This window comes from Rhinopithecus roxellana, chromosome 5 (genome assembly GCF_007565055.1).
Source record: "Rhinopithecus roxellana isolate Shanxi Qingling chromosome 5, ASM756505v1, whole genome shotgun sequence".
Lineage (NCBI taxonomy): Eukaryota > Metazoa > Chordata > Mammalia > Primates > Cercopithecidae > Rhinopithecus > Rhinopithecus roxellana.
Genome location: NC_044553.1, coordinates 112,006,608 through 112,077,895, shown reverse-complemented (window position 1 = coordinate 112,077,895; position 71,288 = coordinate 112,006,608). Strand labels below are relative to the sequence as shown.

The window sequence follows — 71,288 nt, the reverse complement described above, 5'->3', positions numbered from 1 at the left end:
TGCCTGGAGACCCAGCTACTGGAGAGGCTGATGTGGGAGGACGGAAAAGGTGAAGATGTGAGAAATTGCCTCCTGGATCCACTACTGCCTGAAGTTTACTCTTACAAACTACTGGGATGCGATGCATGGGTGTGTTGGCCCCAACTAAAAAGGCCAGGGGAGAGGTGAGGGGACAAAGATAATGTCCTAGTCCTTTTGAACTGTCATAGCAAAATACCATAAATGAGTAGTTTAAACAACAGATTAACAAACGTATTTCTTTTCCTTCCTTCCTTCCTTCCTTCCCGTCTTTTCTTTCTTTCTTCTTTCTTCTTTCTTTCTTTCTTTCTTTCTTTCTTTCTTTCTTTCTTTCCTTTCTTTCTTTCTTTTCCTTTCTTCCTTTCTTCCTTTCTTCCTTTCTTCCTTTCTTCCTTTCTTTCTTTCTTTCTTTCTTTCTTTCTTTCCTTTCTTTCCTTTCTTTCCTTTCTTTCCTTTCTTTCCTTTCTTTCCTTTCTTTCCTTTCTTTCTTTCTTCTTTCTTTCTTTCTTTCTTTCTTTCTTTCTTTCTTTCTTTCTTTCTTTCTTTCTTTCTTTCTTTCTTTCTTTCTTTCTTTCTTTCTTTCTTTCTTTCTTTCTTTCTTTCTTTCTTTCTGAGATAGGATCTTGCTCTGTTGCCCAGGCTGGAGTACAGTGAGGTGATCTCTGTGAGCTCACAGCAACCTCTGCCTCCCTGGCTCAAGCAATCCTCCCACCTCAGCCTCCTGAGTAGCTAGGACCACAGGCCCAAGACACCAAATCTGGCTCATTTGTGTGTGTGTGTGTGTGTGTGTGTGTGTGTGTGTGTGTGTGTGTAATAGAGATGGAGTCTCGCTATGATGCCCAGGCAGGTCTTGAACTCCTGAGCTCAAGCATTCTGCCTACCTCAGCCTCCCAAAGTGATGGGATTACAGGCATGAGCCACCGTGCCTGGCCAGAAATGTATTTCTCTCAGCTCTGGAGGTTGGGAAGCCCAAGATGAAGGCATTGGCATATTCAGTGTCTAGTGAGAGCTCACCCTCTGGTTCATAGATGGCGACTTCTTACTGTGTCCTCACATGAATGACAGGGACAAGGCAACTCTCTGGGGCCTCTTTATAAGGGCACAAATCCCACTTATACTCATAATCCTTCATGATTTGATCACCTCCCAAAGACCCCACCTACTATATCACCACACTAGTGATTAGGTTTTGACATCAGAATTTTGGGGCAGCAAAAACGTTAGCATAGCAGATGGGAAGAGCAATAATCAGATGAATGGATAAATGACTGCTCACTGGTCATGTGCGAGACACTGAGCCAGGGGCCACGTATGGATTTCATTTAATCCTCACATCAACCCTTCCTGGCAGGGGGTATCATCTTCCTCTACAGATGGAGAAAAGAAGCAAAGTGTCTTGTTTTGGCTAGTAGGTAGCAGAAGTATGATGAATGTGCAGGTCTGTTGGCTACAAGCCAGTACGGCGGCCATCAGGCACTGCTCCACCCCAACCTGCACCTCCAGCCCCCTCCTCAACTCTAGGGGCACAGACTATTTCCCCTCAAGGTACTAAAATGGCTTCACATTACCTCATCTACACCCTATCCTGCTTCATTTTGTTTTTTTTTTTATCTGTAGCTGTTTGATTTACAAAACAAAAGCAGTAAGTCACTCAAATATCCATAAACAGATGAATGAATATACAATGACATTTTATAGCAGAGTATATTTCTCAGCAACGTAAAAAGAATGAACAATTCATATGTCTACATTGATAGTATCAAAATAAGCATGATGACAGAGCACCCAGGGATTATAAGAGGAAACACTTTATTACATCAGTCCAAAAATTCCAGAAAGTAGAAAGTACTCTATTGTACAGCAAAGTATATCAATGGTTATCTGGAGGGCAGAAAGACTTTATAAAAAGGCTCCAGGTAAATGTAAAGGTGTTAGATAAATTCATTTTTGTGACTCTGATGATAGTTTCATGGGATTATATGAAATACAAGACTTATACTACAGCTTAAATATGCATAGTTTATTGGATGTCATTTATACCTTTTATTTTTTTTTTTGAGATGGAGTCTCACTCTGTTGCCCAGGCTGGAGTGCAGTGGCACAATCTCGGCTCACTGCAACCTCTGCCTCCCAGGCTCAAGTGATCCTTCCAGTCTCAGCCTCCCGAGTAGCTGGGACTACAGGCACATGCCACCAAACCTGGCTAATCCCATCCTGTTTTAAGTGAAGTTGCCCCTGCCCCGTGCTCCTGGCCACAGCTGATTGAATCTGGCGTGGTCACCGCACCTCAGGGCCAGCAGTCCACAGCAGGCTACCACTGGTGCAATTGCTGGACCCACTGGCATATATGTTACTAGTCTTGATGAATCTTGCCAAATTGCTTTCCACAGAGGTTGCACCACTGGATACTTCCACTTCCCTATGCCCTTTGATAACCATCTGTCATCAGGATTATTTTTCTTTTCTTTTTTTTTTTTTGAGACAATGTCTTACTGTGTCACCCAGGCTGGAGTGGGATCATAGCTCACTGTAGCCTCGACCACCTGGGCTCAGGTAATCCTCCTGCCTTAGTCTCCCAAGTAGCTGAGAAAACAGGCACACACAACCATGGTTGGCTAATTTTCTTTTATTATTACTTTTTGTAGAGAAGGGGTCTTACTATGTTACCCAGACTAGTCTTGAACTCCTGGCCTCAAGGGATCCTCCTGCCTTGGCCTCCCAAAGTTCTGGGATTATAGGTGTGAGCCACTGGCCAGGATTTTACTTTTTAAAGAGGATCTTGCTATGCTGCCCAGGTTTGCCTCAAACTCCTGGGCTCCGGCAATCCTCCCACTTCAGCCTCTCAAGTAGCTGGAACTACAGGCATGAGCCACGATGCCCGGCTTGTAATCAGGACTTGTTGATCTTTACAATTCTCAGGGTAATGTTTTAAAAATCAGCTTTATCAAGGTATAATTTCATATGATACCCAGGGTAGTTTTGATTTGCATTTTCCCCTTTAAGAAGTGAGGCTCCACCTTGTTTCATAAGCTTAAATGATGAGAAGATTTCACGGTCCCTCAAGGAGAAATACTGTCCTATTTGGTATTTTACCTTAGCACAAATTCCCAGTTTGTGCCAGGCAGTAACACACCCTGTTTATCTTAAATCCCCAGGTATAGTCGTTTGGGTCTTCACTGGTTTTAATCCCAAGGCTGTATGAGCTTCATGTACATTATCCTGTCTGTTGCTCACAACACTTCTATGAGATGATGATGACGATTTCCATTCTAAGAATAAGGAAGCATAGGAGACACAAATAAGCCAGAGGCAATGCTGAGTTTAAATCCTGGTTGGCTTGAGGCCACAGCCCATAATCTTCTCACTCTCTCACTCCAACTTGAATTGGAATCAGACCACCAAGATGCCCACCACAGCTTGGCCATTAGTTGCTGTGAGACATTGAGAAAATCCTTTCCCCTTTCTGGTCTCTGTGCAATGAGTGGTTGGAGTTGCTGACTTCCATGAGCTGGGTGGGAGAACAGGGCAGGAAATAATCCAGGACTGTGAAGCTGTCAGTCTTCTCCTTGTTCATCAGAGTGAGTGAGTAGCAAAGCAAAGGAAAAGCAAAACTCCCACTCCCCAAAATGCAGGCAGCATCCATTCAGTCTTGAATTCCAGGGAAGGGCAGGAGATGAGGACAGGTCCATATTTCAAGCATTTATCCAACATATGCAGGGCAGGCCAGCCTCCTCAAGAGGCTTTCTTTGTCCCTGGAACAAATTACAAAGGCAGGTGGAAGTAGTTATCCTTGTTGAGAGAAACAGGGCACAGGAACTTACTCAGGCCCTGAAAGATGATGAGAATGAAAACCAGATTTCACAGGGTTAAGGGAGCGAGTAAAGGAGAGCTCCCATTTAGTTTTAGAAACACAAGGCACACATTTTAAAGGAAGGGGAAATGAGGCATAGACAATCACGTGACTTATGCAAGGTCACACAAGTTTTAACACGTGAACACAGGTCTGTGGATTCCCAATGTGATGTTCACCATTTCCCCATCCCCCTGCCAATCAGCCAAGCTTTACCCACTTACCCATGTGCAGGGAGACTTGAGAAGGCCTACACTGTTGGAGAGGAGCAGTAGGATTTAAGTCTTGATGACACTAACAGGATACAGCTGCTGGGCTTCCTAATTTAATTGGACTGTTACTATCTGCACACTGATGATGCTGTTGAATACTTTGCCTTTGGATGTTTGGTTAAAATGACTCTGTGTTTTGCTCTATCATTTACTGGAATCTGCAGGGACAGAACTATACTCTCTAAAGGAATACATGAAAAATTCCAAAGGTGTGGTTCATCCTGGGAACACATAGGAATTTTTGCCCACAGTTTATAAAACATCTCCATCCTTTTAAGCCCCTCTTGGCTGTCATAGTACATGAACTATATTTCCTTAGGGAAGCTCAGAGAAGCTCACCTCTCTCAAAGGTGCCACTCCATGTTGACCACAGTCCTGGCTACATTCTCTCTTTGGGGTGGGTGGATGAGCTGTGCTGGGGCAAGCCTGGTGGTGCTGAGAAATGAGGGAAGCAGTGCTGAGGAAAGGCCAGTCCATACATTGTTGACTATTGTCCCAGCTGTCTTTTGTCATTACTATCCATGCCCTAGATTGCCAGGGCCTGGAAAAAAGGATACAGGTTTGACTCTAGTTCTGAACCAGGATGAAAAGGCTGAGCACCAAGCCTTTGAGGTTCAAATAAACTGGGTTTGAGTCCCAGTTCTGTTTACTAGCTGTAGACTTTGGGCAAGTTATTCCACTTCTCTGAGTCCCAGTTTGTTCATTATCAAAGTGTGAATGAACAATAACAGCACATACACTATAGGGCTGTTGAGAGGATTAAATGAAATAATGTGTGCCAGCTGATTAGGACTCCGTAAAGGATAGTAAGGCACCATTATTTTACATACCATTAAAAAAAGAAACATTGCCAATTAAACTATTGCACAAGCCTTTCTTATCTAAAAAAGATAGATACTATCTTTCTTTAAATAAGAAAGATATCTATGAAAAAGCTCTGACTTTACAAGTTGATATTTAATAATGTCACTTTTATACGTATATAAAAGGGAAAATGTAAGCAGAATAAATTCACTTCAGAAGGGTGCAACTCTTTTGAATCAATTTAAACATTTTTTTCTTTCTCTGTACCTGAATGGATGCAAACTGAATCACTTGTTGATTTAGCATCACTAGTGACTATATTTTCCACATAGTATTGTTATGGGCACATTTCTGGCCAGAAAGCTGTGGCCAGTGGTGCCTTTGCCCAAGTTGTGCTTGGGCTGTTGGGTTCATTCCACCCACTCAGCCTGGCAGGTTGCAGTCAGCTCACACTACTGGCCTGGATCCCACACCTCCAAGAGACTGTAGTCAGGTGTGGAGTGGTGAGGGGTGCATGAGTGAGCTGAGCGAGTGTGGGGTCTGGTCACTGTGCAGTCAGACACACGAGTTGCCATGGGACGGACAGCTCCAGGTGCTGGCATGGGTGCAGGCTCTCTGCAAAGCTGCAGCTGGACCAGGTACACTGCAAGCAGCATCCCCAGCTGGCACTGGGGAATGTGGCAGCACCTGGAAGCTTGGAGATGCCAGGAACCACAGGGCCCCAAGGAGGGAGTCACAGCCCTGGCTCTGGGAGCTCCCAGGTCTGGACTCCCCGAAGGGCCACAGATGTTTGCCCACAACGTGGCAAGCAAAGGGCACGTTTCAGGCCTATTTGTGTTACAGCAGCTCTTTTAGCCTCACCATTGTGTGGGGCCCGAGTTTTTATCCTGCAGTCCTAAGTTATTGTCCTGCAACCAAGAAGAATGATGTAGTCAGCTAAGTGGAGGGTGAGCAAGATGAAGGGGAGTTTTATTGAGCAAGAGAACAGCTCAGAGAAGACCTTGCACTGTAGCCAGGGTGTCTGGAGGAGTGTTCTGCCCCTAGCAGAGAGGGTAGCTCCTCTCTCCAGCTGGTAGTCCAGTCATCCCTGTGTCCTCTACCCTGCTCTGGCTGAGCCTGGGGCTTTTATGGGCCTCAGAGGGGAGGAAGTGAGTACCAATTGGTCCATGGGCAACCATGGGCGGGCCAGAAAAGACACAAGTCTCCACTCTGGTCCATAGGATTGGCAGCCCAGTCCCCAACCTTCAGACCCTCCTTGGCCTGAAAGTGGAGCCTCACCAGGGACCTGCCCCCCTCCACCCAGGAGCCCATCTACCTTGCTGTGCTGACCATGGCACCCAGGCTGCTTGTACCAATGGGCACCTGCAGGCCAGCACCAAGCTGCCCTCAGCCCCTCACTCCCCAACCCCTCATTGTCCAAAGTTCAGAGGGGAAAAAGGCAGCAGGGCCCAAGCATGTGCACACCCTGCCTGGGCTCAGCCCCCAACCCCACTCTGAGATTGGAGCAGGTGCCAGCAGCAGGGAGAGGCCAGGCAGTGGAAAGAGGCACTTCTGAGCCTGCAAGGGCAGTGCACGGCCTTCCCAGGCCCCCAAGAGCATACAGAGGCCTGGCTCCACAAACTCAACTTGGGTGGCTGCTGCTGCACCCAGGAAGGCTGGGCTGCTGCCTGCTCCCCGCTCCTCCTGGCTCTGTGGAGCATGCAGCCCTGGCCCATATCCCCTCACAGCCTGAAGGAGGGCTCCACATCCTCGCTGGCCCCTGGCTGAGCATCCAGGGCAGAGGTTACATTCACCACAAGCTCCCCAGTGTTGCCCCAGTGCTCAGGGGTGACCAGGCTATCAGGAGTGTCAGGCTCAGCGGTGATGCAGGGCAGACCCCAGGGACATAGCGCTGCTCCCAATTCCAGCCCTGGCGGGGTGGTGGTGGCAAAACGGGGCCCCAGCTCCCTGCCTAGTTCCTGCATTCCTTGTGCATGCACAGCTCTGCCCTGGGCCCAGCTCCACCTCCAGGCCTTCTCTGCCAGACTGCGCAGCTCCCGCACCAGCTGGTGATTTGACCTGGCCCCATCACCCACCAGGGCAGCGGGCTCAGTGGTGATGGGGGTTGGTGGGGGTGCTGTCTGCCTCCTCCCCGTACCCTCCCTGCAGTGGCTGACGTGATGGCAGTGGCTGCTCCGGACAACCTGCCACCGCCATCAGTATCATCTTCCAAGCCATCAACAGTGTGAGCGATGCACGATTTCTTACGAGGGATCTTTCCTACTGTCCCCAGGCTTTCCTCACAAATCACCCAGCCTCCCCAAGGTTTATATATGTGTGACAGCTGTATCTGATGGCCACATGGTAACCATGATTGTAAGATGCATCCTGCGTTCAGAGATGTCTAAATGTGAAAGTGTCAAAGTGCTTTCTTTCTTTCTTTCTTTCTTTCTTTCTTTCTTTCTTTCTTTCTTTCTTTCTTTCTTTCTTTCTTTCTTTCTTTCTGCTTCTTTCTTCTTTCTCTTCTTCCTTCCTTCCTCTCTTTCCTTTCTTTCTTTCCTTTCTTTCTTTTCTATTTCTTTCTTTTCTTTCTTTCTTCTCGTCTCTCTCTCTCTCTCTCTCTCTCTCTCTCTTCTCTCTCTCTCTCTCTCTCTCTCTCTCTCTCTCTCTCTCTCTTTCTTTCTTTCTGAGATCGAGTCTTGCTCTGTTGCCCAGACTGGAATGCAGTTGCCCGATCTCTGCCCACTGCAACCTCCGCCTCCCAGGTTCAAGCAATTCTCCTGCCTCAGTCAGAATTACAGGCACGCACCGACACACCCAACTAATTTTTGTATTTTTAGCAGAGGTGGGGTTTCGCCATGTTGGCCAGGCTTGTCTTGAACTCCTGACCTCAAGTGATCCTTCCGCTTCAGCCTCCCAAAGTGCTGGGATTACAGGTGTGAGCCACCATGCCCAGCCCAAAGTGTGTGTTTTAGAATAATAAAACATAGTACTACCGATGTGTTACAATCAGTGATGAAATGTAGTGAGACATTGGTAACTAACAATAATTAAAGCTTTTTTTTTTTTTTTTTGAGATAGAGTCTTGTTCTGTCACTCAGTCACTGCAACCTCCGCCTCCTGGGTTCAAGTGATTCTCGTGCCTTGGCCTCCCAAGCAGCTGGGATTACAGGCATACACTACCACACCCAGCTAATTTTTATATTTTTGATAGAGATGGGATTTCACCGTGTTGGCCAGGCTGGCCTTAAACTTCTAGCCTCAAGTGATCTGCCCACATTGGCCTCCCAAAGTGTTGGGTTTATAGGCATTAGCCATCATGCCCAGCCTAATTAAAGCCTTAAAGTTTGTAAGTTGCTTACTTCAAAAATTAGAGTATTCATTTCTACTGTTCTTCACAGCCAAGTTGCTACTACTATTATTACTATTACATTTACATAACATTCTCTAAATGCCATTCACGGACATAAATGCTTTACATAAATTATTAACACATTTAATTCTCACAACAATTGTATTAGGCAGACATAATTATTATACTCACTTTACAGATGAGGAAGCTGAAGCAGAGAGGTGAAGTAACTTGCCTGAGATCACACAGCTAGTTTGTTTCCAGAGTCTTGTTCTTAACCACTACGGCAGGGTTTCTCAATCTCAGCACTACTGACATTTTGGGCCAGATGAATGGATCTTTGTTGAAGGGGCTGTTCTGTGCATGGTAGAGTGTTTAGCAGCATCCCTGACCTGTATCCACTAGATGCCAGTAGCACCTGTTACCCAGGTGTAGCAACCAAAAAAATCTCTAGACGTTGTCAAATGTCCCCTGCGGGGAGAAATAACTCCAGTTGAGAACCACTGCATTATAAGTGGCCCCTTTGGGCAGCCACTGGTGAAGCCAGATCCCAGGCCTTGATGCAGTGTTTCATTCAAGTCTAGAAATTATGGGAAGAACCCAAGACTCTGGTCATGTGGCTGGTCAGCCTCTGGTGGAGTCATGTAGACCTGCAGAGAGCTAGCTGCTGTGGTAGTGGCCGAGGCAGAGCCAGTGGCCAAGGGTTCAGGAGATAATTGAGGCCAAGAGAGTCTGGGAGATGCATCAGCCGTGTCTGACACGACAACCACCTCACAGAGAAAGTATTACATAATTCTCCTTTGTCCTTCAGACCCATCCCACTCTTTTTTTTTTTTTTTTTTTTTTTGGTGCTTTGAGACAGGGTCTCACTCTCTCACCCAGGCTGGAGAGCAATGGCGTGGTCTCAGCTCACAGCAACCTCCACCTCCTGGGCTCAAGCGATCCTCCTACCTCAGCCCCACTCCTCTTTGTTCCCTTCTCAGGCACAATCACTATCATGAATATAGTACATATCCTTTTGGTGTGTTTCATGCTTTCACCTTTATAAATTTATATTCATCAACGATAAATACATAGAACTGATTTTTGTTTGAAAACGTAAACAATTTTTTTTTTTTTTGAGACAGAGTCTCATTCTGTTGCCCAGGTTAGAGTGCAGTGGCACAATCTCGGCTCACTGCAACCTCCACTTCCCGGGTTTAAGCAATTCTCCTGCCTCAGCCTCTCGAGTAGCTGGAATTATAGGCACCCACCACCACATCTGGCTAATTTTTGTATTTTTAGTAGAAACAAGGTTTCACCATGTTGGTCAGGCTGGTCAGGCAGAAGAACTTCTCCTGACCTCAGGTGGTCCACCCATCTCGGCCTCCCAAAATGCTGGGATTACAGGCGTGAGCGACTGCACTCAGCCATAAATAAAGTTTTAATTTTGCATGATACAATTCTGTTTTCACTCAACAGTATATTTTGAGATGTATCCATAATAACACATACAGCTTTAATTCATTCCTTTTAATTGCTGTGAAATAGTCCATTGTATAATTATGCCATATTTTACCTTGTCATTCTCTTATTGGCGGACATCTGAGTTGTTTCCAGTTTTGCATAATTACCAACATCTGCAGTGAACATCCTTGGATGTGTCTGCTTGTGTGCACACTGAACTTCTCTTGGGTATATGGAATTGCAGGCTTATAGAGAATGTAATTGAAATTAAATGTTCCATTTTGTCAGATGCTGCCAAGTTGTTCTCTATTGGGTCTATATCAGTTTACACTCCCACCAACAATGCATAAAAGTTAGCCTTTTCTACACTGTTACCAACACTTGATATTGCCATTTTAAGAAATGTGTGTGAATCCAAGTGAGTCTATTCTTACTAGGGGTGGGTCAAGCATGTGAACAAACATTGTCCATCATGTGTGTCTCAGAGGGGAAAAGGCTGAGCGTTGCTCAGTCTGTGAGAACAGTCATGTTTGGCCACAAACATATCGAGATTTAAAAGTTGATGAATTGCTCAACAACCCCTGATAGTAAGTCACTTTAGCCAGTGAAACAAAAACTGCTCTTAAAACAAAGCAGTCATCAAATTAACTGCTGTGATGAAAGGACTTCCCAGTGGATTTCATCAATGTGGTCTGAAGTTTGTGCAGCAAGTCCCTGTAGATGTTCCTCAGTGGTGCAATAACATTGAATCTGGAGGTCTGCCCTCCCGTCCACAAGGCTCTGCATGTGGGCAGGTGTGAAATGAGAGACTTGCCCCTATCCTGATGCATGATCAAGTATTGGTAGGGTAGACCGTGGTGGTCTGCATCTTTGCCCATCATGGAAGAAGCTGGGGTTGACCTCGCAAGACTGCTTCAGGAAGTGAGCTCTGCCGGTTTTAGTCCTCTTCTGTACTGGGACCACCTCTTGATCCAGGCCTTTTGGGCCCTTCTGGCTCACCTGCTCCCTCCCAGTCATGCACCTCCTCCCCTCCGAGTCATAGTCTTCAGGGTATTACAAAAACACAGCAGGAAGCCCAGGAATCAGACCTAGGTTCCACTTCTACCCCATTGTTCAGTGGGCTGGCAACTTCATCTGCATAGTGGGGACAATCCCTTCCCCTGGGATCTGCAGGGGTTAGTGTGAGGAACAGCACACAGCAGGAAGGTCTTTGGAAACTACCAAGTGTCAGGCTGGGCATGGTGGCTCACGACTGTAATCCCACCTGGGAGGTGGAGGTTGCAGTGAGCCAAGATCCCGCCACTGCACTTCAGCCTGGGCGACAGAGCAAGAGCGAGACTCCATCTCAAAAAAATCAATTTGAAAGACTCTAAGATACAGCCATTGTGAGACATAGGCCTGATTTCAGAGACGTTAAAATGGTATAATTCACCCAACAGCAAAAGGGTTCCAAAGCCAAAGATGTTAGGGAGACACCTTTTCCACAAGATGTTTCAGAGCTTTTAAATGCTGCCTTTCAATTGAGCTCAAGTGAGTTACCGCATTTGGAAAGAACTCAGACTGAGTATACAATGGAACCCCTTTTCCATGAAATAAATTGAGAATTCTATGACATACGGCTTGGGGAGGGCTAATCTAGTTCAACACTCTAATTTCATAGATGGGGAAACTGAGGCCAGAGAGAGGAGACTTCCTGAAGTTACTTAGGTGGTTAAGTGGTGAAGGCTAGGCTACTGAATAGCCAAACTGGAGCTCCCTCCACTAAACCGCCTTTCCTCCCAACTAACCTGTTACCTACCACACTTGATAGTTTCCCTTTTTTTTTTTTTTTTTTTTTTTTTTTTGTCGTTGAGACAGAATTTAGCTCTTGTTGCCCGGGCTGGGGTGCAATGGCACAATCTTGGCTCACCACAACCTCCGCCTCCCAGGTTCAAGTGATTGTCCTGCCTTAGCCTCCCGAGTAGCTGGGATTACAGGCATGCGCCACCACGCCCGGCTAATTTTTGTATTTTTAGTAGAGATGGGGTTTCTCCATGTTGGCCAGGCTGGTCTCAAACTCCCAGCCTCAGGTGATCCGCCCGTCTCAGCCTCCCAAGGTGCTGGGATTACAGGCATGAGCCACCACGCCCAGCCTCAAATATGGTTTAGTAATAGCTGTCAATCTTGAGTGTCAACTAAACACAGGCACTAAGTAACTTAATAAATTCGTATTTATTTAGTTTTTCATTATTTCCAGTAATCCTGAAAATTAGGGACTATTATTATTCCCACATTGCAAATGAGAAAACCAAGTTGCAGGCAGGTTAAGAAACTCACCTGGGATCACATGGCTAATAAACAGCAGAGCTGGGACTTATATCCTGATGAGGCTGAACTCTTTTTTAAAAATTATTATTATTATTTGTACAGATGGGGTCTTGCTGTGTTGTGGGTCTTGAACTCCTGGCCTCCAGTGATCCTCCTGCCTTAGTCTCCCCCAGTGCTTGGGATTATAGGCATGAGCCACGGTGCACAGACAAGACTCTGATCTCTCAGGCCCACCTGGAATCCTGTCTGTGATCCAGTGACCATGAATGACACATTGCACAGTTCTCAAAGGCCTTGAAAGTACCATGTTCCTTTAGAAAGAACAGAACCATAAATGAGCAGAACCTTTCTAGCACTGGCATCAGAAAACAAGACAGTGGGCCTCTGAATGCACCCAGGCTAGCATGTGGAGCAGCAGGGGAGTGGCAGTGGGAGGCAGGAAGGCCAGCATGGAAGCAGAGGGACCCGGATCTGGCCTTCCAGCAAGGGGTTTTATGAAGTGGCTTTGCTGGGCAAAGGGGAGATCAAACAACTGACCCACCTAGTAATAAGGACTGCACCCTAGACGTGGATCCTGCCCCAAACTTTGCAAAGCCTTTCCCACTCTGACAGTCCTCAAGGCACACCTGTGAGGTAAGCAGGTAGATTCACTGCCCTCACACACCTAGGTGAGGATGCAGAGGCCCAGGGGAAGTAAAACCTAGAAATGCCTCCTTGTAGCTGTTTCTCACTGGGGTCTACACAGGCTGTCTGTTCTCCCAACTCCAACATGCAGGAAAAAAGCAGACATTGCTTCACCTTAGGATACGGATTTCTAGGCCAACCTGTTTCTGATGATGGCAATTACAAAAGCCATCCCTTCCACTTCCTTGTGTCCCTCAACAGCCTGGTGGCCCTGCTGGGTTCCTAACACCCTGCTTACCAGAGAAGAGCTGAAACTCATTCCTGTTGAAGTATCTCTGTCTGTTATCAGCTGCGTTCCTCACGCAAGAGGGATTTGTGTCTTGCAAGGGAAGGAAGTTCTTATAACCAGGCACGTTTTTCAAATTGTAATGTGCATACCAACTCTGGGGGATTGTGTTTAAAATGCTGAGTCTGATTTTGCAAGTCTGGGCAGGGCCCGAGATTCTTGCATCACAAGCTCCCAAATAATTCTATGACTGCTGGTCTAAGGACCACACTATGAGAAACAAAGACAGTGGTTTGATGGAGAGCCTGGGGCTGAGATGTCTGAGCTCTGCTTCAATGCCTTCTTTCTATCTAGCTGACTTCGGAAAGCTACTGACCAACTTCTACTCTCAATTTTCATCTGTAGAACAAGAAATGTTTTTAGTAATTAAGAAATACCCAAATATTAGTAAATACTGAAAATAGTAGTAACTTCCTAGTAGAATTGTTGAGAGGATTAAACGAAAAACGTACATACGAGGTACTTAGCTCAGAGCCCGGCACTTGGTAAACCCTCACTAAATATTAATTAGCAGCTATTATTAGGGGGAGTGGAAAAAGCTAGTTTGGGAGAATCACAAGCACCAGGAAGTCATCAGGGAGGTGGGAAAAAAGGGGATTCTTTCTGGCGTCAGGAAGGTAAAGCCGTTCTTATTCGGCCTTGGAGCCTTGGAGGCAAGGTCCCCTCCTGTCATTCACCAATGCTGCCCGCTGGTTTCCCTGGAAAGAATGAGAATCCTGGGTCATTCTGGGCAGCAGTGACAGGTCCAGCCTCCTATCTTTGCAGCTTTGTCTTCTCAGCAGTGTCTCTGTGGGTTTTTCACTTGCTTACAGCCACCCTCGGCTGCTTCTTCTTAAATCATCTCCACATCACAGAGGCTTGGGAGCCCGCCTGCATCTCAGGGGCTCCAGCTGTCTCCTGTGGAATATGAATAGCACTGTCAAGCTGTTTGTCTTGTTGCCTTTGCAATCTGCTTTCTGCACAATGTCTAGGTTGAGCACATTTGCAGGCTCAGTGAAGCCATTATTTTTCTTGGTGACATTTTCTGGCAGCAGTCTAAATTCATGAAGAGCTGAGGACAGCCTTTGCCTATGCCTGGAAATGGGTGGCCTACTTCCCCATTGCCATCTGTGTCTATTTGTCCTTGGACTTAGACACAGACTCATTCACACTCAGACCAAAGAATCCCAGGTCAGTGGAGCTCAGGTGTAGCCCTTGTAAATTGAAAGGTACATGGGATGCCCCAGGGATCTTGTTAAACTGCAGACTCAGTAGGTCTGGGGCCAGGCCTGAGAGTCTGCATTTGTAACAAATTCTCAGCACCATCTCATCTGAGGGTGCTGGTCCATGGATCAACCACACTGAGTAGCCTAGTGGTTCTCAAGCTTCATCCTGCATCAGAATGACCCGTAGGTCTTATTAAAATAAGATTTCTGGGCCTTTCCCAGTCTGATTTGGAAGGCTTAGGGTAGAGTCCAATATTTTGCATTTCTAAGAAATTCTCAGGTGATACTAATGCCGCTATTCTAGGGACTACACTTTGAGAACTATTGTTTAGTTTCCTGACCTTTCCATTACCTTTATTATTATTCCTTGAGTTCTGTGACTTTCTTCGAGTTCTCTAGTCCTGACCACTTGCCACAGTTCAGTCCTGCTGAGTACCTCCAGTCCGTCATATCTATAACTGACAATGCCCCAACTTGGCCAATGACACCTTTGTGTTCCTTTTGGCCTCTGTCTTGAACCCGTTGCCCTGGCTTGCTTCACACTCTGCAAACTTGCCAGGCTCATTTTCTCACCCACAGCTTCTCCTGGTCCTTTCAGCCTGAGCCCTAACATGGTATCTCCAGCATTGGTCTTTGTATCACTGCTCTGCCAACCCCAGACTTCCTGCACTGGCTGGCCTGGGTGAGGGGTCCATTCCTGCCCTAGGCACCCCCCTCTTTTTCTGGCTCCTCTAGGGGCACCAGGCAGCTGTCAGGGTCCTGGCATGCAAGGCTGTGCCCAAGGGAAGCAGAAATCGTGGAGCTAATTAAACCAGTGTGGACCCAAGTCCCTGGAATTCAGGAAGCTGTCCTCTCCCAGCCACCCCAACAGAGCCCTGTAGAGGCTGGAGTGAGTTTGACCTTCTGGATTGATGCAGTTAATGAGATGGTTGTGTTATGCTTTGTTTAACAGGACTGGTTTCTGGGCCTGGCCCAAGGCTAGGCTGGCTTCCACGTCCCAGCCCTGCTTGCTCCCTTGAGCCGCCCCCTGGCCAGTGCCCTCTAGGGGCCAGGGCTGGTATGTTATTGCTAACTACTCCGAACTCCTCTGCCTCCTCTGAGGAACCCGGGGACAATTCCTCTGACCTTTCTCCGCAAGCTCCATCTCTGTGAAACTTGGTCTCACAAACTAGCCTTTCTTGCTTGGAAAATCTGTGTTTGAAGTCAGAGCAGAAAAAGAAAAACAGGCTTTTCAGGGCCTTGCTTGTGGTAAGTAAGTGACAGCCTGAGGGCCTGGTAGCCATACCTCTGTGACTAATAATCTTTGGCCTCAAAGATGTAATTTTCTTTCTCTTCCTTGCTATAGCTCCCAAAGTTCTTTCTCACCTGTATGACAGCTCTTGCCTCAATTATTCTAGGTCGTCTTCCCGGAGTCTAGCACACAGCAAGGCCAAAGGCTTGGTATCAGACTGGCCTGGGTTTGAATCACAACTCCATCACTTTCTAGCTGTGTGACCCTGGGCAAGTGATTTAACCTCTCTTACCCACAGTTGCCTCATCTGTAAAATAAGGAACATAGTACCCATCACCTCACTCCTAGGGACAGTCCAGGGAGAAAGTGAGAGGATGTAGTGAAGCACCTACCACAGAGGCCAGTACACAGGGGTCTTACTGGTTACCCCAACCCAACCCCAGCACCCTCCAAGGGGCTGGGCTTCACACGGCTCAGCTTTTCAGACAATGAATGAGTGGATCAGGCTGGGCGCAGTGGTTCACACCTGTAATTCCAGCACTTTTGAGGGGCCAAGGCAGGTGGATCACTTGAGTTCAGCAATTCGAGAGCAGCCTGGCCAACATGGCGAAACCCTGTCTCTACTAAAACTACAAAAATTAGCCAGGTGTGGTGGTGCATGCCTGTAGTCCCAGCTACTCAGGAGGTTGAAGAAGGAGAATTGCTTGAACCTGGGAGGCAGAGGTTGCAGTGAGCTGAGATGTGCCACTGCGCTCTAGCCTGGGCGACAAGGCGAGACTCTGTCTCAAAAAAAAAAAAAAAAAAAAAAAAAAAAAAAAAAAAAAAAGAAAGAAAGAAAGAAATGAGTGGATGGGATTCTAGGCTGGTTTGGTTCCTTCCTGGCTCTAACTTGAGTGAGAATAGCAGAGTGGACTAACAGACAGTACCAGGGGAGAGGACCTGAAACCTAGGCCCGGCTGAGCACCCCTCCCAGTCTGTGCGACCCCAGGGAACCCACCTTCCCTCTCTCTGCCTTGGTGGTGTCATCTGTAAATGAGACCACTCAGTTGTAAAACCCAAGTTCTCTCCAGCTCCATGATTTGAAAATAGCTACTAATAAAATCAATAAACATGTCTAATTTTTGACAATTTTTGTCAGTGAAAAAAAATGGAATAAACACTTCCTGGCTGGTGGCTGGGACTTGTGTGAGCACGTGGAGTTGCTAGGGTGGGTTCTGGACCCTCCTCAATCCCTGCTCTTAGTGAATGCTGAAAACCAGGACACAGTTCCTCCAACCCTAGGTCACCCTTCCATGATTCTGTCTCCATCGCGGAATTCCTAAGCCCTTGACTTCCAAACCATGCTGTTACAGTGTCTGTGTTTTCCTCTTTCTCATCCAAGAGCTATTTCCTGGTGAGTCGGACATGTCGAGCCACATGTGGTAGAGCAGTGAAAGGTTCCAGAACCTGTAGGTGGTCCCTCCCCAGTGGGCTTGTAATCACTTCCCGGATTCCAAAGCCTCATTATGTGAAATCCAAGCTGGAAGCCCCATCCAGAGTTTGCCTCTCCCGTCTCAGCTGTCAGCGGGTGCTTGAATTGTTTAGAACTGTTTGGAGGGAGGTGGGAGGACTGAGGCTCAGGAAGGTCTGTTTGCAAACTGCCCCCAACCCCCGCCCCCATCTTCTCCTTGTTAATGTTGGCCCTGGTGGAGTCTCCTTTGAGAGCAGTGGTCTCATCCTCTGGTGTCCCTGCTGTGGGCCTGCCAGCCTCACTGGGCTCAGAGGCAGAGCATTTGACTTGAGCCTGACCCTCTCACTGGGGTGGGGGCTGTGGGGCAAAAGGCGGGGCTCTCAGGGAACAACTATTATCTTACTTGTTCACATTATCAGAATTAAACTTGAAATGAATCTAGACATCTTGTTGTACCATTCCTTTCTTAATACCTTCAGAAAGAGGGACTGAACACCTCCTACAACCCAGAGCAGATGCTATGGGGAGCTTCAAAGAATTATCACATACTAACCCTGCCCTTTAGGAATGAATAATGTAGAGACTAGGAGGTAGTCAGGTCTCCATTTATTCTTTTTTTTTTCTTTTTTTGAGACAGAACCTCACTCTGTCACCCAGGCTGGAGTGCAGTGATACAGTCTTGGCTCACTGCAACCTCTACCTTTCGAGTTCAAGCAATTCTCAACCTCCCGAGCAGCTGGGACTACAGGCTCATACCACTATGCCCAGCTAACTTTTGTATTTTTAGTGGAGATGGGGTTTCATCATGTTGGCCAGGCTGGCTTGAACTTCTGACCTCAAGTGATCACCCTACCTCAGTCTCCCAAAGTACTGGGATTACAGGCGTGAGCCACCATGCCCAGCCTCCATTTATTCTTTTATGTATTGGGTCAATAATCTGTCACTGAGCCTTGCTTTGTCTCTTAGCTCTCAGGTATAAATGGATGTTTTTTGAGGGAAGAGGGAGGACTGAAGCTGAAGAGATTCTGATTCTATATGTCTACTCCCTTCTTGGGGCTAGTGCAAACGGGGGATGTTGAGATGGGAAAATGCAGCCCTTAACCTGGGGTTGCACCAAGCCTAGCACACAAACAACTAGATATGAGGCAGACTCTTTTAGGTGCCTTTATAAGGCAGAAAAAGTGAACTGGGAGTGCATAGGAGGCAAAGATCACTCCCAACTGGGGAACCCAAGGTGGCTTCCTGGAGAAGGCCACTAGCTATGCCTGTAAGAATGAGGATAGGATCCCTTCAACTGGAGATGGAAAGGAGAGAATTGTAGGTACTTATAGATAATGGCAATGTGTAAGAAAACCCATGGAAAGGCTGGAAAAAGCAAGCTGTGCTCAGGGAACAAGTTCATTAGAAATTAAGCAGGAGAGATTATCCTCCTCTACTGAATAGCTGTATGGTCTTGGCTGAGTCACTTAAATTCTCTGGGCTTTACTGCTTTGTGTATACAATGGGGAAAAGGCAAACAACTCCTGTGAAGTCCCCTTCCTTCCTTCCTTCTTTCCTTCCTTCCTGCCTTCCTGCCTTCCTGAATAAGACTAAGTCCCTGCCCTCATGGAATTGGGAGGAAGAAAATAATAAATAGGAAAGGCCGGGCACGGCAGCTCATGCCTGTAATCCTAGCACTTTGGGAGGCCAAGGTGAGAGGATCACTGAGATGAGGAATTTGAGACCAGCATTGACAACATAGTGATGCCTTGTCTCTATAAAAAATACAAAAATTAGCCAGGTGTGGTGGTGCACATCTGTAGTCCTAGCTACTTGGGAAGCTGAGGCAGGAGGATTGCTTGAGCCCAGGAGGTTGAGGATGCAGTGAGCTATCATTATACCACTGCACTCTAGCCTGGGTGACAGAGCAAGACCCTGTATCAAAACAGAAGCAATAACCAAATAATAAATAGGACAGAAAGTGCTAAATGCCTTGGAGAAAAATAAAGGAAGTGGAGAATGGGTAGCAGTAGGATAGCAATTTAAGCAGGATGTCAAGGCCAGGTTTGGTCATTCACACCTGTAATCCTAGGACTTTGGGAGGCTAAGGTGGGAGGATTGCTTGAGCTCAGGAGTTCAAGGCCAGCCTGGGCAACATAGTGAGACCCCCATCTCTATAAAACAATAGAAATTAAAACAAGATGTCAGGAAGTTCTCACTGATAAGATGACAATTGATCAACAACCTGAAGGACATGAAAGAGGCAGCCATGTGGATATATGGGGAAGAACTGTCTTCTGGATAGAAGAGACAGGGCATGCAAAAGCCCTGGGGTGGTTGCAAGCTTGGTATGTTCAAGGCCCAGCAAAGTGGAAAGCATGGCTGGGATAAAGAAGAGCAGATCTGCTGGGCGTGGCAGCGCATGCCTGTAATCCCAGCACTTTGGGAGGCCGAGGCAGGTGGATCACCTGAGGTCAGGAGTTCGAGACCAGCCTAACATGGTGAAACCCACCTCTACTAAACGTATAAATTAGCCAGGCATGGTGGTGGGTGCTTGTAATCCCTGCTGCTTGGGAGGCTGAGGCAGGAGAATCGCTTGAACCTGGGAGGCAGAGGTTGCAGTGAGCCGAGATCGCATCATTGCACTCCAGTCTAGGCAACAAGAGCGAAACTCCATCTCAAAAAAAAAAAAAAAAAAAAAAAAAATGTAGATCGCCATGGAAACTGGCTCCAGAAGGATGTATAAAACTGGTCCTCCTTTTGCCAGGGTAAGTTTCATCGTGTAATCAGAAATAGCTTGATTGGGCTGGTTAGCAGGAAGCACTTTCAATGCTAGCATTAGCAGCTGGCCCGAGTGTCTGGGGTGCCTGGTGCACCTGGGGGCAGTGATTGGCTGGGCCAATTGTCTGAGATGCACCGACTGCAGGGATTCTCCAGGAGCTCCTGCCTGGGACTCAGTTTGCAGCTCTCTTTGGAGCATAGCAGGGTATAGCACAGTGTCGCCCATGCTGCAGCAGCAGGCCTCTGGCACTAATGCTGCTACTCCTCTTACTGGACACTAGCCCTGTGCTGATCCTCAGTAAGGAGACAGGACAGTGTGGGGAGAAAGCATTTGACAATTTAACAGAGCCCTGCTTCCCAATCCCCAATATCTCCTTTTGCCCCTGGCCTGGGAAGTTATTCCTTCCCTCATTCGACTAGCCAAAGGGTCCCTTGCTTGCTACTCAAGGGAAGCAAAGACTCATCAGAGCTCCAGGAACAAAGTAACTTTGGCTTTGGAGTCACCAAGACTCAGGGATATCTATGGGGCTGAAAGATGAGGATGAGTGAGGATGGGGCTCTCAGGTCCCAGGGGAGAAACAAGATCATGATTGGGAGGTAGGAGAGGAGGCAGAGGAAGAGAAAGACTGCAGATGGTGGGGTCCCTTTGGAAGGACACTGTGGATGCTGCGGCCCTTCCAGGTCAAGTGCATAAGCAGAAGGGGTCACTGTGGGGTGTCCAGGCTGACTGGGGTCCCAGAGAGCATTCCCCAAGCTCTGGGTCCTGCTTGATGCTGGCTCCGTCTTATGGTCCTGTGTGCTCAAGAATGGGCTGGATGTGGACCCTGGGAACCCAGAGGCCAGACCACTGGGCTTCGGGGAGGATAACAATGTCAAACCCCCATATTAAGAGGAACAAATATTTATTACATGTAGCATTCATTCTATAGCACTACACTTGTACTACCTCATTTAGTTCTCACAACAACCCATTACAGGAGGCACTATTTTTCTTCCCATTTTACAGATGAGAAAATTGAAGCCATTATGAGGACAAATAACTTACCTAAGGTCCCAGGGCCAGCAAGAAGCGTGGCTGGGATTTGAACCCAGACAACCTGGTTCCAGAATCTATTCTCTTAACAGTTCCTAACATCCACCCCAACCCCCTTAACTCTCCATAAACCTTCCCAGAGTTTACATGCAATCCCAGGTAAAACAGTGAAGCGGAATCCCAAATTGACTACGATTACATTTCTACCACCTTCTAAAATGGGGCTCACCAGTGACATTTAGTTTACTTACAGGTTAATGAAGAGTGTGTGGACTAAGATTTCTCCCCATTGTGATAGACACCCAGAACTTGAGTACTTCTCCTGCTATTGTTGCTGCTCCTCCCACAGTCACCACCATTAGGTCACCTTCCATGGAGCAGGTCAGGAAATTGAGCCACCGCACCTAGGGTAAGAACAAACGTACACCCACTACCGGGAATATGGCTTCCCTTTTCCTGCTCAGGGGTTTCTGGTTCTTGGGCTGAGCCATTCTAAGTGGGTGAGGTTGAGGCACTTCTCACTGACTCCAGCGGAAGGCTTCCTGGGATTGACTGGAGGCATCCATCACCCCATTCATTCAGCCTATTATGCCCGCAGCTCTACCCTCATCTGGAAAGAATGAAGGCAGAAAAGCCCTATGGTCCCCTAATGCAAACCATTTGTGGAGTCAGAAGGTAAATGGATGTAATTCACATGGACATTCCAGCTTCTCTTTCAAGAGCCGGTGGTCAGTGTGGAGAGGGCAGGGTGTTTTTGCAGAAAAGGGACATTTCTCATCAGACTGGACTCATTCTCCCATAACATCCCTGGACCTCTTTGGGGAGCTGGGTCTGATCCCCTCTCGGTTCCCTCCAGACGAACCATGTGTGTGTACAAGAGGTCAGTGTTTTAGAAATTCCAATTGGACAACTTTGGCACTGTCTTAATTTCTTACAGGTCACAGCCCAAGATACAATAACAGATTCGATATACCAAAGAATACTGAAAGGACACTTCAAAGTTATCATCCCATTTCTGCAGATTGTAAACTCCCTGAAGTCAGAGGTATTTATAATTGGTTTGATCTCCACGATCTAGCACAATGCTAGGCCCCTATGAAGAGTTTTATTTCAACTTCCTTTCCAGTCTCTATTTCTCTATATGTCTCCTGACTGCCTGCCATCCTGCCACACCCAGCCTCTTTCTGTCCCTTGTAGACTGCCAAGCACTCTTGTGCCACAGGACCTTTGCACATGCTATATCCAGTTAACCCCCATTACTTCTGAGCTCTCAGCTCAATTATCACATGCACAGGGAAGTCAGCCTCCCAGACTAGGTCAGTTCCCCCATTACAGATTCACATTACATTTTGTAACCCTCTTTGTTGCATCTGTGACAGTTGTTATTTTATACTTTTTCATATGAATCTTTGGTTAGTATCTGTCTCCCTCTCCACATCGTCAACTCCATGAGGATAGGAACTGTGTCACCATCTCCCCCACTGCCTTGCCCAGTGCCCAGCACCTAGTATGAAATGGTTACATCAGCATTTATTGAGCACTTGGTACTGTGTACCAAATGCTGAACAACTCTGAAAAATAGATAGTAGCCTTCTTTTACAGATAAGTAAACTGAGGCCTAGAGAAGAAAGGAGACGTGCTCAAAGTCATACAGTGGCAAGGGCCAGAGGCAGACTGATTCCAGTTCTTCTGACTCACACCCCAGGATCCTTTCCATCTGTGTTGCCACCTACATGTCTACTAATATGTTGAAGGATTAACCTGGTTATTTGGGATGGACAGCATCAGCCTTGCATGTAAATTTATAGACAGAAGAATTATTCCAATGTGAATTAGCAGAGCCCTTGCCCAAGAAAGGAGGCTGTCTGAGTTCAATTCCAGGCCAGCCCCTCACTATTCAGCTGGGGGCAGAAGTTCTCCACCCAGACAGTGAGCTGTGCTGGTTCTCTCATGCCTTCTGGGCCATGAACTCTGAGGGTGGTGAGGCAGGCATTTCCTGGGCCCCCAGTAATGTGCCTCTCAGTTATGCAATGTCTAGAGCAGGCCACATGCACACCAACTGCACTTTGGGAAACTGCCCCAGGTCCTGGTTCACAGAATTGCCAGGAAAATGACAGCTCTGAGTCCACATGAAAGGCATTCTTGGAAAATGTCTCTCCACCCTTCCTCCTTCCCCAGCTGGAGAACTTTTTGCTGTGAATTGTTGCAGCAACTGCTGGGATCAGTTTGAGAGGAGGGAGCTGGGTCTCATTTCTTTATTGCTCCAATGTGTGCAGAATCAACTCACTTCTCCAGTAATTTCCCTTCTTTCCACCTCCCCGTGTAATGAAGATGCCCAGAGAAGTGGAAACAGCAGACAAAGGGCTTTGGGTTCCCTGGACTCTCCTGCAAAGCTCCCCTGCCACATTCCAGACCCTCTAACAAGTACAGAGGTCGAGGGGAAGGGACTGTGGAGTCTGGGTTGTAATCGTCTCCCCTGCACCAAGTTACCAGGAAGTAGACAAAGCAGCAGCAAAGGGGTAGTTCTTCCATGTTGTCTGCACATCCCAGAAGCGACGGCTGCGGTCATTACTAACAAAGATGCACCCATGGCGGTGGGTCTGGACAGGAGGAAGTGGAAAACGGCAAAGTAAGCCTGCAGACTTTCAATGAGACATGAAGCTACATTGTACTTATTAAGCTTTTGCTCTCAAGTGGAGTTTTGTTTTTGTTTTTTTGTTTTTTGAGACAAAGTTTCGTTCTTGTTGGCCAGGCTGGAGTGCAATGGCGTGATCCTGGCTTAACGCAACCTCCACCTCCCCGGTTCTAGCAATTCTCCTGCCTCACCCTCCCAAGTAGATGGGATTACAGGCATCTGCCACCATGCCTGGCTAATTTTGTATTTTTAGCAGAGACCCAGTTTCTCCATGTTGGTCAGGCTGGTCTTGACCTGCCTCATCCTCCCAAAGTGCTGGGATTACAGGTGTGAGCCACTGTGCCTGGCCTGTTTTTTTTTTTTTTTTTAAATAGACAGAGTCTTACTATGTTGCCCATGCTGGTCTCCTCAGCCTCTCAAAGTCCTGGGATTATAGGCATAAGCCCCCATGCCCAGCTTCAAGTGGAGTTTTGTTTGCACTGAGCCCCTTCAGGGGAGCAGGGATGAGTACATTATCACACTTCAGGAATTGTATTTCCAACAGCTCCAGGTCTGTAGAGCAGCGCTGTCATATATACATTTTTTTCTTTTTTGTTTTTAGAGAGAGAGAATCTCACTCTGTCACCCAGGCTGGAGTGCAGTGGCACTACCACAGCTCACTGCAACCTCCGCCTACTGGATTCAAGTGAGCATGTCTGGCTAATTTTTGTATTTTTAGTAGAGACGGGGTTTCACCATGTTGGCCAGCTGGTCTCAAGCTCCTGACCTCAAGTGATCCACCCCCCTCAGCCTCCTAAGCGCTGGGATTACAGACGTGAGCCACTGCGCCCAGCCTCCTGTAGACCTTTCTGCGTGGGATGGGAATGTTCTGTCTTTGAGCCATCAGTAGAATAGCCACCAGCCACATGTGGCCACTGAGTACTTGAAATATGGCTAGTGCAACCCAGGAACTGAATCTTTACATTTCGTTTAATTTGAATCAAGTTAAATAGCCACATGCGGTTAATGGCATCTTATTGGATGCTGCAGTTCTAGAGTTTGGCTACTCAAAGGGTCGTCTGATGACCAGCAGCATCACCTGAGAGTTCATTAGCACTAAGCTCCACCCCGGGACTATTGAATCAGACTCGTTTTAACAAGATCCCCAGGTGCTCTGTGTGCACATTAACATTTGAGAAGAGTGTCTCTGGAGCACTGCCAAGAACAAAGGAGCAGCAGGTAAAAAATAACAAAGAAGAAGAAAAAAAACGCTGCTGGATTGGGAGAACAGCTATCACAAATTCTCTGTACCTTTCTCACAGAATTCCCTCCACACTCATTTAGGGTATACTAATGCTTGCTTTGGACACAATTGCAATATCTTTGGCTATGGTGTGTTATTTTCCAGCCTGCAATAGATTAGAAGTAGCAGTATAGAAGCAGCTAGAGGCACAATTAGAGCATCTTTACCACCACTGCAAAGTGCTACATGAATGTAAAAACGCTGATTGCCCATGCCATTTTAGAAGGAGAGGTCTGGAGGATCTCTCCAATACTGTATTAGAATTTCTTTACTAGCATTCTGCAAGCCAGGGCAGCATTCCAAAATTTCATTTTTAAGTACATGTTAGTGTCTGGTACAGATAATAAAACACATGCTGCATGCCGATGAAATTTAATGTTCAAGCTAAATAATAAAATGTTTTATTTATGGGCAAATTTTATATCTCCCCATAGGGAGATAAGTTAGTGTGCAAGCCCTTCCCACTTCTCCTAGGTCTGATACGAAGCCAGTTTGTATCCCCTTGATATTCCAGGGGAAAGACAGGAGTTGGAGGGGTTGGCGGGGTGGGGGTAAGGCAAGGAATACAGGGAGAGAAGGCTCTGTACTTATTAGCCTGGGTACAATGTGGCTGAATGACAATTTTACTGGGCTTTCGGTGTAAGAACAGTGGAGGAAGCAGTTAAATAGGACTACCTTTCTGACCTCGGCCGAGTCTCAGTTGTTGAGTTAGGATTGATGGAGACGGTTGTATTTGAGAACTTTAAAAAAAAAAAAAAAAAAAAAAAAAACTCTGAAGAGACCACAGATGATTATGATTGTGCTAGGAAGGATTCCTAGCCCTTACTAGACCTTATCCTTATCAGCTTGCTCTTTCATCTCAGGATTCAATCAGCAAATGTTGATTAAGCTCTTACCATGTGCCAGGCATTGATCCTACGTAATGGGGATAAAGAGTATGAAGCAAATCAGAGGCCTTGTTCTCAAGGAGCGTGCATTCCAAGCACGTGTTATGGGACATAAACATGTGCACAAGTAATTTGGGGAAATGAGAAGGGCTGTACAGAAGATAAAACTGATAGATCTGGCAGTGGTCAGAGAGGGCTTCTTAGAAAAAGTCACATTTGGATTGAGTCCTGAGATTTCATGAGAAGGAGGCAGCCCCTGAAGGTCTAGACGAAGGGCATTCCAAAGAGAAGGACCAGCAAGGGGCCGACAGCATGTGTCACCACATTCCAGGAAAGTGGGGGAGTGGAGTGAGACAGGGTGGGGATCTGGAGGAGGGGGTAGACCATGCAGGGCCATGGTAAGGTGGTGGAATAAGCTGTGTCTCAAGCAGAGGAGTGATATTGTCAAAGCTCACCCTGGCTGAACTGTGGCAGTTTGGGGAAGAAGCTGTTGTATTCCAGGTGACAGACAATGGTGGCTTGACTGGGGGCAGTTGCAGAGGTGTAAGAAGTGGCTGGATTTAGGATATATCCTGCAAAGGGAACTGATGAGTCCTTCTGATGAAATGGACGCTCATGCAAGGGTTGAGCTCCGTTGTCTGAGCAAATGGGTGAATGGTAGCATCATTTGGAGGAGAAAACTAGTATTTTTCTTTCTTTGTTTTTTTTTTTTTTCTTTTTGAGACGGAGTCTCGCTCTGTCACCCAGGCTGGAGTGCAGTGGCACAATCTCGGCTCACTGCAATCTCTGCCTCCTGGGTTCAAGTGATTCTCATGCCTCAGCCTCCTGAGTACTGAGATTACAGACGTGCACCATCATGCCAGGCTAATTTTTGTATTTTTAGTAGAGATGGGGTTTCACAATGTTGGCTAGGCTGGTCTCGAACTCCTGACCTCAGGCTATCTACCCACCTCAGCCACCCAAAGTGCTGGAATTACAGGTGTGAGCCACCATGCCTGGCTGAGAAAACTAGTATTTCTTTAAGTTTGAGATGCCATTAACTATCCAGGAGGAATAATATTTAGGAAGTTGGATGTGAGTTTAGAGCTCCTAGAAAAAGGCAGGGGCTGGAGATTTTTTAAATGTGAGGGTCGTCAGCACATAGAAAGTGTTGAAGCTACAGGACTGAGAACAGAGAACACTTAGAAAGGGATAAGAGAGAAGACTGAGTCCTGGGCATACTACCCTTTAGAGAACTGATGGAGGAGGAGGAACCAGCAGATGAGACTAGGAAAAATGGCTGGAGACGAAGGAGGAGAAGCTAGTGGAATTTGTCACCATGTCAAATGCTGCTGGAAATTTGAGTAAGATGAAGACAGAGAAGTGATCTGTAGCTCTGGGCTGGTATAGGTCACTGGTGACTCTGAGAAGGGGCTTTTTAGAGTCAGCGTGGATAGAAGAGCCCCATTAGAGTGTACAGAGGTATTTACGTATATACCAAGGACATCAAGAAATGAGTAACATCAGTTGGCTCCAGGGGGACGGGGAAACCAGGTGGCTGGGAACAGGAGTGGAGATACACTTACTTTTCATCATGTATTTCTTTTGTACTATGTTACAAGCACCTATTCACAATGCCACAATGGGGTGAGGAAAGAATGGGCAGTAAAACAGAAAAGTGGGGACACCAAATATAGACAACTCGGTGGAGATGTGCTGGGAAAAGGAAAAGAGAAATGGGTTGATGTGGGGCCACGCTATGGTTTCCTAAGAGTATGTTTATGCATGGATGAGAGTGGTCCTGCAGAGAAAGAGAGATGGACAGTGTGGGAAGGAGAGGTCATAACTGCAGAAGCAAGATCCTTAAAGAGGCCCAGGTGGGGCTGACCTGAGACGGGAGTGAGGACAGACATTTCATCTCATGTGGCAGGAAGGAAGGTGGGGCTGTAGGTTTAAATACAGTGCGATGGTGGAATAGGCAGGGGAGATGCTGAGGTCATCACTTAAGGGTGTCTGTGTTGGGGCGGGGAGAAGGTATTGAAGTTTCAAGAAAAGAGAATGGAGGCCTGGCCGCTACCCACTCTCCTGTTACAGCCACAGTCTCAGTTGCTGCAGGGTGCCTGGGTGTCTGGGCAATCCGTGGACAGCAGTGAGGGCCACAATGACAGATTACGGCAGAGTAGAGCAGTGACCTGGAGGTTAGGGAGTCCATCTACCCTGACTCCTTCACAGACAGGTGTCTCCCAGCTACCCCTGCATAGCTCCAGTCCTGCTCATGTTCTCTCACCAGCAGTACTTCCATGCTGTAAGGATGTTCAGGGGATGAGTGAAGAGGAGTCTGAAAGTGTCATTAACTGGCTTGATTGCACCTTGATCCAACTTTGCTAACAACTAGTCTTCCAAAATACAAATGTACTCTCATTGTACCACATTCTCCTTCAGTAGTGCTTCACTTGATGAGGTCCTGCTAAGTATTATCAGAAAATCTACCCTGGCCAGGTACAATAGCTCATGCCTGTAATCCCAGCACTTTGGAAGGCCGAGGTAGGAGGATTGCTGAAGCCTAGGAGTTTGAGGACAACCTGGGCAATGGGGTGAGATCCTTGCCTCTACAAAAAAAAAAAAAAAATAATTAGCTGGCCACTGATCTGTTCTGTCTCTATAGATTTGGCTGAGCTTCATTGTACTGATCTTTCCAACCACTTTATTCTAGTTGTCCCTCATGGTGGCAGCCCTTCTTGGGCTCCCTCAGGGTTGCCCCATACTCTGAGCATCCATGACTGTCCTTGGCTCCTCAATACCCCAAAGCCAACAACAGTCCAAAACCAACATCATATTGTCTCCACTCCATCATCACCAACCCAATGCCAATATCCAAGGCCAACACCTCAAATTCACCCATCCCCTTGTCCCATCAATATCTCTCCCCAAAGCTGTCTGGTCTGTTGCTACCAGCCGCTCTTCTGAATTCCTGGTAGTCCCAGTTCTGTGCCATTCTTGTATTCCCATGCTATCCTACCCCTACTCCCTGGTGGCCCCTCACCACCAAGAAGCATCCAAGGAGCCGAAGGACCACAGCCGAAGGTCCTCTCAGCCAAAGAAGAATCAAGGCAAGCCTCCAAATGCAGAGGAACCCAACTAGAAGGGAAGTATTTCCGCCTTTTTCTTCCCAGAGACACCCCACCCCCAACTATCACACTTCAAGTTTATGACCCTAAACTTCAACTAGGCACTCAACACTGACAAATGAACCTCAAACTGCCTTAGGAAATCTGCTTACCATTCCCTAGAGTGATCATTTCATACATTCTTTCTTCTTTAATTTGAAATTTTAAGTCAGTTTATTAAGTTCAACATGAAAACTATCAGAAGAATATCCTCAGCTTAGCATGGTGGCTCATGCCTGTAATAACAGCACTTCGGGAGGCTAAGGTCAGAGGATTGCTTGAGACCAGGAGTTCGAGACCAGCCTGGGCAACATAGACCTTTTCTCTACAAGAAATTTTAAATATTAACCATATGTGGTGGTGCACACTTGTAGTCCCAGCTACTTGGAAGGCTCACATGGGCCTGGGAAGTTGAGGCTGCAATGAACTATGATCATACCACTGCACTCCATCCTGGGTGACAGAGCAAGACCCTGTCTCAAAAAAAAAAAAAAAAAAAAAAAAAAAAAATTCTCCTTATAATTATTTCTTCTTGGAGAAAAGGAAAGGAAAATCAAAACCCTCTGAGCATAGCCAGGATGCTGTGGCAGTCAAGCCTCTCTACGATGGGGACAGTCCTCTGGTCAGTGGAGTCACTCTCTGGGTCAGCAGGATTGGAGTCTGGATCAGCGTCCTCATCCTCCAGCTCCAGGTCATCCATTTCCTGGAACAAAGACTTAATTACTTCCACGTTGTTTCCAGCATCCTCCAAGAACTGGGTATCAGATGTGTCAAGATTTGGATCTGTTTCAAGTAGCTGTTTCCCACTTAATTTATTTTTTCCTGCTTGTTCTTCCATCCATTTCTTTTTAATTTCCAAGCCTTCTGCAGCAAATTTGGACTTCCAATTTAAGACATTCTCGATTATAACAGGAATGCCATGGAATAATTGCTTTTCAGCTTATTTGGATTCTTTCTGTTTCTTTTTTTTCTTCTCTTCTAGTTTTTTTATCTGATCTATTTCTTTTAATTTTTCTTGCACAACTGTCACTAAAGATCATCACCATACCAAGATTTTCTTCAGCCTGTAATGCTAAGAATTTTTAAATGTCTGAGACATTATCTTCTAGATTTTCTGAGAATACTTCATAAAGGCAGGGTTTATCTGGGTATTTCTCCTTGTCTGTAAACTTGAGGGTAGTCTGGACAGTTTCATCATTTTCTCCAGCCTTAGATGTCACAGTAATGGTGAAGCTGGGTGAATTTCCTTTTTTTTTCTTTATTATTATTTTTTGAGACAAAGTCTCACTCTGTTGCCCAGGCTAGAGTGCAGTGGCACAATCACGGCTTACTGCAGCCTCCACCTCCTGGGCTCAAGCCATCCTCCCACCTCAGATTCCTGAGTAGCTGATTCTACAGGTGTCCTGGTTTGGGCGGGTAGCAGTAGTGGCATCCGGGGAGCTCCCACCAGCTCCACGGAGTGTGTAGCCCCAGCCGAGCCTCCCTGCTGCAGCCAGCATTCTGGCAGCTGCTGTCCTCAACAGCCCTGTACCCAGCACATAGGCCTTCAGCTGAGTATAACCTGGGTATGGTGGCTCATGCCTGTAATCCCAGCACTTTGAGAGGCCGGGGTGGGAGGGTCACTTGAGCCCAGGAGTTCGAGACTAGCCTGGGCAACAAAGCAAGGCCTCATCTCTAAAAATAATATAAAAATAAATGAGTGTATTGAATGTATAAGCAATATCTTTGCCAACAAGGGGTGATGCCAAAAAGCTGGACACATTTTTTTGCAATGAGCATATATTACTCTTACAATCAGAACAATCAGAAGAAAACAAATTATTTTTTATGGAGTCTCACTCTGTTGCCCAGGCTTGAGGGCAGTGACTGGATCTTGGCTCAATTCAGCTTCTGCTTCCTGGGTTTAAGCTATCCTCCCACCTCATCCTCTCGAGTAGCTGGAATTACAAATGAGAGCCACCACACCCAGCTAATTTTTGTATTTTTAGTAGAGATGGGGTTTCACCATGTTGGCCAGGCTAGTCTCAAACTCCTGACCTCAAGAGATCCACCCACCTTGGCCTCCCAAAGCGCTGGGATTACAGGCATGAGCCACTGCACCCAGCCAAGAAAACAGATTTTTAAAGTGGTGGTGGCCCTTGGAGTTCTGCCTCAGTCCTCCGTTTTCTCATCAAATGGCCTCCCTGCACTCAGTCCTTTATGCTTGTGTTCCCCTCTCACCTGGCTACTGTCAACTCCCACAAAACTCATCTCCCCTGCTTCTCTTCAGGCCCAGGTAGCCAGGTGCCTGCAGGGCCTCTCCTCCTGAGACCCCCTGTTACAAACATACTCGTCATCTCCAGGCCTTGCCCCGCCCTGCTCCACTTCCTCTTCCCCACCTCAGCGACCAAGACCTACCATCCTCCTTGTGCTCTAGCCAGCATCCTGGAGGCCTCTTGGACTCCCCCGGCCCATATCCACCCCACCACCAAGCCCTGGCCTTCCACCTCACATGATCCCTCCTCCCATCCCTGCTGCCACCACTGCCTGCCGTGGTCCTCTCGTTTCTCCTGTGCGGGCACCAGCTGCCCTGACTCTATTCCTGCCTCAGCCAACCCATCCTCCACACTTTAACCAGAGTGACCATCCTCCAGTGTAAATAGGGTCACCTGACACCCCTTCTTAAATATCTCTATCCTCATAGTCTGCATGATGAAGTCCAAATTCCACTGCATGGGCCATTCACGGTTCTCTGCCTACCTCTCTATTTCCCAGTCTCCAGCTCCTCCCGTGCAGGGAACACCTCCAGGCCCTGTGTCTGCTGTTACCTCTGCCTGGAATGCCCTCTCCCTCTTACACTGGAAAACCACCTATTACAGGGCTCTGTTCTGTGAAGTCTTTCCTGACCTATCCAAATGGAGGTGTGGTTCTCTCCTTCACATTCCCATACAACTGTGTACCCCTCTTCCCACCCCTGACTGTGTGCCCTCAAGGGCAGAGCCCTGTGCAGCCTCAGCACCTGGTGCTGTCCTGGCACCGAGTTGAGTACTTATTCCCTGAGAACCCGCATAAGGTGCCCACACCAGGCCTTCCCAGTGGCTCTCAAAATGAGAGCATAGTGGGACCTGGGAGGTAGCCATGGCCCTTGTGGGTAAATATGGTGACCTCCTTCTTCTTGGCTGTGTCCCATTGCCCAGCACAAGGCCTGGCAATAGTAGGGGCTCAATAAACACTCACTGAAGGGACAGAGGCATACAGACATGAGTAAAATGAATGCTGGGGCTGAAAAGGTCCAGAGATCTTCTGCCTAGCCCACATCACCCACCTATGCCTCAACATTTCACAAAGGAGGAAGTTGAAGTCCCCCCAAGGGCAGGGACTTTCTCGAGGTGAAACACTGGATTCCTTCCTTGCCAAAAGACCAAAACCCGGATGTCCTTCTTCCCAAGATTTCCTCTCCAAAATCTACAAAGGCAAAAAGGCTCCAAAAAGCAGGTGGGGCTTATTGCTGACACCCCCAGCCCCATGCCTGAGCACACACTGTGGGCCAAGCTTAGGGTTGGTGTTCTTAGGCATTACTGCATGTGCTCCCATGTCAACATGAGGAGGGAGGCACTATTATTATCTCCATCTTACATCTGAGAAATTGGAGGTTCAGGCTGCTGAAGTTACATGGCAAGAAAGTGCAGAGGCTGGGCATGGTGGCTCACATCTATAATTCCAACATTTTGGGAGACTGAAGTGGGAAGATCGCTTGAGCCCAGCAGTTTGAGACAAGCTTGGGCAACATAGTGAGATCCCATCTCTAAAAAGAAAAAAAAAATACATACACACACACACACACACACACACACACACACACACACACACAGGTGCGATGGCATCCGCCTATAGTCCCAGCTATAGGAGGCTGAGGCAGGAGGACTGCTTGAGCCCAGGAGTGTGCACCACTGCACTCCAGCCTGGGTGACAGAGCAAGACCCTGTCTCCAAAAAATAAATAAATAAATAAAGTGCTGGAGACAAAATTTGAATTCTGGGCTGGGCGTGGTGGTTCATGCCTGTAATCCCAGCACTTTGGGAGGCCAAGCTGGGAGGATCACTTGAGGTCAGGCCAATATGGTGAAATCCCATCTCTACTAAAAATACAAAGATTAGCTGGGCGTGGTGGTGCCTGCCTGTAATCCCAGCTACTCAGGTGGCTGAGGCAGAATTGCTTGAACCTGGGAGGCAGAGGTTGCAGTGAGCCAAGATCACACCACTGCACTCCAGCCTGGGCAAAAGACCAAGACTCTGTCTCAAGAAAAGAAAAAATTGAACTCTGTTTGACATGACCCCAAGATTGGCATTCTCAGATTCCACCCTCTGCCCCAGAATGGCTTGGCTAGGAGTGCCTGAGGGGCGGGGCTGGCAAAGCAGTGCCTCCTATATGAGGGAGAGGGAGGAGGCCTGATAGGGCGATGGCCTCTCTGGGACCTGGTCCAGAACTAGGAAGCCTGAGAGGAAGGGGCCTCTCTTCCCACTCTATGGCAACATGGCACAGGCCTTTCTCCACCCCTGCCTCTGCTGGTCTCAAAACATGGGGGGCATTTCAAAGGGGATAAACCTGAAGGGCTTCTGTTCAGGTGAGAGAAAGGCAGGATCCAACTAAGAGTCAGGTTACACCCAGAGATGTTCAAAGCTCTTGTCATGGGGCATGGGGACTCTTCTCCTCCATGCCCCATAGGCCCATCCAGTCCCTTCTCCACAAGCTAAACATGCCCATCTGTGTCCCCAAACCAGCAATAGTTGTTGGTTTTCAACTGGATAAAGTCCAGATCCCTTAGCTTGGCATTCAAGCTGCTCTGGGATCCCATTTTTGACTATTTGTCCTACCTCATTCTCTCACTAAGCAAGCTCTTTGCATCATCAAGTTAGGCTGCTCACCATTCCTCTCAACATGTTTGCTGCTTTCCTGCCTCCGAGGCTTTACCCATGCCTTTCCCCCTAGAGTGCTTTTCATTCCCATGTTCTCCTATTGAATCTTACCATCCTGGATGGGCACGGTGGCTCACGCCTATAATCCCAGCACTTTGGGAGGCCAAGGTGGGCGGATCACTTGAGGTCAGGAGATTGAGACCAGCCCGGCCAACATGGCGAAACTCTGTCTCTACTAAAAATACAAAAGTTAGCCATGTTTGGTGGTGTACCCCTGTAATGCCAACTACTCAGGAGGCTGAAGCAGAAGAATTGCTTGAACCCAGGAGGCGGAGGTTGTAGTGAACTAAGATCGCGCCACTGCACTCCAGCCTGGGCAACAGAGTGGGAGGTTTTCTCAAAAAAAAAAAAAAAGTAAAGAAAGAAATCTTACCATCCTTTTAAGCCCAGGTGCACTGGCACCTTCCCCTTCCATAGAATTTTTTTTCCCCCTCTGTTAAATCCCAGGGCGCTTCACTTTGTACAGACCTGCTGACTCATGTGTGGATTATCTGCGTCTGTGCCCTTCTCCTAGATACTACATGTGAGGGTGGCAGCAGCCTCCTATTCATCACCATATCCCCCAAGGGCCATGTGCTCAGTAGGTGCTCTAGGAATGCCTATTGGACTGATAAAGGCATGAATGGATTCCTAAAATCAATGGGAAGCATTTCTGATCCAGAGGCACCTGCATTTTAACGGGGACCACCACTTGCCCTAATGCAGAAGAATTATCCAAAACTAGGAAATAAAGCAAAAGGAGTATTATGTGCCCTTTAAAAATCTCCTTAGAGTATGTCTGACTTACTATTTACCATTGGTTAGTGCCCAGACTTTGTAAAAATTGATGTTAACTGTAAAAATTGATGTTGCAAATAATTTCTATATACTTCAAAAAGAACAACCCTGATGGTTATGATTTGGTTGTCCTGCAGGACATTAAATAGTTTTGTATGTTACATAGCCATCTTAAGTAACCAGCATTCTTACTTAGCCATCTTAAGTAACCAGCATTCTTACTTAGCCATCTTACGTAGTCAGCATTCTTTTTTCATTGACCATACTTCAATTTCTAATATCTTCCTTTAAACCATCTTTGCCATTCTGCTGGGTTCCCTCATTCATGAGTTAAACAAATCTTTCACTTGTGTTCACTATACGTTTATATAAGAGTTATGTCTTTTAAATTTTTGAAAATTATGCTTTGACACAACTTTGGGCACATTAAAATCATCTGTGGGGCATTTAAAAGATACAGAATCCCAGCACTTTGGGAGGCCAAAGCAGGCAAATCACTCGAGCCCAGGAGTTTGAGATCAGCCTGGGCAACATGGCAAAAACCTGTCCCTACAGAAAACAAAAATAAAAAAATTAGCCAGGCATGTTGACGCACACCTGTGGTCCCAGCTACTGAGGAGGCCAAGGCAGGAGGACTGCTTGAGCCTGGGAGGTTAAGTCTGCAGTGAGCCATGATCGTGCCACTGCACTACAGCCTGGGCAACAGAAGAAGACCCTTTCTCAAAAACAAAAAAAAGAAAGATATAGAAACCCAGGTTCTACCTCTGGGATTCTGATACAGAAACTTCTGGGTGGGACTTTGCTGCCTGTTTCTTTAGTACTCTCAGAGAATTCTAATTAATAGTCAGAGCTGAGAACCTCTCTACTAAAGGGCAACAGCCTTTATTAGGCTTGTTTGTTACCACAAACAAGCACTCGTTAAATGTTCGCCATTATTGCCTGGCACAGTGCATGCACCTCTAATCCTAGTTACTTGGGAGGCTGTGGCGGGATGATTACTTGAGCCAGGAGTTCAAGTCTGTGATGCAATATGATTGTGTTTGAGAATAGCCACTGCACTGTAGCCTGGGCAACATGGTGACACTCCATCTCTTAAAAAAAAGAAAAAAAAAGTTACCCATTGTTATCGTTAGTTCTGACAATGGAACTTCAGACACAGGGATGAAGATTTGGTATAGTGGTACTCTGGGTGTTCCTGAAATCATACCAGCTTTACACTGGGTCTTTTGGATCATGAGAGGCCATGGTATACAATACTGGGTGTATCACTGTATTAGTTTCCTTGGCTGCTGTAACAAATGGCCATACACTTAGCAGCTTGCAACACAGATTTACTATCTTACAGTTCTGGAGTTCAGAAGTCTGAAATAAGCCTTACCAGGCTAAAATAAGGTTGTGGCCAAGGCTGTTTTTTTCTGCAGGATCCAAGGGAGAGTCTCTTCCGTGCCTCTTCCAGCTCCCAGTGGCTGCCAGCGTTCTTTGGCTCATGGCTTCATCTCTCCAGTCTCTGCTTTGGTGGTCACATGGCCTCCTCCAACCACCCACTTTGATCTCCTCCCTCTCCTTCTTATAAGGACCCTGTGATCACATTGGGCTCACCCAGATAAACCAAGGTAATCTCTTTGCTGGAATGAGCTCAGTCGGGGAGACCCTAACCCAGCAGTGCTAGAGTAATTAAAGACACACACACAGAAATATAGAGGTGTGAAGTGGGAAATCAGGGGTCTCACAGCCTTCAGAGCTGAGAGCCCTGAACAGAGATTTACCCACGTATTTATTAACAGCAAACCAGTCATTAGCATTGTTTCTATAGGTATTAAATTAACTAAAAGTATCCCTTATGGGAAACAAAGCGATGGGCCCAATTAAAAGAATAGGTTGGGCTAATTAACTGCAGCAGGAGCATGTCCTTAAGGCACAGCTCACTCATGCTATTGTTTGTGGCTTAAGAATGCCTTTAAGCGGTTTTCCGCCCTGGGCGGGCCAGGTGTTCCTTGCCCTCATTCCCGTAAACCCACAACTTTCCGGCTTGGGTGTTAGGGCCATTATGAACATGTTACAGTGCTGCAGAGATTTTGTTTATGGCCAGTCTTGGGGCCAGTTTATGGCCAGATTTTGGGGGGCCTGCTCCCAACGCTCTTCATCTCAAGATCCTTAATCTAATCGCACCTTCAAAGTCCCTTTTGCCACATAAGGTAACAGTCACACTTTCTGGAGATTAGCGGGTGGACATTTGGGGAGGCATTATTCAGCCTACCAGAGTCATCCTTCTCTGCAGCCTCAGGATCCAAGGCATCACCCCCTGCTGAGAGCTCACCACTCCCCACCACCCCACATCCCTTGGAGCCATGGAGGACCCACTGTGTTCTCAGTGTAGGGGATCAGAGCAAGTGGAGGTTTTGCAAACCTCCAAAACTAGGGGTTCTATACTGAAAACAGTAATAAAGTTGGAATTTCAGGAGACAAGAGAGAGAATTTAGAGGCAGCTCTGGATGATGCAGCTGCCTGTGGGTGGTCCATAAAGCCAGCATGGATGTCTCCCTGTCACACAATCAGGTCACCACCACCTCTCTTCAGTAGCAGTCTGCCCTCTGGGCTGCAGCTTTATTTACTGTTGTATTAAGTTATTAAAATTAAAAAAAAACACACACCTGTCTACTATTTATTTTAGTAGATAATAGAAATGAGTTAAGATGGCTGCATTACATCTCCATGAAGTAATTATGATCTAAGAGCTCCGCAAAAACCCGTCAGAGAATAGGCAGAAGCTTCATTTTCTTCCCTGCATCTGAATGTGGCCTGGGTTTGCAAGGGCAAGCAGGGACACTATGTGCAGTGGGGAAAGGCCTGCCTTCCACAGCCCCGGGCCAGGGTGAATGACTGGGCAAGTGGGGTAGGAGCTGGGATATCTGGCAAGCAGAGTAGGAAAGCCAGATTCCCTTGAATAGTGAACAACCTGCACATCTGAACACAGCAGCCCTCGTTTCCCATCTGCATCCACGTCCTTGCCTCTATTGTGAACTCATTTCACCAGATCTTAAGGTTTACAAACTCTCAAAGCATCCCCAATATCGTCTCAATCCTCACAACCCCATGAGGCTGGTCAGCTTGGTATCATTGTCCCATTTTAGAGATGAGAAAACTGAAGTTAAAGACATGAATGATTTGCCATCACCTGGCTTGTGGGTGACGCAGTCGGATGCCGAAGTGTCCCCTTCTTGACATCACTCAGTGCAAGGTGGCCCTGGGGTGGGGAATGGGGCATGCATTTTAGTGGGCAAGGCTTTCATCTTGTCATAGGCTGTCAGCAGGCCAGACTTCAGGAACCTCCTCTTTAAGAAAGCTACCCACTTCCCATACCTCTGCCTGCCCTCCTCAGGGTTCTCACATTCTTCTAATCCTGCCTCTGAGACACTCAGCAAATGCCACGCCCCCTCAGCATGTCTGCTTCTGCTTCCACAGGGCAGGCTCTGGGGCAGATGATCCACAGTTACTTATTCAAAGAAGTGAGGGAGTTAATGTACTTTGAATGGATTTTATCCCTAATTGAGCAGGCGTGTAAGCTTGCTGTGGGTCCTGACTGAGGGATGTCCCACCAGGACGCAAGCCCTCTGGCTTTTCATGACGCATCAAGATCAGAGGCAGAGAAAGCTCAACCCACACTGACACGAGGAAGAGACAGCCTTCTTGGAGGACCTGGAAAACAATTTGGCACCTTGTTTTGGTGTAACTGGAAAGCTGCTCTAACTGGGAAACTAGGGTTGGCCAAGGCAGGCACGTGGGTTCTGCTGTACAGCTCAGCAATGCCCTAGGCTCAGCGTTCCCTGCCTGTTCCCACCAAAGGGCCCCAGACATCTCATCCATCCTTTGTTTGAAACTCTTCTACTCCCTTGCTGGCAAGAGATAAAGCCCACCTGGAGATTTATGATGAAAACACTCACCAGACCAAGGAACCCACTGGAGAGGGCATGCAGTGGAGCAGGGGGTCACAGATGGAATTCAGAAGGTCTGTGGACTGGGATGAGTCATAATAAAAAAGGACATCTCTATTTTCCCTACCCTCTAACTGAAGATCAGCATTTCCTTCCATTATACAAACCCCAGCAGTTTTAGCAGCACTTGGCATTCTGTTCCACAGAATTCACTGATATTTTTATATCACATCACAATGGCTACAGGTATCTTGAGATATGGTTTATGCTCCTCACTACTTCAAAATTATGGTAGTTATTAGACACACTGCCCTGCTGGAATTTTTTCTTTTTCTTTTCTTTTTTTTTTTTTTTTTTTTTTTTTTTTGAGATGGAATCTCACTCTCTCACCCAGACTGGAGTACAGTGGCATGATCTCAACTCACTGCAACCTCTGCCTCGTGGGTTCAAGCGATTCTCCTGCCTCAGCCTCCTGAGTAACTGGAATTACAGGCATGTGCCACCATACCCAGCACATATAGCTAATAAAAAATTAGCTAATTTTTTGTATTTTTAGTAGAGAGAGGGTTTCGCTATGTTGGCCAGGCTGGTCTCAAACTCCTGACCTCAAGTGATCCACCCATCTCAGATACCCAAAGTGTTGGGATTACAGGCATGAGCCACCATGCCTGGCCCACTGCTGGATCTTAATTGATGGGTTAATAAAGAAAAATGTATTTCTATTTCACAAGGCAAAAAATATTTTGATAACCAAATCTCAATATAATTGGTTGCCTTTGTAATTCTCCTTTTTGGTTTTGGTTTTTGTTTTGTTTTGTGAGAAAGGGTCTCATTCTGTAACCCAGGCTGGAGTGCAGTAGCACGATCTTGGCTCACTGGAGCCTTGACCTCCCAGGCCCAGGTGATCCTTCCATCTCAGCCTCCCAAGTAGCTGAGACCACAGTTATGTGCTACCATGCCCGGCTAATTTTTAAATTATTTTGTAGAGACGGGGATCTTATTATGTTGCCCAGGCTGGTCTTGAACTTCTGTGCTTAACGATCCTCTTGCCTCAGCCTCCCAAATTGTTGGGACTATGGGTGTGAGCCACCATGCCCAGCCTCAGTATGTATTTTTTTAAAAATGTATTTAAAAACATTATTCTGAGCAGGGGCCCATGGCACCAAGAAAATAAAAATGTGAAGAACTCTTGTATACAAAGTAACTCTACAGAAGGCGAGGGGCTGAGGTTATATCACTTAGGAGGAGAATGTCTGGTTGAAAAATACACTTTCAGCTGGGCACAGTGGCTCATGCCTGTAATCCTAGCATTTGGGGAGGCCAAGAAGGGCAGATCACCTGAGGTCAGGAGTTCGACACCAGCCTGGCCAACATGGTGAAATGCCTGTCTCTACTAAAAATACAGAAATTAGCCAGGTGTGTTAGCAGGTGCCTGTAATCCCAACTACTCGGGAGGCTGAGGCAGAAGAATCACTTGAACTTGGGAGGCAGAGGTTGCAGTGAACTGAGATCGTGCCACTGCACTCCAAAAAGAAGAAAAGAAAATACACTTTCTAGGTAGGGCATGGTGGCTCATGGCTGTAATCCTAGCACTTTGGGAGGCTGAGATGGGAAGATTATTTGAGCCCAGGAATATGAGACCAGCCTGGGCAACATAGAGAGACAGGCCTCTACCCCCATCTCTAGAATTTCTTTTTTCTTTAAATTAGCGGGGCGTGGTATACATGCCAATAGTCCCAGCTACTCAGGAGGCTGAGGTGGGAGGATCTCTTGATACCGGGAATTTAGGTGAGCTATGACCACGCCACTGCACTCCAGTCTGGGTAACAGAGTGAGAAACTGTCTCAAAAACAAAAAAGAAAAACATTTTTAAAAATTACAGATTCTAGGGCCCTGTCACAGGCCAGGCTCTCTGGGAAGCAGACCCCTAGATGGAGTTTAGGGTCCACAGTTCAGAGGGTTTGTCGGTGTTGTGAGGATCTACACTTGTGGAAGGGAGGGGTGGAAAGCAGGATTGGACAGTCTCAAGAGAGCCCTCAGCTAACCCTATGGGGAGCTCTGAAGATGGGATGGCTCCTTCAGAGTTGCTCTAAGTTGGGGTGAGGGGGCCAGGCCTTTATGCCCCATGTTCATCAGTCATTAGATGCAATTACCCTAGGGAAGGGATCTGACCTTGGACAAGGCTGCTGTCTCCAGCTGAGGCACCTGTCAGAGAGGACCACCAGCTAACTGAGGGCTTCCTGCCAGCAGCACACCCAGAAGCTGGGGAGAAAGTCATTCATTCCTACAGGAGGGTCTGGGTGGTGGCTCACACGAGTCCACTGAAAGCTTCTACTGCAGAATTATTGTAGCTAAATTCCTGAATGCAGTCCGGAGTCCATCATTTTTAAAGTTCTGTCGGTGATTCGGATGGTCTGCCTGGTTTGGAAGCCCTCAATTGCAGGTAGTCAAAGCTCGAGAGGGCTCTGAGATCACGGAGTCTGAGGGACTTGGTTCAAGGCTGTTCAGCCGGTCAGTGGCAGAGCCAGGAGGGTGCTGACCTGACCTTGGCCATGGCCTTGCTCCACTTTTAAATTTCATTCAACAGATATTTATTGAGAATCTCCCACCACCACGTGAGGCACTGGGGATGCACTAGTGAGCAAAAGAACACAGTCCCTCCCCTTGGGATATTCACAGTCCTGCCCCCCACGATTCTCTCAGCTGGGCCTGCAACTACTCAAACATTGCTCATGGGACCATGAGTTGGGAATTTCTATCAACGCCGTAAATGTATCTACTCAGCATTTCCACCTCTAGGTATTTATCCTACAGCTAAACCTCCATATGGGTGAAGTGATATACGTACAAGAGTATTCACATATTCACCAGAAATTTTTTATAATAGCAATACCCTGGAAACACCCTAGAGGTTGATCGATGGGGTTCTGGTTGAATAAGCCATATCCTGGGTAATCACTAAAAATAAAAGAGGCACCTTTCTATATAATGATATGAAGAAAAAAAAAAAAAGAAACCTCCCAAGACATATTGGCAAGCAAAAAAGGAAGATACAGATAACACCAATTATAACATGCCACTATTTTGGTGAAAAAAAAAGAAAAGATATATGTGAATTTGTTAAGATTTTCAGTGAACCAAGAGCTTTAACAAAGAGGGAAACACTCAGTCCAAATAGAAAAACAGAAACCACTCAAGGTTTTTCACACAGAGATCATTTAATTCAGGAAATGGGTTCAGCAAGTGATACAAGAGCTGAGAAACCAAATACACCTATCAGCTGACCTAAGACCTTGGGAAATAATAGCCTGTAAGGGCTTAGCCTCCCAGGATACAGAGAAGAGGAGGAAGAGGGTGAGGAGTGAATTTCAGGCCACCATAATAGTGTCCAGGATAATATGTTTAATAAATGCATAGAGTATATGCCAGAGGTCACATAAGAAACAGTCATGGTGCTTGTCTCTAGGAGTTGGAGACTGGGAAGGAGACCTAGATTATATAGGATGCCCTTTGGTTTACTTTGAAATTTTGTACCATGAGTGTATGTTGCCTATTTAAAACAAGACACTTGCCTGACGTTCATATTTAGTATATTGGTAAAGGCAAAGCCATTATATTTTTTCACTGGAAAACATCCTTCTGGAAATGAAATGCCAGCAAAATCTCCCCACACATCTCCTGTAATTATACCCCCGAAGACAGCACAGCAATTTTTTCTGTGCATGCTTTTTACAAGTGTCCTCTTCAAATCCTCCTTGGATGAAGCACAGCCCTGAGAGAAGGCAGAGACCACTGGAGTGGGGAGGATGTTTTCCTCTCATCAGCAGCTGGCTTGCTGTGTGATCTCACACCACATCTGTGGCCACTTAGGAAGCTGCCGGCCGGAAGGCCTCAGCTGGCATCCCAGAGCCGTGGTGCCTGCCAGCGCACGTCTGAAGGGGCTGCTGCATCACTCTCTGGGGAACAGCACACACTGGGTGCCACTGGCCAAAGCCCTGGGTGCCCACAAGGGAGGAAGATGTGGGCTCCTGGGCTCTGCCCTCGACTAACAAGTTTTGTAACTCCATAAAGAAGATGGATGGTGGAAGAAGTAGAAGGGCTAGCTCTTGTCATTGACAATTAACCCTGGTAAACCGTATGAGGTACAGGAAGTATAACTAACTTGCCCAGGGTCATACTGTCCTACAATGACAGAGGTGGAATTCAGCCCACATCTGGGTGAGATCATGAGTCCAGTCCTCTCACTGTGCCGACAGGGATACCCGGCCACTGAGGGTCACAGAGGCACCAGCCCAAGGGGTTCTGACCTTCCATGTCACCTCCCTTGTCCCTTAGGGGCTCTCAAATCAGACTGCCCCAACTCTACTACAACTCTCAAAACCTCAGTCTTCTCTGCTATCAAGTGGAACTTTACTACATATTTAAAAGTTCGTTATGAGGTTTAAATTTGTCAATGACTATAAAGCATTTAGCGCATAGTGGGCTCAACAAATGCGAGTCTATTTCTTCCTTTTCTTTCAGTATTTTAATTCCTCCTCCTCTTACTGAAACCTTGCAGGGTTACTAGAGGCTAGACAAGAACGCTACACTGACCTCTCTACAAAAGCCTCGGGCTGTACCGCAGTCCCACTGTCGGGCCTGGGAGCTGGGCTGTGCCTCTGTGGATCCTTCTGCCCTGAAATCCAGGTCCATGTTCACTTGGCATGCCATCTTCCCTCCTAACTCAAGGCAGAGAATTCAAGTTGGGTTAACTTTCCCTGCTATTAACATTTCCACGAATGCTTTCCCAGCTATTTTCATCAATTCTGAGCAATTTTCTTAAGAAGAAAGGGAAACGTCCTCTCGGCTTCAGCCTCCTGCTCCTCTGGGTTCTCCGGCAGATGAACTTCTGTTTGCACATTTGGGACTCTGCTCAGCTCCCTGATTCCTGTCCCCCCAGAACAAGGTGGTCTCAGTAAGTTGCCAGATCCACTACCTAGTGGTGCAGGTTGTACCTCTCTTTCTGAGTCTCCCAGGCAAGTATTCCGGGCCTGTCTCCTGGCCCCAGAGCTCTTCTCTCTGGTGGAGGCCATGTGGTCCTCGTGAAGGCTCAGTCCCTCTTCAGTCTCTGGGCTGATGCTGTCCATGGTTGATACTGATGGGAGGAGCCTGCAGCTGTCATTTACCTCAGTGACTTCATTCAGGTCAGCCTTGCTGTGGGCTTCCGTGTGACCTCCAGCCTAGAGGATCCCCTCTGTCTTGTGAGAAACAGCCCCTGGCCCCCTGTTTCCCCAGGGCTTCATAGTCTATCGGGGCGACAGGCATGTAGTGAGACGATCATAGCCCAGTGTGGTCAGAGCTCTGCAAGAGCAATGCAGGAGTAACTCAGGGAAAAAACAAATAAAGGAAGAAGCACTGAAGTTTTCCCAGATGAGTCAAGGACAGTGTTCTAGTTATCTCCTGCTCCAAAACATAGTGGCATAAAACGACCATCTATGCTTCCAGATTCCATGGCTCAGGAATTTGGATAGGACACTGCAGGGTGTGTCTTCCCTGCTCTGTGATGCCTGGGCCTCAGCTGGGGTGACTCTAATGGCTGGAGGTGACTTGAAGAGTTGGGCATCTGGGCTGGGCTGGCTGAAGAGTGGGCTCAGCTGGGATTGTCGACCGAGGTGCCTACTTGTGGTCTGTCCAGCCTGGTAGTCTCAGGACAGCTGGACTTTTTTTTACATGGTATTGGGGTTCAAGTGTGAGTGTTTCCAATGAACAAGGCAGAAGTTGCATGGCCTTTCATGACTTAGCCTAAGATGACACATAGCATCACCTCCAACATACTCTATTGGGCATAGCAGTCATAAAACCAACCAGATTCAAGGCACAGGGACACAGAATTCATCTCTTGAGGCCAAAATATTGCAGCTATGTTTTAAAACTGCCACAGAAGTTTCCCCAGAAAAGGTAACGCTTGAGCTGAATTTTGAAGGCAGAGTAGAAGTTTTCTGGATAGACAACATGGCAAGGGTGTCCTAGGCTGAGGGATCAGGATATGCAAAGGCCCAGGGGCACAAGAGTGAACTGACTGCATGACATGTCATAAGTCCCACAGGACTTCCCAGGAGCTCAGCACACAGACCCTTCCTGCCAGCTCAGACAGCCATTGCTGGCTGGTCCTTCCCCGAGTGCTAAGAACCTGCTGTGCCCCAGAGCCCCAGAGCTCACACACCAGCCTGTCAGTCGAGGGCTCACCCAGATCATGGGTTGATTGGCAAATCCACATCCCAGTGGCCTGGCCTCACCCGGCTCCTGAGGCTGTGGTGAGCACATAGGGAGATGCCACCTGGGAACAGTTCAGTCAGACTCCATGCCCGTGTTCTCATCTCCAGCTCTTGACTTAGAAACTCAAGGCCCAGCCAAAGCTTTCTTGGTTTGGTTTTTCAAGGCACTCTGTCTCCATTGGCTTGAATCCTGGCAATTCTTTCCATAATGCTTAGTTCTTTTGAGTGGAGGCATAAAAACTCAGACTAGATTAAGCAAAAAAGGGAAATTACTCATTCTTGTAAATGGAATATTCCAGGAGCAAATCCTGGAGTTTAAACAACATCAGAATTCTCTTTGTTTATCATCTGCCCATTTTTTTGTGTTGGCTTCATTTTCAGGCAGAGTCTCCCGCAAAGTACCAATGATGACCCCACAGTTCTAGGCTTAACTAATCCCCGTAGCCAGCAAACCCAGACAGAAGAGAGCACCTTCTCCCTAAATGCTCTAAATGCTCTGGCTGCAGTCCCAGAGAGGGCTCTGACTGGCTTAGCTTAGATCACATGCCTGTCCCAGAACTGATCACCATGGCCATGAAGCTGTAGTGCTATAATTGGCTATGACTGAATCAAGGGCTGACCCCTGGTAGGCTGATGGGTTAGCCCCACAGTAATGACAAAGTCACTTTCTTTCAAGAAATAGGGGCTCTGTAGAAGGGAAGGGAAAATGTAAAAGGCAGATGAAATTTAGTGGCCACAGCCCCAGGGCCACTAGTATAGTTGCACAATTTGTGCACTGCTAAGCAAGGATAGAGTACCCTCCTTGTCTGCCCAGAAAAGGTCTCCTTTTCTAATTCACACAAAGGCAGCCCCATGGACACATGTCCACCTTTGCAAGGCCTACCCCACTTTCCTTTTCCCTGTGCTCCAGCACTGCCTGGAATATACCACCTGCTTCCTCCAAGTCCTCGTTCCAGTGCCTACTGCCACGTGCATTGGCCAGGATGAATCTCAAGTTCCCCATGGGCCCACAGAATCACAACTTCTGCTTTGGTTATGGTTGTCCAGTTGTGGTTCTTTATCTGTCTCCCTGTCTGGCCTAAGACAGGTTCCACAGGGACAGGTGGTGTATCCAACCAGGGAGTATATCCAAGCCCTCCCAGGCCAGATGGAGGAGATGCATAGGTAGGATCTGCTTGGTGGGTGGAAAGAAAACAGAATTATTCTCATTGCTGCCCCAGACTCTCTCCTGGCTGTTCCCTGCACATCCTCAATGAGAGGCTATCTGCCTGATCCAAGCACCTCCTGTCTCACTTCTACTAGCTGCTAGAGACAAAGCTGAAAGGAAGGGGTCTTGAATAATGCACCCACAGGGCCACCATTCAAGGCTGGGCTCCAGATATGAAGAGCCCTTCTTCAGGAGGCCTCGGGGGAAGAGAAGGTGGCTGGGCTCCATCTGGCTTCACTGAGGCTGCCAGGCAATTGCTCTAGGGCTCAGCTCTAGCTCCTGATGAAAACCAGATCTGGGAGCTTGGAGCCTTTGGTGAAACTGGATACCTGTCAACGTAGGCAAAGGAAATACACTGTGGGAGGGAGGCTGGCTGGCAGCCCAGCAGTGCTGGGCTGGGCAGTAAGGTTGAGCTTTCCTTCTGAAAGGCCCCGAGGAGCCCTTGCCATGTGGGGTGATGACAGCCCTAAGAAACAGGAACCCCATGGAGATGGCAGAAGCACACCCACTTCTCCGTCACTTTCCTCCCTCTTCCCTTCTCTTTCTCTGTTTCATTTATTCAGATAGAAGACCTGGATTCAATCCCAGTACTAACTTTTATTCACTTTGGGTGAATGATTTAACCTCTCTGAGCCTCAGTTTGATGATCTGTAAAGTGGGAGTGAAAACAGTAACTACCTAGTTGGCTTACTGTAGGATTAACGGTGAAAATGCATGCAAAGTGCTTAGCACAGGACCTGGAGCATAGTAAGCCCTTACTAAATGTCAGTGATTGTTATGCCTTCTCCCTGCCTCCTTTTCTATGAAAAGTTATTTGATACCATTAAGCCATAAACACAATACTTGATGACCATAGTAAGGAAAATAGTTTGTGTCCCTAATGGCTGATAGGATGGCAAGAGCATTGGCCCTGGAGTCAGACATCCTGAGGTTGTAATCCCAGCTCTGCCATTTACAAACTGGGTAATTTACTCAAAGGACTTAACTTCTTTGAACTTCAGCACCCCCGTCTGTAAAATGGGGACAGTCCCGATACCTGCTCTGCTTGGGGCCCCCTGGTTGCTGTGTGTCACACATAGGATACATTTACAAAGGAGTACCAGAAACCACGCAGAGCCATACATCTTGGTAATCATTATTTATGCTTCCAATGTTGTGCTTTCCTTCTTGTTGTCTCCTTTTTTCCTGTTTGGTTCTTCTTTTCCTTTTTCCAGTCATGAGTCCAATAAACTTTGTGGAGTCAAGAGTGTTAAAGCTGGAAAAGACCTCTGTGACCATTGGTTCAGTGGTTCTGTCAGAAATCACCTGGGGAATGCAAAGAAATTAAGATTCCTGGGCTCCAACCCAGACAAAGAGAATCAGAGTATCTTTTTAAGTGAAAACTTGTTTTAAATTACAAAAGTCATACATGCTCATTATAAATGAATCCCAACCATACAGAAATAATGAGAGTAAAACAGTCTCTCAGAGGTAACCACTTTTAATGGTTTGGTGTGTGTCCTCTAGGGTTTTGGGTTTTTTCTCTTTCCCCTGGAAAGAGCTAAGCATATAGCTTTTATTTTTCCCATTAAACTAGATCACCACTCACTTAAAAAACAAAAAACCGAATATAGCTTAGACATCTTTCCACATCAGTACACATATGTCTACCTCACTGTGTTCTACAGCTGCAGAGAATTCCACTGTGTGGCTTATTGTGGATGACTTAACCATTTCCCTATTGGTGGACATTTGGGCTGTCCCTGGTGATTCACATGCAGTCCACCCAGCCGCTGCCCATGTTTGGCAATCTCTGATTTCTACAGATGGGCAACAGGAGGCCCAGGGAGGGTACAAGAAAGAGCAGGTAGGTTCAAGGAGCAAATTAGTGGCAGAGCCAGGACAAAACCCTGGTCTCCTGGCATGCTCTTTCCATTGAACTGTACTCCCACCTTCATCAAAAACAAACAAAGCAGCAACAATTTTTTTTTTTTTTTTTTTTTTTTTTTTTTTGAGACGGAGTCTCTCTCTGTCGCCCAGGCTGGAGTGCAGTGGCGCGATCTCGGCTCACTGCAAGCTCTGCCTCCCGGGTTCCCGCCATTCTCCTGCCTCAGCCTCCGGAGTAGCTGGGACTACAGGCGCCCGCCACCTCGCCGGGCTAATTTTTTGTATTTTTAGTAGAGACAGGGTTTCACCGTGTTAGCCAGGATGGTCTCAATCTCCTGACCTCGTGATCCGCCCGTCTTGGCCTCCCAAAGTGCTGGGATTACAGGCTTGAGCCACTGCGCCCGAACACAACAATTGTTTTTAAATGGTGATAAAGGGACCTTAATAACATTTTTCTGAACCTATTCCTAATAGTAGGAAAGAGAAAAAAAATCCTCAATTTTATTTCATGTATTCCAAGGATTGGATGTTTTCCCAAACTTTCTCAGGGTTTTCACTTTTCATTATGTTCTTTGTAAGAGTTCATAACTCAATAATTTTTTCCTACACATTGTTTCTGAAGCCAGTGTGTTTTTTTTTTGGTTTTTTTTTTTTTTTTTTTTTTAATGTTAGTATCTCCAAATCCCACTTCCCTGGAGTATGGCTATTCTGAGAGACCTTGGTCAAATTCCACTATAAGAAACCAGCCCCCCTCTTCACTCACCATAATTGATGAGTTTTCCTGGCTTGTGAAAACAAATGGAATTATAAAATTGTGACTGTCATCTATTTTTTTATTAAGTAAATTCCTCCAAGTCCTGTAGGTAATTTTCCCAGAAAGATGAATTACCCAGTTGTAACAAATACAACGTATTTGCAGAATCCTTGTGAGAATTTGCTCTTTGCCCAGAAATTATGCTTAATCTTCCTACTACAGAATGGAATGTTAATCCTGCCTCCAATGAGCTAATGGAGATTTGATTGGAAGTGACCACTGCCCATCAAGTTCTGTTCTCTTTGAAGCAGTTGTCCTCACAGCCTGGTGCTGAGTTACAGACTCCAAGTCTACTGCCCCTACCTCCATCCCCTGCCACAAATGGATTGGTCAAAAACTACTCCGATTTCTGAGTAAAAAGGAAGAGATGTCATCCCCACATAGCTGAACACAGTGCTGACAACATCTGAATACTGTTTAGCATTGTCTTGGGTAGAAGATAATGGGAACAAAGAAGTACAGAGTAACTTTTTTTTTGTTTTTGTGTTTTTTGAGTTGGAGTCTTATGGTGCCACCCAGGCTGGAGTGCAGTGGTACAGTCGCAGCTCACTGTAGCCTCTACCTCCCAGGCTCTAGCGATTCTCTTGCCTCAGTCTCCCAAGCAGCTGGGACCACAGGTACATGCCACCACATCCAGCTAATTTTTTTTTTTTTTTTTTTTTTTGAGACGGAGTCTCGCTCTGTCGCCCAGGCTGGAGTACAGTGGCGGGATCTCAGCTCACTGCAAGCTCCGTCACCCGGGTTTACGCCATTCTCCTGCCTCAGCCTCCCGAGTAGCTGGGACTACAGGCGCCCGCCACCTCGCCCGGCTAGTTTTTTGTATTTTTTAGGAGAGAAGGGGTTTCACCGGGTTAGCCAGGATGGTCTCGATCTCCTGACCTCGTGATCCGCCCGTCTCAGCCTCCCAAAGTGCTGAGACTACAGGTTTGAGCCACTGCACCCGGCCACATCCAGCTAATTTTAAAAATTATTTGTAGAGATGAGGTCTTGCTATGTTTCCCAGGCTGGTCTCGAACTCATGGGCTCAAGCAATCCACCCACCTTGGCCTCCCAAAGTGCTGGGATTATAGGTGTGAGCCACAGCACCCGGCCCAGAGTAAGTGTTTTGTCTGTGACCTGCCTCCTGGGACCTAAAACTCTAGCTTCTATCTTAGAATCAAAAGCAGGCCCATCTCTTGGGCCCTAGATTGTGGTTTCTAAATGCCATTGTCTCCTAAAACAACCAGGCTTCTTGGAAAAATGGCTGATTCCAGGTCTGGAACAGGAAATGAACCAGAGTATAGTATTAGAATAAATGGCAAAGAAGTTATCAAAGATAACTAGGGTCCTACCAAGACTCAAGACCCAATATAAAGAAGTTCCCAGTGGCCAAAGATGGGTCACTTTCAGCATCAATGAGGATAATAGCTACATTGAATTGAAACATATCAAATACATCTGAAATGACAAAAGTCATACGTTTGCATTGTAAATGAATATCAACAATAAGGAAATAATGAGAGTAAAACGGTCTCTCAGAGGTAGCCACTCTTAATGGTTTGGTGTGTGTCCTCTAGTGTTTTGGTGTTTTTTTTTCTTTTCCCTGGAAAAAGCTAAGCATACAGCTTTTATTTTTCCCATTAAACATATCAAACATGTTTCAATCCATAAATTCATAATGACATTAAAAAGGGAAAACAATGGCTGGGGCACAGTGTCTCATGCCTGTAAGCCCAGCACTTTGGGAGGCTGAGGCAGGAGGATCACTTGAGCCCAGGAGTTTGAGATGAGCCTGGGCAACATAGCAAGACCCCATTTCTAAAAAAAATAAATTTGTTTTAAATTAGCCAGGCATGGTGGTGTGTGCCTGTAGTCCCAAGCTACTCAGGAGGCTGAGGTGGGAGGACTGCGTGAGCCCAGGAGGTCAAGGCTACAGTGAGCCATTCTCATACCACTGCAATCCAGCCTGGGCAATAGAATGACACCTTGTCTTAAAAAAGAAGAAAATAAAAAACAGAAAAATATATTGGTCACTTTTTGAAGGATGCCAGGAAAACCAATTCATTGCTCTAAAAACTAGTAAATACGGGGAAAGAATCAAGTACTTATTCTGTCTTTCCTATGCATACTGTACCTCAGGATAACCACATAGCAGACGAGGGCAAGTATTTCTTTCTTTTTTTTTTTTTTTTTCTGAGACGAAGTCTCACTCTGTCGCCCAGGCTGGAGTGCAGTGGCGGTATCTTGGCTCGCTGCAATCTCCGCCTCCTGGGTTCAAGCAATTCTCTGCCTCAGCCTCCTGAGTAGCTGGAATTACAGGCGCCCACCACCACGCCCAGCTAATTTTTTTGTGTTTTTAGTAGAGACAGGGTTTCTCCATGTTGGCCAGGCTGGTCTTGAACTCACTGGCCAAGTATCTTTTTAGGAAAGTATTCCAGCTCATAAATGAAGGAGGTAGAATTAGAATATCCCCATGTTTCAATCTCTAATGAGAACTATAAGTGTAGCCAATGATCACCAACGGCTGTGAATGTCATAGAAAGAGACAACCAGGGCCAGGTGCAGCAGCTCACACCTGCAGTCTCAGCACTTTGGGAGGCCAAGGTGGACAGATCACAAGGTCAAGAGATCAAGACCAACCTGGCAGCCGGGCGCGGTGGCTCAAGCCTGTAATCCCAGCACTTTGGGAGGCCGAGACGGGTGGATCACGAGGTCAGGAGATCGAGACCATCCTGGCCTACACGGTGAAACCCCGTCTCTACTAAAAAATACAAAAAACTAGCCGGGCGAGATGACGGGCGCCTGTAGTCCCAGCTACTCGGGAGGCTGAGGCAGGAGAATGGCGTAAGCTGAGGCGGAGCTTGCAGTGAGCCGAGATTGCGCCACTGCACTCCAGCCTGGGCGACAGAGCGAGACTCCGTCTCAAAAAAAAAAAAAAAAAAGACCAACCTGGCCAACATGGTGAAACTCCAGCTCTACTAAAAATGCAAAAAATTAACTGGGTCTGGTGGTGGGTACCTGTAGTCCCAGCTACTCGGGAGGCTGATGCAGGAGAATCGCTTGAACCCAGGAGGTGGAGGTTGCAGTGAGCCGAGATCACGCCACTGTACAGCCTGGCAAGAGAGCAAGACTCTGTCTCAAAAAAAAAAAAAAAAAAAAAAAAAAAAAAAGAAAAGAAAAAAGAAAAAAGAAAGAGACAACCAGGTGTTTTGAGTCTTCCTAAGGGAGGAGAGCATACCATCTATGAAGTATTCTTGCCAAGACATCAACCTTGAGTCTGGCTGAGCTTCTAGAGCTACCAAGCTACAAAAAAATACAGAAGACAGAGAATATGTTAAGTAACACCACAGAAATATAATCATCAAAATCTAGACTATGTGAAGCTCTGCAGGACAAACAACCAGTTTCTCCACAAAATACAATAAAAAAAAAAAAATGAAGCAGAGGAAAATGTATACATTCAAAGAGATTTATAGTTATTTCAATCCTGATTTGAACAAGGAGGTAAAAATGACAATCAGGAAAATCTGAACACTGGTAGGATCTTTGATGATATTAGAACTTGTTAATTTTAAGGTGTGATAACATTTTTATTGTTATTTTTAAGGGAATTATTAACATTTAGAGAAATTATAGGTAGATTTTTTAATTTTTTATTTTATTATTATTTTTTTTTTAGACAGAGTTTCCCTCTGTTGCCCAGGCTGGGGTGCAGTGGTGCCATGTCAGCTCACTGTAACTTTCTCCTCCTGTGCTCAGGCCATCCTCTCACCTCAGCCTCAGGAGTAGCTGAGACTACAGGCATGTGCCACCACACCTGGCTAATTTTTGTATTTTTTTTTTTTTTTTTTTTTGGTAGAGATGGGATTTCACCATGTTGCCCAAGCTGGTCTCAAACTCCTGGGCTCAAGTGATCTGCCCATCTCAAACTCCCAAAGTGCTGAGATTACAGCCACGAGCCCCACACTGGCCATCCTTTTGATCTTGACAAACACCTAAAATGATGGTCTTGGCCAAGTCGTTTCCTGTTTCTGGGTTCCATCTCCTAGCAGTTGGAGTTGCTTAAAAGGGGAGAGGTTCTGATGGGTTGGTTTAAGCACAACTGCCCATCCAATGTAAGGGTTTGTAATTTCAAATCTACTCTGAGATGTATTTATTTGACCCTTTGGGGACTTTGTGAAGATTAATTTTTCACCCAGTGACATCCCACATTTATTTTGTAGGACACTTCGCTGGACATTCGGGAGGGCAGATATACATGTAAGTGATGTTTTTGACAAGATCTGGGGACTTTCTGACACTAATGGATAGTTACAGTAAAGTGTTGGAAGGAGGGAAGATCCCTGGAGGGTGCTCCCAGAGGAGGGGGTGCCTCTGAAGGGAGTGGATGGGGTTGGATTGGAGTGTGAAGGCTGCATTTGTAGACTTGCTGCCCCATATTATTTTCACTGATAATATCCTTGCGGTGTACTATGAAACTCTGGCTCTTATGGCAATGAGAAGAGACTGAAGAGGGGATTGAGAGAGATGTTACATTAGGAATGGGGTCTTACCATCCATAAAATATGTTAACTTCATTGTTTCTTTTCAGCAAGATGGCACATTGTCTAGTTCCATGGCACTGGTCGTCATCATCAAGACAGATGACTAGAAATCCGCCAGCTAGACAAATCTACAAGCCTCTGTCCTTCTTTAGGTTACCTTGGTGTATCAGTTAGAAATACTTTTAGGTGCAAGTACAGAAACCACTGAATAATCAGCTTAAACAAACAGGGGCTACCTGCCCTCCTCCTCTCCCTTCTGCTCCTTTTTTTTTTTTTTAATTATTTTATTTCAGTAGTTTTGGGGTAACAGGTAGTTTTTGGTTACATGAATAAGTTTTTTGTTTTGTTTTGTTTTTTTGAGACAGAGTCTCATTCTGTTGCCCACGCTGGAATGCAGTGGCACCATCTGAGCTCACTGCAACCTCCACCTCCTGGGTTCAAATGATTCTCCTGCCTCAGCCTCCTGGGTAGCTGGGATTACAGGCATGCACCACCACGCCTGGCTAATTTTTATATTTTTTATAGAGACAGGATTTCACCATGTTGGCCAGGCTATTATTACACTCCTGACATCAAGTGATCTGCCCACCTCAGCCTCCCAAAGTGCTGGGATTACAAGGTGTGAGGCACCACAACTGCCCAAATTTTTGTATTTTTTTGTAGAGATTGGGGGGTCTCGCTATGTTTTCCGTCTCAAACTCCTGGCTTCAAGCAATCATCCTACGTTGGTCTCCCAAAGTGCTGGGATTACAAGAGTGGGTCACCCAGCCAGTTTTACAAGGATGTAATTCACATAGCATATAATTCACCCATTTAAAGTATACAATTCCATGGCTTTTAGTGTATTCATAGGGTTGTGCAACCATTACCACATCGATCTTAGAACATTTTCATCACTCTAAAAATAAACTGTGCACCAGTCATTCCCCATTTCTCCTCAAAACTTCCAGCCTTAGACAACCACCAGTCTACTTTCTGTCTCAATGAATTTACCTATTCTAGAGATTGCGTATAAATCAAATAATACAACAGGCAGTCCTTTGTGGCTGGCTTCTTTCACTTGACGTAATGTTTTTAAGGTTCATCCATGTTGTAGCAGAGTACATTTCTTTTTGCTGGGACTGGTTGTGGTTGGGTTTCTAGCACTTGCAAACTAAAAGTGTGGTCAGAATTTGACACTAGATCTGACAGGCACCAAAGCCCTTGTTCTTTCTGTTTTGCCTGGTGAGGCCAAATCATGGAGGGCTTTGAATGCCAGGCCAAAGGGTTTGACTTCCCTGCTATAGACTGTAGGGACTGCTGAGCTGGGGAGTGACAAGCTTACAGCAGTGTTTTGGTGAGAGTATCCTGATGACAGTGTAGCTTTCATCCTATGTGTGTGTGTATTTACATATCATATGCAATGTGTATACACACAAATGTTTTAGGGCTGATTATAACAGCAAATCTCAAACTGGGTTCCACGGAACACTGCAGTCTCATTAGTGGTGTTCCATGAGGGAATGAGAAATACCGTGCCTTTTATCTGGAAAATGCAGAAAGAACAAGATTCAAGAGAACCAGGATGCAGCCAGTGTTCTGAGTCTAAGTGAACTACTGGCACTTGCTGTCACTTCATCTAGTCATCCAAATATCCCCACCCATGCCTGTTGGCTGTCAGGCAGGATGAGAGTTACAGCTGATAGCCTCCTTTACTCTGCTCTGTTCCTCAACCGTTGTGAAAGCGGATCTGAAAGAAACTTGTGAGGGAAAGAAAGGCCTTCATCCTCTCTTCAATCTGACCAGGTCTTTTATACAGAACCATCATGGTATGGCAGGGCAGTGCTTTTATGGAGCAAATCTAGATATGGAGAAGGCACTGAAGCAGTGGGAACTGGGAAAGGGTGTAGACCAAGATGTCTGAGGCCTCACCCAGTCCATCCACAGTGGCAATGAGTACCCAGTACCTACAGACAGAGTCCAGATATCCCAGCTTCATCCATCCGGCATGACTACTTGCCTTGCCCTGTGTGGCCAGCTCAGTCCCCACACTTCCTCTCTCTCTTTTTTTTTTTTTTTGAGATGGAGTTTCGCTCTCGTTTCCCAGGCTGGAATGCAAGGGCGTGATCTTGGCTCACTGAAACCTCCGCCTCCTGGGTTCAAGAGATTCTCCTGCCTCAGCCTCCTGAGTAGCTGGAATTACAGGCACCCGCCACCATACCCTGTTAATGTTTGTATTTTTAGTAGAGGCGGGATTTCGCTATGTTGGCCAGGCTGGTCTCAAACTCCTGACCTCAGGTGACCCCCCCACCTTGGCCTCCCAAAGTGCTGGGATTATAGGTGTGAGCCACCATGCCCAGTCACGTCCCCACAGTTTCTAATTGAATTAGAAATTGAATTAGCACATTCACACTCAGGTGGGCCCTCCAATTGCATTTCTCTCCACTGCTGGAGCCCCAACAAGGAGGCTCAGGATGTGAGATGTGTTCTATTCTACAAGAGATTTCTCCCAGGTGAGTTTCACATGTAGGTAGGTAGAGTCTGAGTGGAGGGTTGAGGTCCTCCATAAGCAAATGTAGGTTTGCTACCTGTGTGTGTTTTCATCCTTTCAGCCTAGGGTTCTGGGCTAGGGGTGGGGGGTGAAACCTCAGGTAAACTGTGTCCCCATCTACACTCAGGTGATAGCACCTGGGCCTTGGGTGTCTCCCCTGCCAGAGTGTGAGCTTGTTAAGGGTCTCCTGGCCTCACTCATGCCCATACACTGTTGGATGGCCCACTCTGACCCAGCTTTGCTGAGAACCCGTGTGCTTAGTGTTGGGAACAGGCCTCCCAAAATCTGGCCATAAACTGGCCCCAAGACTGGCCATAAACAAAATCTCTGCAGCACTGTAACATGTTCATAATGGCCCTGACACCCAAGCTGGAAGGTTGTGGGTTTACAGGAATGAGGGCAAGGAACACCTGGCCTGCACAGGGCGGAAAACCGCTTAAAGGCATTCTTAAGCCACAAACAATAGCATGAGCGATCTGTGCCTTAAGGACATGCTCCTGCTGCAGTTAATTAGCCCAACTTATTCCTTTAATTAATTCGGCCCATCCCTTCATTTCCCATAAGGGATACTTTTAGTTAATTTAATATCTATAGAAACAATGCTAATAACTGGCTTGCTGTTAATAAATACGTGGGTAAATCTCTGTTCGGGGCTCTCAGCTCTGAAGGCTGTGAGACCCCTGATTTCCCACTTCACACCTCTATATTTCTGTGTGTGTGTCTTTAATTCCTCTAGCGCTGCTGGTTTAGGGTCTCCCCAACCGAGTTGGTCTCAGCACTTAGGATGACAAAGACAGAAGCCAGGCAGGCAAGGTAAATGAAGCAGGGGCAAGGATGGGGTCTAAAGGGAAGCAGAGAATATTAGTTCCATTTTAAAAGGGGAAGCTGCTTGGCCAGTTGTTACCCTGTGGGAATGTAGGTCTGGGGATGCCAGATTTTCCCAATTTTTCATTTAAGGAAATAGAGATTCAGATTACGTGAAATCTACTGATTTTCAAATTTAAAAGTCAGCAGCTGTGTGGGTTGTTGTCTACGTGCATGTTCAGATCCATTCTCCCCCGGCCATGTCCTGGGAGGGTGACCCTTGTGAACAGCACCCTCTTCCCTGCCCTCTCCATTCCTATTGGAGTTGGCCAATGGACAGAATAGATAGAGATTGAAAGGTGGGAGATAGAGATTGAAAGGTGGGAGATTAGGATATTTATCCCCCTTGTTCCAAGCCAAGTCTCCCATGACTTGGGACTCCATGACTCCATAAACACTGGGGCCATGGTTTTGGCAGTGGCCCTTCTCCTAGGTGATAGCTCTCATGGTCTGGTGACCCCTCTTTCCCTTCTGTCTTCAGGCCTGGGGGTGAATCCCTCCACTGCTTGTCTTTGGGTGCTTCCCCATCCTTTGCTGGCTCTATTCATCCTGCCAGTATAAACAGTCTCTTCATTATGAGCTCTTCCCTGTTAACCCTTTTAAATGTGCCCTTTCCTGCTGCGAACTACTGATACCAAGTAATTCAATTGAACAGCCACATTGGGAGGTGCAATCACACCTGGATCTGCAGTCTGGATCCAGCCAGTCTGCGGGAGCCCAGCTTACAACCACTGATGTATGCTCAAAGCCCCACACCGAGGCCAGCAGGCCAAAGCTGAGAGTACCACACAGACCAACACAGCGCCAAGGACAGTAGGTACGCAGTAACTCCCCTGTTGAAACTGAAGAGGCAAACCAAAAAAGGAAAAGGTTGAGACACATCCAACCAATTTAATGACTTCGAAACCATGCAAATACCAAACTATGGAGCATTGGGGATACAAGAGGCACCAAGGCCTTGAGGGCTGAGGTGGGGGACACTACAACATTGTCATGGGGAAAATGGGGTCACCTAATATTGGTAGGAGTAAAGGGCGGTCCACTGGCAGCTCAGAACTATGATATATTCCTCAGGAGAGCCTGCATCCCTTCCTGAAAGTAGGAGCAAGCCAGCTGCCTTCACTCTCGGACATAAATTCTGGTACAGACCACGTCATCGGCGCCAAACGTCTGCAGAGAAGAAGAAAAGGAAAACCAATCAGTGCAGATGCCTGCACAAAAATGTTTAAAGCATGTCACTAATAAGGCCACTTATTGCCCTGTTAAAAACTCTTTGTAACAGACATTCAATTTCCTGTGTGTGTGCTCATGCTAAGCATTAGGGATTTTTTTCCCCCTTAAGCACTATTGGCAGGGAGGGAACCAGGGTATAGAATTATGTTATACACCATTTTCCTTTGCTTCTGGAACCTGTAAAATGCTGACATAAGAAATGCCAGGAGTTTTGGTTTTAAAATTAAACTGAAAGGGAAAGAATGTCACAATGGACATTTCTGAAGTGGCTCTGTCTCTTTTCAAATGACTTCAAGATACAAAGAAGCTCAAGCAGCTGGAGTCATGGGGCCCAACACTCACCAGCCAGTTCTGTTCCTTGCTTTGGAGAAGGAACAGAACTGCTTTCCAGGAAGCAGTCATCTAACCTGGGAGACAGGCTGAGATGCTGTATGTGTAATACTCGAGTCACCTGCAAGCTAGAAAATTGGTCTCAGCTGCAAAAGCACAGCATTGGCATCCAAACCTAGCTCTGCAGCTCACAGCTGGCTAAGCTTGGGGCAAATGTTTTCCTCTCGTGGCCTGTATGGGAAAGAGGCAGGCAGGGGCTGGTGTTGAGAAGAGAGGTGGAATTGACAAGATGATCATCGCAAAGGCTCTTCCAGCTAAAATTCTATGGCCCTTTGTTTGTTGAGAGGATACGAATCATTGCACAGATGGAGGAGGACTTTTTCTGCTGGCCCCTGAAATGATATTGCCCATAAGTAAACTGTCTCAACTTTCCCCCAAAACTAGCACTCACAGGCCTGCTCTCCTGGGCCTCTCACAGGCAGTTAGAACAGGGAAAGCAATATGTATGTTAAAAAAAAGAAAAAAAGAAAAGAAAAGAAACAGAAATTCCCCAGTCTGTAAACCTGATGTGAGTATGTTTGTTTGCAAATGTACATTTATGTGCCAGAAGGTCCTTATCTTTCAGATTCTCAAAGTGGCCTGAAATTAAAGAGATGTTAAAACCACTGAATGAGGCATTTAGCTATCCTAGGATCTTTATATTCTTACCCTGCCCTCTTAGTTGGTTATGAGATGCTTTCAGAGAACATATGCTAAAACATTATCCAGACACGTGTGCTTCAGGGAAATACTTCTAGTCCTTAGTGACTGAGGAAGCAGATGCCCATCACTAACTTCTTTTCTTTTTGAGACAGCCTCACTGTCGCCCAGGTTGGAGTACAGTGGTGTGATGTTGGCTCACTGCAACCTCTGCCCCCCAGGTTCAAGCGATTCTCCTGCCTCAGCCTCCCAAGTAGTTGGGACTAAAGGCACACACCACCACGCCCAGCTGATTTTGGGGTATTTTTAGTAGAGATGGGGTTTCACCATGTTGGCCAGGCTGCTCTCAAACTCCTGACTTCAAGTGATCCACCTGCCTCAGCCTCCCAAAGTGCTGGGATTACAGGCATGAGCCACTGTACCCAGCCACTAGCTTCTTTTCATGCTAGGGATCTCCTGACCAGACTGGCAGGTATACTTACTTCTGGACACCTTTGTCTTAGCTTCTTCTCTATTAGGAAGAAATGCAGGTGATTCTGCATGCTAGGGGGTGTGGGGCATGACTTTCCCACCATAAGTCTACCTCGCAGATGTCTGGACGCCTCAGAACCATGTTCATTTTCCATACTTCTTTGAGTTCTACAGCCACAGACTGTCAAATAGCTGCCAATATTCGAGTATTTAATGCTGTACCCTGGAGAAGCTATTCTCGCTAGCTGACAGCTCTCCCAGGCTAACAAATGGCTTCATGACATGAGAAGAAATCGCCGCATTTCCAACCACATTTGAAGTGCCCTTCTCAGTCTGCAAACTATGCTTAGAGGTTCCTGACAGAAACTCTCTGTAGAATATTCCAGAGTGGTTTGTGGGAGTATACTCAGTTTTCAAAGGAAGGCAACTTATAGCCTGGGGGCAATTTACTGTTGGCGCTGGGAGAGCTTATTTCAACTTAACTAGAATAATTGTCTCTTGTTATATGGAGACTGCATCTCTCTGCGTTTTAGATTTATTAATGATAATAACCCTTGAAACAAAAGCCCGTATTTCAGATCCCAAATGCCAAGAGTTAATACTCCCTTTCCCTTTGAGGCTTGTATATATGTTTGCTGTTCCAGTGAAGGCTGCAGGGATAGAACTATAGTTGGGGGGAGGGAGGATTTGAAAGTGATGGGGTCCATCTAGCAGAATTTGGCCTGTGACGCCAGCTGCTCGTATACTACAGAGGTTAATAAAATCACTCTTTCTCAGAGCCAACCGATCCTACTGAACCCTCAGCTACATTCTAAAACTCTAAAATCATCTCCCTCTTTGCTGTCTCTGGTACCAGTAAACCATATATGCCTTTTCTCCTAAATTTCCATGTCTCAGCCTCAAATTTCTCCCCCAAACCCAGCAAGTATCCCTTCCCTGGAAACAATATTAACCAGGTTGCAAATTAAGCCAGTCCTTTCTCTGTGAAAGGAGAAAGCATGTTAAATCAACCCAGGGAAGGACAAGAGGAGAAAGAGGGAAAGATCAAGCAGTCTCAGTTCAAGTAATAGCTCAATTTAGGGTCTTCTTGCAGAATAAACATGTAATTTCAAGGCTGAGAGGGACCTCAGGGATCAGACTTCAGCTTAACCCCCATTACAGCATGCAAAGAACTTGGGAAGGGAAGGCCCATATCCAGGTCACACTGCAAGTCCTTTCCTAGCACCCTTCAGCAGGCAGTCTCCTGTTCACAACTTTTCAAGGTGACATTCACTAAGATGGAGCAGAGATTAACAAAATACCTAATGGAGAACAAAGGATATAATTTCCTGATTACCCAAAACAGCTTTCCGCTTTTCTAGTCTGGAAGAAAAGGGTGGTTGCAAAAACCTTAGTGTTTTTTTTTTGTTTTTTTTTGTTTTTTTTTTGAGATAGGGTCTCAGCTCTGTTGCCCAGGCTAGAGTGCAGTGGCACGATCACAGTTCACTGCAGCCTCAAACTCCCGGGCTCAAGTGATCCTCCCACTTCAGCCTCGAGTAGCTAAGACTACAAGCATGTGCCACCACACTCAGCTAATTTTTTTTTTTGTAGCGGCAGAGGTCTCACTATGTTTCCCAGGCTGTTCTCAAACTCCTGGGCTCAGTCTCCCAAAGTGCTGGGATTACAGGTGTGAGCCACCAATCCCCGCCCAGTTCTGAAACACAAAGGGAGAGTGACGGAGGATTGTTCCGCCCTCAGCCTTCCTTTGTTCTCTACCTCAAAAAAGGGGATGAAATGTGTGCTTAAGTTATAGAGGTTTCTAATTTGGCCTCTCCAGGTAAGTTTTGTTTGGCTGGGAGCGGGTATTTAAAATGTTTTCGTCTGAATTTTTTTTTTTTTTTTAGAGACAGAGTCTCTGTCACCCAGACTGGATGGAGTGCAGTGGTGCCATTTCAGCTCACTGCAACCTCTGCCTCCTGGGTTCAAGCGATTCTCCTGTCTCAGCCTTCCAAGTAGCTGAGACTACAAGCTCGTGCCACCATGCCTGGCTAATTTTTGTATTTTTAGTAGAGATGGGGTTTCACCATGTTGGCCCGACTGGTCTCTAACTCCTGACCTCAAGTGATTTGCCTGCCTCAGCCTCCCAAAGTACTGGGATTACAGGTGAGATCTACCGTGCCCGGCCAGTCCGAATACCATTTTTCCTTTTTTTTTTGAGACAGAGTTTCGCTCTTGTTGCCAGGCTGGAATGCAATGGCGCAACCTTGGCTCACTGCAACTTCCGCCTCCTGGGTTCAAGCGAATCTCCTGCTTCAGCTTCCTAAGTAGCTGGGATTACAGGCATATGCCACCATGCCCGGCTAATTTTGTATTTTTAGTAGGGATGGGGTTTCTCCATATTGATCAGGTTGGTCTCGAACTCCCAACCTCAGGTGATCCGCCTAACTCGGCCCCTCAAAGTGCTGGGATCTGAATACTTTTAAGGAAAAGTCTACCTTTTTTAGTTCTAAAGGGGCTCATCTCTCCACATTGTGTTATATTCAGACACTTCCCAAATTAGCATTCATTGCCTGGCTCCCAAAGGCCATTGGAGTTTGCAAATCACAGGTAAAAATGTTCTCTAAGGCTCTGAGTGCTGATGTGATAAAAATTACTGAAACCTTTCCCAGCCAGCAAAAGGGGAAATGAGAATGAAAAAAAATCCCTTCTGCCATGTGAGCATGGGGACCTCATAGGACCCAAGCACTCCAAACCTGATGAGAGGGGAGCTTGGCTTAAAGCATGTCACCGCCACTGGGATGTATTAGTGTGGATAGTGGCAGGCACTCCAGCCTGTCGCTAGCCCCTATTCTGCCCTCTGAGCCACTTCTCTTTCCTGCCAACCATTTAACAATGATTTCCTCTGACCTGAACTGTCATCTCGGGTTTTCTGCTCTAATTTTAATCCAGGGCAAATGGTGCCTTTCTCTGAACAGCCAAGTGAGGAGAACATATTTGTGGGGCCCATCTCGGGCACCATCTGGGAGAACTTCAGGATTATTTCAGGGTCAAGGGGCCCTACCAGGATAAGTTCATCGTTGGCCAGCTCCCGGGTCCAGTAGGTTTTGGGGCCATCCCCTTCAAGAAGAGTTTGCGTGCAGTGGATCTTGTTCTCATTCTCCCAAGTGGCTAAACTCTGCGGGTGGGAAAACCATTAGTGACATTAATTACAGTCTCAGCAGCGGGAGCAGGAGCAACAATGAGCATTGAAAAATAATTGCTGTGCAGAGAATCAACACATGGTCCCTGTCAGCAGGCCACAGATTCTTCTCCACTGAGCCTTAGAAAGTTCAAATTCAGAGTGCTGGTCACAGATTTTATGGGGTATAAATACACTTTGTATAACACACACACACACACACACACACACACACACACACACACAATCTCTTACTGAAGCAGCAAGGCCTTAGGCATGCTTTACATCTCTAGGAATAAAATTTAGAGCATGAAACGATTCATTTATATAAAAATTAGCTACTCCTTCAAACAAATTGGATTTTACTTATTTTTATTTATTTATTTATTTTTTGAGATGGAGTCTCACAATGTTGCCCAGACTGAACACAGTGGCACAGTCTCGGTTCCCAACAACCTCCACCTCCCAGGTTCAAGCAATTCTCCTTCCTCGGCCTCCTGAGTAGCTGGGATTATAGGTGCCCGTCACCACACCCAGCTAATTTTTTTGATATATTTAGTAAAGATGGGGTTTCACCAGGCTGGTCTCGAACTCCTGACCTTAAGTGGTCATAATTCGGATTTTAAAAGCAAGAACCTTCACATCAGAACCACAAGATTTTTCAACAGTGAAGACACTAAGCTTGTAGCCACATCTGTCATCAGCCTATCAGGAGCACGATTCCCTGCACTGATTTTTGGGATAAGAACATCCTTTCTGTTTACTCCTTATCAGATGTAGTGCACCCCTATACTGATAAACCTGGGTGTCTTTGGCTCTGAGGGTTAAAATTCTGCCACTTTCCTGGTTACATCCCTTTAGAAAAATTTTAAAAAGCAAATCAATCTGAAGGGTCTTCATGCTTTTGGAGGTGGGAGGCAAAAGGGGGGATTTCCTGAAGTTTTCTCCAGTGTCTGCACAAAGCAAAGTGTGGTACAGCTGGGCTCGGGGGGTGAGCCAGAGCTGAATGTGCACATAATCAGTTTTTAACTAACACATGGGACACATTCATTAGGCAAGGTGTGGGGGGAGGGGTGCATAAAGCCCCACTCTTCCAGCTGTTGTGTGAACCTTTAATTTTTTTTAAAGCAGAATTACCCTCCCTGGCAGTAGCCACCATTGGATGTCCCCGCACTGAGCCCAGCCTTTTGCCAAGCCTCCTCTCTTAGACTCCCAGCCCTTCACTCTATGCTGTCTTGCTCTTTGTTTCTGCACTATAGTTTGGGCTTCAGATCCCAACCGCTCCAAGCCTGGAGATCATTTTCAGGCTATGACAATTCTGGGAGCCAAAGATTGCCTCCTAGATCAGCCTGCTTCCGGGGGGCTTTGTTTCTTTGTCCTTCCAAGCCCAGTGCTCAGAGAGTCCCATTCTGAGATGAGACCAGGCACTGCTCAGGAAACGTGAAAGACACAATTTCCCACTCTCTGGAATGTTATGACTTTTTTCTTAAAAAAAAAAAAATTGGAGAAAGGGAGGGAGACATTCTGTCACTTTTTAAATAAGTGGTAGCACCAGTGATTATTTTTCCATCTGGTTAACCAAATGCAATTTTTGCCCATGCAAAAAAGGAATGTACAACCCCTTGCTTCAGTCCACCGGTTCATCCCTGGGCCGATGTATGGAGAAATAAAAAAACTCTTGCCCTTGAGGACTAAGAGAGGGCAACTAGTCCATTTTCCCAGCCAGAACCTGTCTTGCTTTTGGAAAGCCTCCGCGGTTCCTTTAAGGAACCAGGCTGAGGGTAGGTGGGGAGAGGTGTCGGGGCCATCGGGACTGCTGAAACTGGATCCGGAGAGTACCCAGGCGGCCCAGGGACCCGGGCGGGCGCGGGGGATACGGCAGGAAAGGAATGCAAGAGCTGCGGCTTCACCTGCGACAGAGAACCTGGCATCCCCTGTAACCTCCTCCTCCCGCGCCGCCCGCGCTTGGCGCCTCAAACCGCTGCAAAAGCCACAGCTGGGAAAGCGGCGCATCCCAGAGCCCGCTCTTTAAGGAGCTGCTGTTAGCACCCTAGGAGGCGGCTTAGGGATGGGGTTGAGAAGGAATGAAGGTAATACTTTGTCTTGAGCCAGGGGCAACTAGGATGCATAAACCCCCTCTGCAAACAGCCAGTGCACACACCCTGCAAGGAAGGCGCGCCACAGGCTGCAAAGGGAGACATAGGTTCCTCCAGCAGCAGTGGGCCATGGGCTCGGAGTGGGGACCCGGGGACGCTGTACTGGCTCTGGGGTCTCACCCTGCACTTGCGTCCGTCCACCGTCTCCTCCTCAAAGCCTTCTCCGACCTTGAAGTTGATCTCAGTGGTGCGCACCGTGGTGGATGTCTTGATGTAGAACTGATCCCCGTCCTGGCGGATCTCCACGTGCGGCTTGGACGCAGCCGCCACGGCCACTTTCCTCAGCATGGCGTTCACACCTGCGCAGGGTGCACCACAAGCTCGCGTCACAGGGCCTCGCCGCCGGTCTCGCGACCGGTCGGGCGCTGCTCATACCCTAACTTTAGAAAGAGGCCTTAAAATTGATCCACTCGTTTCCCTGCCCTCGCCCTTGTTTTCGAGATGAAAAACTGAGGCACAGAGAGGGTAAGTGACTTTCCTTGAGTTGCACAGTGAATTCGTGGCAGAGCCTGGTCTCAAATTTGAGTCTCCAAATTTAAGTCCCGGATCCTCCTTGCTCTCCAGTAATCTCTCCTCGCTATGATCTAGCACGCGATAAAGTCTGCACCATCTAGGAGGGCGGCAAACGTTCAGCAAACGTTCCCTGAACGCATGGTTCTGGGCTCTCTACCAGCTTCTCCGAGACCTGGTGCGCCTGGGAGACAAGGCGATCTATTGCCCCGGGGACTCCCTCCTGCCTAGGCGCCCCAACTTCCACCCCCGCCCCCCAGGACCGGGGCACTTCCGGGACCAGGGTACCTCTGGGCCCCCTCTACCCGTCGGGGCGCGCCCTCTGCACCAGCTTACCCAGTGCCTTGAGCAGCTCGTCGAAATTCTCGCTGCTGCGCATCTTCCAGGTGCCAGCGAAGTTGGGCATGGTGGCGGTGGTGGCGGCGGCGGCAGGTACGGACAGCGGCGGCGCAGCGGGTACACTCTGAGCGTGCGAGGCGGAGACTGGGGCTTTGCGCCCAGTGCTGCGCGCCTTGAGTCACTAGGAGAGCGCCCCCCACCCCGCCGGGCTTCTGGCCCCGCCCCTCCGGCCCTGCCCCCGATGCCCCCGCGGTCCCTACCCAGTATGAGCTCAACTGCCAGCCCAGTTGTGCCTCAGCCTCCAGAGGTGCGGGCACCCGCTCTCCAACTGGGGGCGCCTCCACCTCTCTCAGGACACTCACATCCCGCTTTAAAAAGGGTAGTGGGAAAGGGTTAGCTGAAACAAGATTGGCTTGGAGCGGATGACTGTTAAAGCTGGGCGGTGTGGACTTGGGTTATCATTCTACTCTTCTCTCTACTTTTGAATATGCTTGAAAATATCCATAATATAAACTTAAAGTGGCTAGCGGGGCCATCAGGGCATGGGATCCACTCTTTCTTCACCTCTGGTCATATCTACTGGGTGTGCCCAGACTGTCCCCCTTCCCTCCCAGTCCGGGATCCTATTCTGAAACCCTCTCCCCGCATCCCCAGGCCCCCACAGGACCCATGGGGAGTGAGTGACTGGAAACCCCAACCCCCATCAACACCAGCTTGGGCACTGCTGCGTGAATCCACGAACTGCGGGTCCTCTGCGTTCCAAGTGCAGGAGGGGGCCAGACCTTTGTCAGGGCTCAGGACAAACTGTGGGTCGAGAGGCCTGGACTGAATGAGCTCCAGAATCTGGGCTAGGTGCGGCCTGTTTTGCAAAATCGTGAGCCTTTGCACTCTTTCCGCAGGCTGTGACGGACAAGGGGAGGAAGGCTTTGCCTTTCTCCCTTTGCTCCCAAATAACCTAAACATGACAACCTAAAGTCCCCTCGGTGTTTCCACTAAGGGAGTATAAACACTTCACCATTACCCTTGTAGCTCTTCTCTGTACATTTTCCTTCCAGCCTTTTCTCACTATTTTGCCATCTGCACACCTCAGCCAAACTGTACAACTCAGGATTCTAGAATGTGCCATGCATTTTATTATCTCTAAGCTTTTGCCCATGCCATGGCCTCTTCCTTGAATGCCCCTTTCCTCTTCAGGTTAATCAAATCTTGCCCATTCACCAAAGCCCATCTTTATGCTGTCTCTTTTGTGAAATTCAGTTTCCTAATAAACTGTGATTATTTTTCTCTGAATCGACAGGATCCTTGTCTGGTCCTGCTCTTCTTCAGGTCTTAGCTCTGCTATAAACTGAACTCCTGGAGGGCAGTGATTGTTTATCCACTTGTTCTCCCTTCCTAAGGCTTAGCTAGGTGGGGCTCGATAACTGTGTATTGATTTGAGAAGGATGTGAGTGGTGGCCTGGGGTGAAGATTCCCCCAGGACCTTGGGGAATCTGTGCTGAGTGCCTGCTGAACAGGGCCCTAGACTTCTGGAGGTGAATGGGGCTGGGATCCTGCCAGGAGGCCCCGAGGAGCTGTCTAAGAAAGCAGCTGAGGACAGGAGAGGGGAGAGGGGCCATCACCAGCTGGAAAGGGGCATGGGCAGGGCGGGCATTCTGGATGTGCCGTCTGTGCAGTCACACAGGGTCATGCACTTAGAAGGGCCTGGTAGTTAGGCTGGAAAATGGAAAAGCAAGAATGCTCTGCTATTGCCAGCTTGAATATCAGAATACCTTTTTTTTTTTTTGAGACAGATTCTTGCTCTGTTCCCCAGGCTGGAGTGCAGTGGCAAAATCTCAGCTCACTGCAACCTCCGCCTCCTGGGTTTAAACAATTCTCGTGGCTCAGCCTCCCAAGTAGCTGGGACTACAGGTGCCCGCCACCATGCCTGGCTAATTTTTTGTATTTTTAGTAGAGACGGGGTTTCACCGTGTTAGCCAGGATGGTCTCGATCTCCTGAGCTCGTGATCCGCTCTCCTTGGCCTCCCAAAGTGCTGGGATTACAGGCATGAGCCACTGTGCCTGGCCCCATAATACTTTTTGAACAAGGAGTCCTGCATTTTTATTTTGCACTGGGATCTGCAGATTAAATAGCAGGTCCTGGATGTGGGAGGCAAAGGATAGAGCTGCCATAGAATCAAACCCACTTCACAGAGGGTCGAGTGTCTCTCCAGTGAAGGGGCAAAACAGGAGTGGCACCCAGCTAATGCAGGCCTCCGTCCCCATCCAACACTCCTCGCTAACAAGACTTCAGCCATCTTAAGGGCAGGGCTGGGGAGAGACTGGGGCAGGCGGCTGGAGGAGGGCAGCAAGGTTGGAGCAGCATCCCAGTTTACAGCCCAGAGAGAGCCTGTGAGGAAAGTCAGAGGGCCGCAGATGAGGCACAAAGGCAACAGACAAGTCTTGCAGCAAAGGCTTTGGGTGGACAAAAAGGGAAGAGGGAAAGAAGAAGGTGAGGGAGGGAGTCAGAGAGAGAATGGGGCCAGAGGGCCAGGTGAAGGTGTCCACTCCAAAGGTTGGCGATACCAGGACAGGACAGTGGTTTTGTTCTGCAGGCACAAAACCAGGGTGGGAGCAGGATCCAGGAGTGAGGACGGCACAGCCAGTTCAGAAATAGAGTGGGAAGTGGTCCCGGAGTCCTTTGTGAGCCCACTCTCCTTGTTTTTAAGACAGGGCCTGGCTCTGTCGCCAGTGCTGGAGTGCCCTGGTGCCATCTTGGGTCACTGTAATAACCTCGCCTCCTGGGCTCAAGCAATCCTCCTGCCTCAGCCTCCCAAGTAGCTGGGATTACAGACATGCACCACTGTGCCTGGCTAATTTTTGTATTTTTAGTAGAGACAGGGGTTCGCCATGTTGCCCAGGATGGTCTCGAACTCCTGAACTCAACCAGTTTGCCCAGCTCAGCCTCCCAAAGTGCTAGGATTACAGGCATGAGCCACTGCAACCAGCCTGCTGTCCTTGTTAATGGAAATTTAGAGGTGACCAGAGCAGACAGGAGGGGCCAGGAGTTCTCAGAAGCCCCAAATCTCATCAGGTGGCACATGGAAATGGGAGGGCAGGCTGCTGTTGGGAGCAAGCCCCCTAAAGTCCGGCGATAAACTGGCTCCAAGACTGGCCATAAATAAAATCTCTGCAGCACTGTGATATGTCCATAATGGCCCTAATGCCCAAGCTGGAAGGTTGTGAGTTTATGGGAATGAGGGCAAGGAACACCTGGCACGCCCAGGGCGGAAAACCGCTTAAAGGCATTCTTAAGCCACAAGCAATTAGCATGAGTGAGCTGTGTCTTAAGGGCATGTTCCTGCTGCAGTTAACTAGCCCAACCTATTCATTTAATTCAGCCCATCCCTTCGTTTCCCATAAGGGATACTTTTAGTTAATTTAATATCTATAGAAACAATGCTAATGACTGGTTTGCTGTTAATAAATATGTGAGTAAATATCTGTTTGGGGCTTTCAGCTCTGAAGGCTGTGAGACCCCTGATTTTCCACTTCACACCTCTATATTTCTGTGCGTGTGTCTTTAATTCCTTTAGCGCTGCTGGGTTAGGGTCTCCCCGACCAAGCCGGTCTCGGCAGGCAGCTGTCACCTTCCTGGCTATTGGGGAAACCCCAGAACCAAGAGGGCCACAAAAACACCACCATCGTGGCTGGGCACGGTGGCTCACACCTGTAATCCCAGCACTTAGGGAGACTGAGGAAGGTGGATCACCTGAGGTCAGGAGTTCGAGACCAGCCTGGCCAACATGGTGAAACCCCATCTCCACTAAAAATACAAAATTAGTCGAACATGGTGGTGTGCCCCTGTAGACCCAGCTACTCAGGAAGCTGAGTGAGGAGGATCACTTGAACCCAGGGGTCCCAGGTTTTAGTGAGTGGAGATTGCACTACTGCACTCCAGCCTGGGCAACAGAGTGAGACTCTGTCTCAAAAGGAAACAAACAAACAGCCAAACAAAGCCACCACCATTGTGATATTTCTGTGGATCCAGAGCAGGCGCCCCGCTGGGCAGAGACCCAGCTCTTGGCCTGGGTATTCAAACAGATGGCAGAACCATCTGAAATGCTCTGACCTCCCTGTCTTCTCTCTTTCTCTTCTTTTACCCTTCCATTCACTAGCCTTTGTGGACCACCTCTGTGAGCCAGGAACTGGGTGCACCTCCGAGGATAGTGACCACTCAATATCCAGGTCCTGTCTTGAAGGTTCACTGTTTACACAGGAGGAAATAACCTAGAAACTCTGTGATCACCACATGGGCTCACAGTGCCTGAGTGGCAGGCATTGAGCCCAGCCTGGGTCGAACCTTAGGAGTGGATCCAGAGGGGCTGTGAGACTGAGGGAGTACAATCAGAAGAGCAACATGTGCAGGGAGAGTAGGTGTAAACACGTGCAGGGGCAGGGTTATGTGTTTATAGGAACCACATATCTTTTGGCCTGACTGGAGTGCATGCATTGAAGGGAGCAAGGTAGGAAGTAAGACAAGAGATGAGCTGAAGGCACTCTCCTAAGGACAAAGGGTCATGAATGCGGTGTTCCCAGGTGGCCACACAGAAGGATTTAAGCAGAGATGAGCCATGGTCCTACTGCACATTCGGAAAGTTGCCACCACCACAGTATGGAGAATGAATGAGAGGAGACAAGCATATTACCAGGGGCGCAGGGAGGAGGATTTTGCCCTGAACTAGGCAACCAGCGGTGATATCAGCAGTGGGTTGGACCACAGTGATTCCCTAAGGCTAATCTGTGATTTGAGTCAGGCATTACAGCAGCCTGGGGAGCTTTCTAGAAATTCAGATTCCTTGGCCCCAGCCCAGGAGATTTGGATCCTGTAAATCATGGATAGGGCCCAGGAAACTGTGTTTGGTAAGTTTTCCAAGTGATTCTCCTTGCACGGCCAGATTGACTTTACAATATGTCATGACTGGTAGGGGTGAGGGAAGTGGGAGCAAGAGGCCAGAATGACTCCTAGATTCCTGGGTGGTGCACTTGTTGGTCTCGTTTGCTGCTATAGGTAACACATGGATGGCAGATGAGTTTTATTTGGGAAGCGTTGGGTTTGAGTTGCCTGGGTGTCCAGGATCCAGTGGGAAGTGTGGTTTTGGAGTTTGAGAGAGAGGTCTTAGCTGAAGACAGGGATGGGGGTCACCTGTTTCCAGCAAGCAGTTGAAGACATGACTGTGGATGAGATGTGCAGAGACAGGACACAGAAGGAGAAAAGCAAAAGGCCAAGGGTAGAGCTTGGAGAATCTCAATGTTTAGGGGTCAGATGCAGGAGGTGAGCACTGAAGGAAGCAGGAGGGGAGAAGGAAGAAAACCAGAGGGTGATGTCCTCCCAGTCAAGGAGCCCAGCAATTTTTAAAAGGAGGGATTGGCTGGGTGCGGTGGCTCATGCATGCAATTCCTCCACTTTGGAAGGCTGAGGTGGGCAGATCACCTGAGGTCAGGAGTTCAAGACCAACCTGGCCAACATGGTGCAACCTCATCTCTACTAAAAATACAAAAATTAGCCAGGCATGGTGGCAGGCACCTGTAATCCCAGCTACTTGGGAGGCTGAGGGAGGAGAATCACTTAAGCCTAGTGGGTGGAGGTTGCAGTGAGCCAAGATTGCATCACTGCATTCCAGCCTGGGTGACAGACTGAGACTCCATCTAAAAAAAAAAAAAAAAAAAAAAGAGGGATGGACCAACAGTAACAACTGCTCCAAAGAGGTTCATGGAGGCAAGGGCCACCAAGTGTCCCCCGGATGAGCAGCAGGACAGTCTTGGTGACTGCAGCCAAAGCAGTTTTAGGAGGTGGTGGGGTCTGAAGGCAGGATCAACAGGTTGAGTTTGAAAAGGAAAGCATGAAATTGGAATCAGAAAATGTAGGCAACTCTTTCGAAAAGCGTGACTGTAGGGGAGGGGAGAGATGAATTGGAAGTTATGAGAAGAGGTAGCACCAAAGGACTATTCAGAGTTTTGCTGTTTGCATTTCAGATGGGAGGGATTTGAACATATGTATAAGGTGA

At 47.3% G+C, this 71,288-nt stretch overlaps 1 protein-coding gene and 1 pseudogene across 1 annotated transcript; both read right to left on the bottom strand.

Moving 5' to 3' along the window:
- Nucleotides 1-29,180: 29,180 nt before the first annotated feature.
- Nucleotides 29,181-45,548, bottom strand: LOC104677982 (annotated as a pseudogene).
- Nucleotides 45,549-57,220: 11,672 nt separating this feature from the next.
- Nucleotides 57,221-65,413, bottom strand: CRABP1 (cellular retinoic acid binding protein 1). The gene is made up of 4 exons (XM_010383152.2): nucleotides 65,242-65,413; nucleotides 64,516-64,694; nucleotides 62,123-62,236; nucleotides 57,221-57,519 (listed from the first exon to the last, which is right to left on the bottom strand). The coding sequence occupies exons 1-4, from the start codon at nucleotides 65,309-65,311 to the stop codon at nucleotides 57,469-57,471; spliced, it is 414 nt and encodes a 137-aa protein (XP_010381454.1). The 5' UTR covers nucleotides 65,312-65,413; the 3' UTR covers nucleotides 57,221-57,468.
- Nucleotides 65,414-71,288: the final 5,875 nt, after the last annotated feature.

Excerpts from the sequence above, each read along its gene's own strand:
- CRABP1 (XM_010383152.2), bottom strand. The coding sequence starts at position 65,311 with ATGCCCAACTTCGCTGGCACCTGGAAGATGCGCAGCAGCGAGAATTTC. Across the intron at positions 64,695-65,241 it reads CGAGCTGCTCAAGGCACTGG|GTGTGAACGCCATGCTGAGG; the intron begins GTAAGCTGGTGC and ends CACCCTGCGCAG. Across the intron at positions 62,237-64,515 it reads TGGACGGACGCAAGTGCAGG|AGTTTAGCCACTTGGGAGAA; the intron begins GTGAGACCCCAG and ends TCCCACCCGCAG.